The sequence below is a fragment of the Panicum virgatum genome, chromosome 5N (genome assembly GCF_016808335.1).
Source record: "Panicum virgatum strain AP13 chromosome 5N, P.virgatum_v5, whole genome shotgun sequence".
NCBI classification, from domain to species: Eukaryota; Viridiplantae; Streptophyta; class Magnoliopsida; order Poales; family Poaceae; genus Panicum; species Panicum virgatum.
Genome location: NC_053149.1, coordinates 63,124,058 through 63,193,132, shown reverse-complemented (window position 1 = coordinate 63,193,132; position 69,075 = coordinate 63,124,058). Strand labels below are relative to the sequence as shown.

The 69,075-nt window shown below is 49.5% G+C and overlaps 5 protein-coding genes, 2 long non-coding RNA genes and 3 pseudogenes across 10 annotated transcripts in view; 4 read left to right on the top strand and 6 right to left on the bottom strand.

Moving 5' to 3' along the window:
- LOC120672406 overlaps positions 1 to 482 on the bottom strand; it is a 1,986-nt gene extending 1,504 nt beyond the window's left edge. The window contains exon 1 of the long non-coding RNA XR_005674124.1: positions 1 to 482. This exon is cut by the window's left edge and continues 1,226 nt beyond it. This is a non-coding gene — a long non-coding RNA (uncharacterized LOC120672406).
- A 10,185-nt stretch (positions 483 to 10,667) lies between these two features.
- On the top strand, positions 10,668 to 11,303 carry LOC120674162 (annotated as a pseudogene).
- Positions 11,304 to 11,373: 70 nt separating this feature from the next.
- LOC120674160 (pentatricopeptide repeat-containing protein At5g42450, mitochondrial-like) lies at positions 11,374 to 13,702 on the bottom strand. Of its 4 annotated transcripts, none has more exons than XR_005674999.1 (2): positions 12,031 to 13,702; positions 11,374 to 11,961 (listed from the first exon to the last, which is right to left on the bottom strand). XR_005674999.1 is itself a non-coding variant. In XM_039955293.1 (2 exons), the coding sequence occupies exon 1, from the start codon at positions 13,453 to 13,455 to the stop codon at positions 12,085 to 12,087; it is 1,371 nt and encodes a 456-aa protein (XP_039811227.1). In that variant the 5' UTR covers positions 13,456 to 13,702; the 3' UTR covers positions 11,374 to 11,961; positions 12,037 to 12,084. The 4 variants fall into 4 exon arrangements, 2 of the variants coding, with proteins under 2 accessions (XP_039811227.1, XP_039811228.1); XR_005675000.1 differs by having other exon boundaries at positions 11,374 to 11,953; XM_039955293.1 differs by having other exon boundaries at positions 12,037 to 13,702.
- Positions 13,703 to 13,819: 117 nt separating this feature from the next.
- LOC120674161 (50S ribosomal protein L17-like) lies at positions 13,820 to 16,560 on the bottom strand. The gene is made up of 6 exons (XM_039955296.1): positions 16,369 to 16,560; positions 16,231 to 16,285; positions 16,073 to 16,123; positions 15,291 to 15,382; positions 14,956 to 15,033; positions 13,820 to 14,166 (listed from the first exon to the last, which is right to left on the bottom strand). Exons 1-6 carry the CDS (start codon positions 16,422 to 16,424, stop codon positions 14,013 to 14,015), a joined length of 486 nt encoding a protein of 161 aa, XP_039811230.1. The 5' UTR covers positions 16,425 to 16,560; the 3' UTR covers positions 13,820 to 14,012.
- Positions 16,561 to 32,127: 15,567 nt separating this feature from the next.
- On the top strand, positions 32,128 to 34,853 carry LOC120671923 (protein SOSEKI 2-like). The gene is made up of 4 exons (XM_039952187.1): positions 32,128 to 32,640; positions 32,752 to 32,821; positions 32,901 to 33,701; positions 34,390 to 34,853. The coding sequence occupies exons 1-4, from the start codon at positions 32,403 to 32,405 to the stop codon at positions 34,517 to 34,519; spliced, it is 1,239 nt and encodes a 412-aa protein (XP_039808121.1). The 5' UTR covers positions 32,128 to 32,402; the 3' UTR covers positions 34,520 to 34,853.
- Positions 34,854 to 37,009: 2,156 nt separating this feature from the next.
- Positions 37,010 to 40,657, bottom strand: LOC120675703 (oxygen-evolving enhancer protein 1, chloroplastic). The gene is made up of 2 exons (XM_039956908.1): positions 40,279 to 40,657; positions 37,010 to 38,055 (listed from the first exon to the last, which is right to left on the bottom strand). The coding sequence occupies exons 1-2, from the start codon at positions 40,516 to 40,518 to the stop codon at positions 37,297 to 37,299; spliced, it is 999 nt and encodes a 332-aa protein (XP_039812842.1). The 5' UTR covers positions 40,519 to 40,657; the 3' UTR covers positions 37,010 to 37,296.
- An 8-nt stretch (positions 40,658 to 40,665) lies between these two features.
- Positions 40,666 to 41,123, top strand: LOC120675704. The gene is made up of 2 exons (XR_005675454.1): positions 40,666 to 40,806; positions 40,906 to 41,123. It is a non-coding gene; the product is annotated as an uncharacterized LOC120675704 (long non-coding RNA).
- Positions 41,124 to 44,063: 2,940 nt separating this feature from the next.
- LOC120676203 lies at positions 44,064 to 44,937 on the bottom strand (annotated as a pseudogene).
- Positions 44,938 to 54,136: 9,199 nt separating this feature from the next.
- Positions 54,137 to 57,848, bottom strand: LOC120672852. The gene is made up of 4 exons (XM_039953459.1): positions 57,632 to 57,848; positions 55,850 to 56,001; positions 55,436 to 55,762; positions 54,137 to 55,055 (listed from the first exon to the last, which is right to left on the bottom strand). The coding sequence occupies exons 2-4, from the start codon at positions 55,991 to 55,993 to the stop codon at positions 54,414 to 54,416; spliced, it is 1,113 nt and encodes a 370-aa protein (XP_039809393.1). The 5' UTR covers positions 55,994 to 56,001; positions 57,632 to 57,848; the 3' UTR covers positions 54,137 to 54,413.
- A 1,458-nt stretch (positions 57,849 to 59,306) lies between these two features.
- LOC120676214 lies at positions 59,307 to 62,863 on the top strand (annotated as a pseudogene).
- The last annotated feature ends 6,212 nt before the right edge of the window (positions 62,864 to 69,075 follow it).

The following is a 69,075-nucleotide window of genomic DNA, read 5'->3' as shown; positions in this document are numbered from 1 at the left end:
CTGCATCCGGGTCAGATCTGCGGAAGGGGATCCCGTGATAGATCGAACGGTTTAACAAAAGCGAGAAGATCATTGCATAGGGAGATCCGTCGTTGAGCGCCGGCGTGAGTGCAGACCGGAGGGCAGATGGACGAGGTGAAGAGAGGTAGATGCGAAGTTCGAGAGGATCTCACCTGTGAGAACGGATGGAGAAGAACGGCTAGGCAGGCTGCTGGTGGGCGCCGGCGACTTGGGTTCCATTCCATCCGCCGGGTGAGTGCCGGTACAATCTATCAGACCCCGGACGCCTATCGCTGTTTGGGGTGCCCGAACCACCATCCGTGCGGCGGGCCGGCGGTGCTGGGGAGCGAGGCTGCCGAGGCCAGCGGAGAGGCTGGGCCGCCGTGGGTTCTTCAGCGCGCCACCGACCCTAGCCACCGTCGGGGACTTTTAGCTGTGCACGGCGTCTGGTTTGACTCGGTGCTCGCTTGCAAAAGGGAAATTTCTTGAGGTGAAACACACACACACACACACCAAGTATAACGGTTTCCTCCATGATCCATATGTTTGTTACAAAATACTAAAATATGTATGTAAATTACCAATTTAAAAAGTTTCAAACTCCATACTCCCTTCTAAGAAACTTATCGAGGCCTTGTTTAGATCCCAAAACGCAAAATGTAAATCGCTTGCATATTGTATTAAATGTAGTCAAAAAATAAATTGCATTACACAAATAGACTGTAAATCGCGAGACGAATCTAATGAGCCTAATTATGACGTGATTAGACACTAAATTACTACATTAATGCTACAGTGACATGCTCTAATAATGAATTGATTAGGCTCATTAAATTCGTCTCGTAGTTTACAGATGAGATCTGTAATTAGTTTTGTGATTAATCTACATTTAATACTTCAAATATTGAAAATTCCTTTTCAAAAACACAAAAATACAAAATGCAAAATGATCTAAACACACCCTGAATTTATTGTAAGAGATTAGTACTCTCTCCCGCGCAATCCTAAATGACGAATAGAAATGGAAATTTGTCTGCTTTTTAATACCATCAAGCACAGTTAAAACTAGTCGGAATTGAATATATTACATGAAAAATATAAGTTACACTAAATATATCATATTTTACTACAATATACAGAAATCATAATGTTCACTAGAAAATGTTAGAAATTTAATGTATCAATCGGAAAAATATACGTTGTTGATTTCTATGAAGAACTTAAAGTATGAATTAATCCAAATAGTCTATGTTGCATAGTGCGTGCCGCCTGTGAACCGAGAAGTCACAGGTTCAAGTGGTGGCCTCTACATATTGTACGGTGTGTAGGAAAGACCTCCCGCTAATAATCTCCCCTAGACCCCGCACAGTGCGGGAGCCTACGACACTGGGTACGTCCTTTTTTTAGTCTATGTTGCATAGACTTGACAAACAACTAAATTTAGAATTGGAATAGGAAAAAAAATAAAATCTATATTATTTAATGAATCATATCCTTTGTTGAAGTCATGCAAATTCAAATATAATAGGTTAACCTTCTTGAAAAATCCTTTTCCCATGCACAATAAGTTTCTATAGACCAAACTCCGTTCCGTTGAAAATAATAACCATTTTCCTAGCTCTTCTTTTACTAGGTTATGGCTGTGATAGACCCGCCGAGTTAAAGCGCTTAATTAAGTGTAACCGTCATCATTTGAACACATCAGGCGCATTAGTTTAATTAAGTGTAACTCGACAGGCTGTTTCCAACCCACAGGCCGATCGAAACACACCAGAAGTCTCACACGAAGGCGAGCGCAGAAGGTACCAACATGAAATATTCTTACAAAAATAGTAATAAATTTTAAATTGCTTACAAAACAACTTTTAATTTAGAATTAACATGAGAAATGATAGCACCGGAAGAGAGAGTCTAACCTGTGGAAAATTTTCAATGGAAAATCAAATGAAATCAAGTAAAGAAAAACTACGACGGCACGAGGACGGCACATCGAGCCCACCGATGAAAATCCTGGTTAGCTTCTACATCTGAAAACAATTTAACAACAAACCCTGAGTATACTAATACTCAGCAAGGCTTACCCGACCAGTGGGCATAACTTAGCCCACATAACAAGACATGCAAGGCTTTTGGCTGGTGGTTATTTTGCAGAAGAAGCACTAGAAGTGAGTCCTTATTTTCCCAGTTTTAGCTTCCAATTATATCAATAAATTTACTAACCATCTAGGATTTGCAAAGCTACAACAAGCAAGGTGAGCAAATCATTAATTAAATAATATCAATCCTCATTGCATCTCATCTCATTCTTATTCCATTTCCTTTCTACGATGTGACCAAGAGATCAAGGCTATCATGACCGCGAGACACGGCGAATCGATTCGATTTAACCTTGCAAGGTGGACCTAACCAACACGGCACACAAAAGCCCCGTCGGACCCCACGCACCAACCTTTCCCCTCCCCGCCTCGAACTACAGGAACCAGCCCAACGACATATGGTCATCCGAGCTCAACGTGAGACCACCAAAAGTAAACATATGCATCCCAATTCTCCGCGACTACTCGACTCGCCCCAAGAGTTGGGTGCGAGTTCCTGTACTTTCGAAGCAAAGCAGTACTCGGCTTACCGGTTTCGACTACCTCCTACTCCCGGCATGCGGCTAGTACAATTCAATCACCGATTAGCACAGCCGACAACGGAACGGTCCTTAATCGACACAGATGGGGCTACACCTTCTCCCATCCGGTCTCCCATCCCATACCTTCCATCTTGAATATAATAATTCATATACTGAAATATAAAAACACCCTATATCTCGCGAGTGACAGAATTATCACTCGACTTCTATCGAGCCCTATTAAGCATAGCAGTGCTAACGACTTATTCATACTAGTATAAGGCCTAGGAAAACCTAGGGATCATGCAGCTAAAGTTTCAAACAATTCCTAAACCTAATGCACAATTATAGAGACATATATAGGTGACATAATTTAAAATAGTAGGATGTACACCGGGGCTTGCCTGAGGGTAACACTAAGTCAGTGCTAATATTATTTCCGGCCTTGGGCCCTTCCGACCATTGGACCGGGTCTTCGGTTGCTTCAGCAGTCCTTCCATCTTCTGGAGATATCCGCCAAACACCATCTTATGGATCAACTCCACACCGCATGCTTCCCGTCCACACGTGTGCCCCTAGCGTACCTAAATGAGGTGCAACGATGCATATGCATAAATGCATGAATAATACAGTAAAAAGTAAAGCAATACAAGCACAAGGTCGATATTGCCTAACTATAAACACTACATCGACGGAGGTTAATTAAACCTTACATGAGTCTACACAAAGTTAACCCAACTGATTTTATATTTTTAGCATTCTCCTAACTCCAACTATGCATTATAAACTACAAAAATCACTTTATCTAGCACAACTAAAAGTACATAGTAAACACTTAGCATGGAGAAATAAAGCTAATAAACCTAATTTTACATTTACCACCGCTCAGACTTGAGACTAAAGATCCGGGGTATCCGGACATATACCCGGAGTATCTGGACCTACTAACCCCGGAGTATCCGGAAAAAGTCCCGGAGTATCCGGACAAATGGCCGGACTGTCCGAACCCCGACCGGTCAGACCGGTATCTACGACCGGTCAGACCGGTCCTACCTGTCCTGGCCACACTACCGGTCAGACCGGTCCATTCGACCGGTCCTACCGGTCCTACCGAACTAAACCCCAGTTAAGTTACGAAACACTGGTACAACTTCCTAATTTAATTTAACATGATTTTTCTTGATCATAAACTACTCCTTAACTTCTAAATATACTAACACCTGAAGAACTCACTAACACCTCCAACTATGTTTTCTAGGCCACAAACTTTTATAGTGGGCTACCCATACCTAAACTAACCCACTGCCTCGGTTTCAAAAATTTTGGACTACTAGATTTGCCGAAACTAGTTAAACGAATCTAAACACCACTTAAGCTCTAATATGGGTAAAAAGGACATTTTGCAAGAACAACATTTTTCCCATGTAGATACAGACGTAAACAATCGAATAAAACTAGTTTTGCATTTTTAGGATTTTTCCTTGAATTGTTATGCGATCTGCAAGTTTTCGTCAAATGAATTAAAGTGCTCCACCGGTCAGACCGGTTATTATAACCGGTCAGACCGGTCCTAGTCGAGCCATGGCGCAGAGCCATGGCCGGCGGTGTCCCGGGCGGCTCGGCGCCGGAATCCACGAAGGAAGGGGTCGGGGAGGATGAGGAGCTCACCACGAACCCATTTTAGGGACTTGTTTGGGCGGAGGACGACCGGAGAGGCGGATCGACGGTGAGGGGCGGAGCTACTGTCCATGGAGGCTTGGAGCATCGATTCTCGCCGATTCGGCCGAGGAGAGGCTAGGCTGGAGGTTGGGGGAGGTGGAGGAGGTGGTGGGGAACTTCTATGCGCAAGGGATCGAAGCAAGGCGACCGGAGGGAGGAGATCGAAGGGAGGGGCGGCGGCGGCCTGCTCTGCTGGAGCTCTGGCTCAACGGGGAAGAAGAGAGTTGAGTGGGAATAAAATAAATATCAGGGTAAGATAAGGACGAGTTGGAATACGCCCAACCGGTCTGACCGGTTGCTCAGACCGGTCGGACCGGTCCGTCCCGAGCCAACCAACATTTGACAGAAAAATTTGCCTCTAGTGATTTAATCATGAATATTTAAAGCTAATGGCTGGAGTTAGTCTTAATTATGGGTGATTAACACCTGGGTGTTACAATGGCTACATTGGAAGGTAATAGCGGGTAGAAAAGACGACAAGATTCTATCTGATTGGATGCATGCGAGGGAACAATTCTACAATGACTGGTACCAAATGAATGATTTTTTAAAAGTTTATACGGTTTTGAATGCGAGGAACCAAACACGCTTCCGTTGCACACTGGAGATTATCTAGTCCACTCAATCTACACAAGCACTCCTTCTAGTGCCCCAAATGGGATTAGAGTTGGTGATGGATTATGGACGTTACACTCTCTTCATAATCCAATTCAGCCCTTAATCATTCTTAGTTTAAAACACATATACAACATGAGTACAACCTTTTTAAACCCTATCCTTATTAGATGGGATGTACATGTGCTTAAGCTTCTACTCCATCCTTCCTCGTTTATAAGGCACACACGCATATCAAGATTCAAACATTTATATCTTTGACCAATAATTTAACTATTAATTTTTAATTTTTATAATGTAAATTTTATATGATTGGATTCGTGATCAAATATAGTTTACAATGATTATAAATTTATAATCATAAGTGATATAATATATAACAAATAATTGGTCAAAGTATCGTTTGGAAGACCGTGCCATGTTCCACCGTGACTTATAAACGAGGAAGGAGGGAGTAGTATGAAAAATGATGACGCTGTAGTAACCAACTTAATAACTTATGCATGTTAATTAACTTTGCCTGTAGATTTCTTTCATTTTTAGGTGCCAATGAGGTCACTTAACTTCAAATAGCCCTAAAAAAATAAATCACAGGCTTCATATTTTATTTTTATTCAAGTATATCTACATCATACTGTCAAATTTATGCGTGTTAATCGACTTGAATATTAACACTTGGATATCTAAGCTCTCACAAGAAATCAACAGGCAAAGACTTGAGAGACACATCATGGACCATGCAAATGGGGATTTTTTTTTGCAAAACCTAAGGTTGCTTCAATTTTTTTCAAAGATCTAGAAACATTCAAAGGGGTTTGGAAATATAATTCACGTGCATCTTTCACCTGTGATTGCTAATCCTACAGGAATAGCATATTTACCCATTCTGTAGGTGACTTCCCAAATCTCTTACGAATCATCTATGAAGGATATAAGATTTCACGTTGTCGGTACCCCAGGACTGGGGTACCCCCTCTTACTGTGTCTAGGCAAGGGCCTTGAAGTTACCCTTGACCACATCCAAACAGCCGGACCCCTGTGGTCCGGAGTCCTGATCTCTCGGCAACGGTTCCGGACCTGCCTCACGATTGGGAAAGATCCGGGAACGACGCGTGTCCCGGAAGAGGCGGGTAGCCCGAACAGCCGGGGGGTCCGGACCTCTCGAGGGATCCGGACCCCCTGTATGGTAACCGGACCCCTCGCTAAGAGAAGAAGTCGACGCCCTGCCTCGGGGTGGTCCGGAGCCGACACGTGTCTACAAGCACGGACACGTGTACAAGGCCGCTTGGTCTCCATACTAAGCCTCACCCACCACTGCATTCATTATGGTAGGTGGACGCCCGCATTGATGCAGTAGAAGCCGAGGCGATTCTTTGACTAGGGGGCACTATTGATCGCGTATTACCAAGGTGCATAGTGGAACCGCTGGCGCTGCCCACGCCGCGCCTGTTAGTCTGCCATAACAGATGGATACGACGGCTCGGCTCCACCCATTATGACGCCTACATAATAGCCTCAGCAGGTCACGCCGCAAGCTACGTTCCCCCAACGGTCACCTTGCTGACGGGACAAGAGAAGACCTCCTTTCGTCAAAGAGCCAGGAGGGCATGGAAGCATATCGGAGGAAAGATTCGTAACCACTGTAGTCATTTGAGTACTCTGCGCAGTATGCTGCACAGCACGTTGGGCCCACTTGTCGGGGCCCAACGTCCAATGTATCCGCACCCCCTTGGTCTATAAAAGGGGAGGGCGCCGCTAGAAGAAGACCTCAAGCGGGGTGAAAGCTAAGACCCGGCAGAGGATAGGTTCATTCACAACCAAGAACAATACTTCTCTCAGTGGATGTAGGGTATTACGCTCCGGCGGCCCGAACCACTCTAGATCGTGTGTCCTTGCGTGCCTGCTTTAGTGTTAGATTAGCCTAACTGCCTAGTACTTCCCGAGTTCTCCCTCACAGGGAATAGGCGGGTGCGTTCCACCACCCGGCTATGGGTACCCTAGAAATCCCACGATATTTGGTGCCGTCCGTGGGGAGTCAGGCGCAGGCTGGATCTGCGGGCTTCAGGGGCTGTGATTCATCCTCTGCAACGGCGAACGAGAAGATGGAGGAAGGCAGGGCGTCACCCACGCACATGCCGTGGTGCTAGGGCACCAACGCCCACGGTGCGGCGGCGCACGGCAGCGGCGTCTGTTGTGCGTCGCCACTGCGACACCTCGGAGCCGGCGCAGCAACGCACAGCGGAGGCGCCGCTGGGCGCTGCTACCCCTACGTCGACTCAAGGTTTTCTCTCAAGCAACGGCCATGATTCCCCTGCGGTGGTATGGCATCGGCTCAAGGCTTTCTCTCAACATGGAGCCTAGAGCCGATGGCCATCCCGGAGAAAGTTGACCGTGTCGTCGTGCCGTCTCCGGCACCACCCGAGGTGCTTGGTGATGCTGCAGACAGGACCCCGCCAGGCGCGGGGGCCCCTGGCGCGAGCACCAAGGACAAGCCGGCGAACGACCGCCCTTCTCCACACTCCGTGCTCGTCCATACGGCGGCGGAGGGCGTTCCGGCTGGCTCCCGGTGGCGGACGGCGGCGGCAGGGGGCCTCTTCCATTCAAAGCCAAAGAATTTGTCTCATGCTACCTAAGCATATGACAGCTCTTAGGCAAGGAGTGGCTCCCTGAGCTCCCGAGGTGATGCTAGATGATGCAGTTCAGGCACATCTAGGGCGCCTTCGCCTCCGACGACTATGAAGAATTCGGGAGTGGCCGTACCACTTCCAGCCAAAGAAGAACACGTTGTATAGCATGCAGCCGTAGGTTACTCCTAAGAAAAGATTAAGAGAGTTCCTCCTTTGTAAAAAACGTGGCGCCTACGTGTGTGTCCAGAGCGGTCAAAGTCTGACCTTGTAAACCCGACCTCTGGCTCTATCATGCAAACAGGCAAAAAGCGGTCCGGAGTGGTGGAGGTCCGACCTCGTAATCCCGACCTCTGATGTATACCGTGATAACCACAATAAAAAAGGAGGTTTATCTTCTTAGTCATATCTCGACTCCACCCTGATTACATTCATTCGTTCTGGTTGGCTATTTCTTGGTTAACCGTCTCTTCTTCCCAAAACAGAGTCTTTTGTTTTGCTGTTAGCAGTTCAAGTTAAGTTGCCGGCTTGAACTCAGGTGAGGACGCCCCTTCTAGCTGGAAGGCAATCCGGACCCCTAAGGACCTGCTCTGGAGAAGTGGTACTCGTATCCTGAGGTAGAGGAGCTCCGCGTAGCTTAGCCTGGTAATGTACCCTAAGTTCACGTACTTCACTACCTTGTTACAAGTACTCTAGTATCCGAGACTGCTGTCTTCAGAGGTCCCGGGCTCTCTTCTAGTATAAGGCTTGGTTTCTTGCACCTTGCTGTGAGGTCCGGTGACATATTCCTTTGGTTCGTCAGCAGTAACTCAAGTCCACTCCGGTGGCCTGGTCCGGCGGAGACCGCTCGCCACGGTCGACTCAAGTCCACTCCGGTGGCCCGCTCCGGCGGAGACCGCTCGCCACGGTCGACTCAAGTCCACTCCGGTGGCCCGCTCCGGCGGAGACCGCTCGCCACGGTCGACAAGAGCCAGGACCGGGAAGTAGTGCTTGCTCCTTGAGCGATCCGAAGTCTGTGTAGCCGCTTAGCTTGGTTCCATACCCTAAGCCTACACCTTCACCGCCCAGTGGAGAGCACTCTAGTACCTGAACCTGGCAACAGGTGTACCGGCCTCAGGGGTCCGGGACGCCCGCTCTTTCTATGAGCACACCAACGTAATCAAGTTGCGTAGAAACACATCACGGTAGTGGCCCCACCCGCGGGTTCGTACCTCTCCCGAGGTGGGCCCGGGGGCCACTGTCGGTACCCCAGGACTGGGGTACCCCCTCTTACTGTGTCTAGGCAAGTGCCTTGAAGTTACCCTTGACCACATCCAAACAGCCGGACCCCTGTGGTCCGGAGTCCTGATCTCTCGGCAACGGTTCCGGACCTGCCTCACGATTGGGAAAGATCCGGGAACGACGCGTGTCCCGGAAGAGGCGGGCAGGCCGAACAGCCGGGGGTCCGGACCTCTCGAGGGATCCGGACCCCCGCGGAAGTCCCGGACCCCTCATGGGATCCCGGACCCCCTGTATGGTAACCGGACCCCTCACTAAGAGAAGAAGTCGACGCCCTGCCTCGGGGTGGTCCGGAGCCGACACGTGTCTACAAGCACGGACACGTGTACAAGGCCGCTTGGTCTCCATACTAAGCCTCACCCACCACTGCATTCATTATGGTAGGTGGACGCCCGCATTGATGCAGTAGAAGCCGAGGCGATTCTTTGACCAGGGGTCACTATTGATCGCGTATTACCAAGGTGCATAGTGGAACCGCTGGCGCCGCCCACGCCGCGCCTGTCAGTCTGCCATAACAGATGGATACGACGGCTCGGCTCCACCCATTATGACGCCTACATAATAGCCTCAGCAGGTCACGCCGCAAGCTACGTTCCCCCAACGGTCACCTTGCTGACGGGACAAGAGAAGACCTCCTTTCGTCAAAGAGCCAGGAGGGCATGGAAGCATATTGGAGGAAAGATTCGTAACCACTGTAGTCATTTGAGTACTCTGCGCAGTATGCTGCACAGCACGTTGGGCCCACTTGTCGGGGCCCAACGTCCAATGTATCCGCACCCCCTTGGTCTATAAAAGGGGAGGGCGCCGCTAGAAGAAGACCTCAAGCGGGGTGAAAGCTAAGACCCGGCAGAGGATAGGTTCATTCACAACCAAGAACAATACTTCTCTCAGTGGATGTAGGGTATTACGCTCCGGCGGCCCGAACCACTCTAGATCGTGTGTCCTTGCGTGCCTGCTTCAGTGTTAGATTAGCCTAACTGCCTAGTACTTCCCGAGTTCTCCCTCACAGGGAATAGGCTGGTGCGTTCTGCCACCCGGCTGTGGGTACTCTAGAAATCCCATGATACACGTGGAAACTAACAAAATAAGACTGCCTTTTTTTATTTCTCCAATGAATTTGACAATATTCCACCTACCAAACTAAGACCAATCCCACTACACCAAAACACAATTAGCACATCAGCCAAAACCATAACACTAATCAACATGACTATTAGAGTTTTTGCACTTTTCTATAAATTGAGTCAGTTAATTTTTTTACTATCATCCTACATTTTGAAACAAATAGTGTGCTTCTTTAAAAAGTATCATTCGTTTGTCAAGATTGCCGCCCTCGCACTTCCTCAATGAAATGTATTGCAACATGTAGTTTTTTCTTTCCATTTTTTGTGCGACATGTAGCTACGAGTACAATTGACCTCTAGATTCTTCTTCTTTTTTCAATCATTTGAATTTATTTTAGAGTAACAGGAAGCGAGCCCCAGCCTTATGCAAAAAGGCAATCAAAACGTATTACAACGCAGAATGGTGGGTTCACACCAATTTAAAAGTCAGCCAGCCTGCCAAATCCAAGACATAGCAAAGCACAAAACTCGGTTCGAAGTAAGTAAACCCCCCCCCACCTCAAATTCAAACCGGCCGGTAAACCGGTCAAACCAGCCGGTATACCGGTACGAACCGGTTGAACTGAGTTTTTTGAATTCAAATTTGAATTTGACCGGTTTCTACTGGTAACCGGTCAAACCGGTCCGGTAAACCGGAACCGGTGGCCGGCGGTTTGGGGTGTCCGGTCGGTAAAAAGAACCCTGCCCCCACCTCCAAATTATTCCCAATCCGCCGTTTCCCAAGCTCTGCCGCCTACTCCATCCGCCCGTTCCCGTGATGGCGCCCAAAGCCGAGAAGAAGCCCGCCGAGAGGAAGCCGGCAGAGGAGAAGGCCGAGAAGAAGCCGAAGGCTGAGAAGCGCATGCCGGGCTCCGGCAAGGAGGGCGGCGAGAAGAAGGCCAAGAAGAGCGTCGAGACCTACAAGATCTATATCTTCAAGGTCCTCAAGTAGGTGCACCCGGACATTGGTATCTCCTCCAAGGCCATGTCCATCATGAACTCGTTCATCAACGACATCTTCGAGAAGCTCGCGCAGGAGGCCGCCCACCTAGCGCGCTACAACAAGAAGCCCACCATCACCTCCCGGGAGATCCAGACCTCGGTGCGCCTCGTCCTCCCCGGCGAGCTCGCCAAGCACGCCGTCTCTGAGGGCACCAAGGCCGTCACCAAGTTCACCTCCTCTTAGATTGCCGCACGGTGTTGCGGTCCTGTTTCTTTTCCTCATGTTTAGCCCAGTGTTAGGTTGCCTGTGGAACAATGTAGAATTGTTTACGTTTGCTGAATGATGAATCAATGGACATTGTGCAAGTTCAGAATACAATGCAATTATCTAGTTTGCGGTTTGAATTTGTGGCGCCGATTTTTCACATTTGTTCGCGCAGAGTTTCCCAGGCCACTTTCGCTTGTATAATGTTTGTTGCGATGGTCAAGGTAAATAACATTTAGGCGAATTATGCTGTTGTCAATCAAAATACAATTCGTAAATGGACTCATTTAATCTATTACCACTGCAAATTTTAATCTACAAACATTGCAAATCGCCAAGTCTCAAGGTTCATCAACATTCATCGAAGAATATAAGAATTCTTTGCTGATTTGTGGCTCCATCCTCTGACCTGAGCATGATCCAGCTGATCATCTTCTGACTTCCGTCCAAGAACTTCACAATATTCCTTTGCTAGTGCGATAGTAGGGACGTTTCTTGCTACCAGCAAGGCACAGCTCGCTCTTCAGGGTGCATCACTGCAGTCTCCTGTGGTCCTCAAAAGGATAGAAGCGGAAGACAAGCAAACATCTTTTTGAGACATGGGCTTTGTCTAGGGTCTCAATCCAAGTATCCAACTTCAGCCGGTAATCCTCTTCACCCCTTCTTGATCTCCACGCTGATCATGGACAAACTTGCCAGTTTTCCTTTCCTACTGGCATTATGAGGGAGGGATCACAGCTTTCCTGAAGAGCATTTCTTGCTGCTACTGCAACACATGTTCATCTGATACCTGAAAGCCTGAAACAAATGTTCTGCTGTCACCCTGAAGGAACAACATATAAGCATAGAAGACTGACAAGCAAGCACCTTTACCAACACTGCTTTGATTCTTTTTTGGATGATTTGTCATGACCACACAGTTTATTGTTCATGTTGATCATCTTCCCTGGTGTACAGGCATGCTTCAAGCATAGCGTAAATTTCTTCACCCTGAGGATGTCTACAGTCTCCATTGAAGAAGACATGGACCTTGTCCTGGACTTCAATCCAACTGCAGCCGGTAATCCTCTTCAGCCCCTTCTCCTTGATCTCTCTCCTGATCATAGAAACACTTTGCCAGCTTCCTGCTGCAGAATAAACATTTGACAGAAGAATGTAGGAAGATGTGTCCTTTGGATCCAATTCATGAATGCGCCTTGCAACGCTCTCAGCTAGCTCCTTGTTCCAGTGAATCTGACAACCCCCTATCAGTGCCTTCCAGAACCCGATGCCCGGCTGAAAGGGAAGATCCTCAAGAAACCTCTTGGCATCGTCGAACCGCTTTGCCCGAGATAGAAGATCAACCACACAAGCATAATGCTCAGGCTTCAGTATGCCGGGTTGTTCCCTCTCAGCAGCCTTGAACAGCGCATACCCCTCGTCAACCAGACCGGCATGGTTGCATCCAAACAGCAAGCCGAGAAGAGTGACATTATTCGGCTTCAGGCCTGTTGCTCTCATCGCCTTGTAAGTATTTAAGGCCTCCTCTCCCCTTCCATTCTGTGCATACCCGCAGATCAGTGCATTCCATGAGACCACGTTCTTTTGCTTCATCCTTTTGAACGCCAGGACACTGTCCTCCAAGCTACCGCACCTTGCATAGAAGCTCACAAGAGAATTCCCCACATAGACGTCAAGGTTGCCCAAGAACTTGATGGCCGATGCGTGGACACTTCTACCAACGCCTAGTGCCCCTGCATTGGCAACAGAAGTGAGCACGCAGGGGAAGGTGCTTTCGTTCGGCGTCACACCTGCTCGACACATTTCCAGGAACAGATTAACAGCTTCCTCGCTGAGCCCGGCTTGGCTACACCCACCGATCATCGCGTTCCAAGAGATCAGGTTCCTCTCTCGCATGCGCCGGAACAATTGGTCTGCTTCATTGAACATTCCGTTCTTCAGCAAGCCGGCAATGAGGGCGGTGTAGGAGACCACGTTCGGCTCACGGGTATCCTCCAGCGCGCCCTGGGCCTCCCTCATGGCGCCCATCTTGGCGTAGTGGTCCAGGAGGGCGCTGCCGACGAAGACGTTGGAGCAGAGGCCGAGCTTGGTGGCGCAGGCGTGTAGCTGCGCGCCGACGCGCGGGGCGCGCAGCGCGGTGGCCGAGCGGAGGACAGTGCCGAAGGTGAACTCGTTGGGCGCGATGCCGTCGGCGAGCACCCGGGAGAACATGGCGAGGGCGTCGCGGTGCCGGCCGCGGCGGGTGAGGGCGCCGATGGCGGCAGTGGCCGAGACGACGTCCCGGTGCGGCATTCCGTCGAGCACGTTGCGCACGTCAACTAGTGCGCCGCGGGTAGCGCCTACCGTTGAGTTCGGCTTCGGGATTCTGACCTTTTTGAGCCCTCCGTGCCGACGCGAACAGATGGTGTTTGGGTTTTAGGCGGGGCCAGCTGAGGATTTTGGCAAGTTAAGGTGCTTAACTTGGGACAAACCAAATACCATATGTAAATGATAACAGAGGGAGTATGAAATTATGCATCCAATCTGGAATCCATTAAGTTAGCTTTATGATATGTGAAAAACATTGCATCTACTTGCGTGCCCACAGCAAAAACACAGGACACACATGAAGATGAAGCCTGAGTTTGTCAAGGCAAAGGGAAAAAAAAACACCTGCTGGGTCAAAATCTTGCATGGACAGCCTTGCAATTTTCTGTTAATGATTCAGAGCATTCATCTCATGAGTATACAGTATAACAATACACGCTCGAATTATTCTATTGCAAGTTATCTCTAGAGAAAAATTCCATACGCATATCAAGCAAATAAATGAAGCCTTTTTCAAAACATGGATACACTTGCTAATGTTCTCATAGGCCATCTGATGCAGAGTTCTTGGTGAGCTTAGGTCCTGCCCACTGTTGGCTAGCCCGAGACTTGGCCCATGGATCAAGAGGAGCTCGTTGGGGCGGCTGTGGGGTTGCAGGTTTGGCCTCTCGAAGCTCGTTCTCCCTGTCCACGAACCTGCATATGTAACTGATAAATACCACATCTCTACAATGCTTTAAAAAACTAGTATATGACAAGCTGCAAGTAAATTCAAATCAAACTATTCATCACGGTATAGCTTTGCTTATAACAAATTTGTTGTCAGACAATGTTACTATATCGAAGAGCGGGCCTGGTGCAGCGGTAGAGCCTACCGTCTGTAACCGGAAGGTCCCGGGTTCGAGCCCCAGCCTCTGCATATTTGTGTGGGTAAGGCTTGGGGCTTAAAAACAACCCTTCCCCAGACCCCGCACAGTGCGGGAAGCCTACGGCACTGGGTACGCCCTTTTTTTTTACAATGTTACTATATCGCACTCTACGCTGCAGGAGCAAAGAAAATTTTAACAGTGCCCTACAGAAAAAGCAAGAAATAAACGACAACATTGCCCACTTGGTCTTTGATGTACAATGTCAAGAAAAGCCACATAATTAGATCGGAACATATTCGTTTCTAAAAGTAATTTGAGGATTCAATAACTTCTGTGTGATGTTAAACGTGGCCAGATTTCTAAAACATGTTAATGAATTTAGACAGTAATAAAGCTGTACAACCTAATTGGTTAACCAACTAGCAGCAATGATCAGTAAAGCAAGTCAAAAAAAATTAACATTTCACTTTCAATAAGCAGGAGCAGCACCATGTGGAAACGCTATTATAGAAACTATTTTTCTCATATAAATATCAACAACAAAACATTTTAGTACCAAGCAAGTTTGGGCAGGCCAAATCATTTTTCTGGCAGAAATATAGAGAAAGTATATTACTCGATGTATGCCATTTCTGCAGCATCACCAACACGTATCTTGGTGCGTAAGAGTCTTGTGTATCCGCCAGCTCGATCTCTGAAGATAAAATGGAAATATAATTAGTTCCAATCCACTCAGCTTACTGCTGTGATACATTCTATTTTATGCCTTGTTGCATACTTTACGCAACAACACAAGACCTATTTTGGAACACAGGACCTATTTTATGCCTTGTTGCATACTTTACGCAACAACACAAGACCTATTTTGGAACACAGGAAGTAACAAATCAAGTGTAGAAATGCCAGATCACACTAAATTGAGCAGATCTATGGGTAGGAAAGATGGATTACCTGTAGCGGTAGGCCAGCTCTGTGAATATCTTATGAACAACATCATCACCTCGAACAAAGGCAGCAGCACGTCTTGCCGCATCCAAAGTGCCCTACATGTTTGTGCCAATATATGTCATGAGTTTCTGTATTGTTAACTTCAAAACAGATTTAACAAAATAAACGCGAAACCCAGGTCAGATAAAGAGGGTTGCAGATAAGCCTCAAGATGAAGGCAAAGCAAAATTTCTGTTTTATGAAATAACAGCATATTAGGAAAAAGGTAAGGTACGACTGAATGGTAGGGTTCTTGGATCCCATAATAAAATAGCAATCAGCCATTCACAAACAAAAGATACTGGAGTAACTTCTATGCCTGCAATCAAACAAATTGGTCTGATAACATAACTGTCATCTATCAGTTCTATGACAAATACTGCATCTGGCTGAAATAGTGAAATTTGATAAAAGCATAATGTGAGACAGGTAATACTATTTCTAAAGTGCTAATCGGCAGCTAATGCTGCCCACCTCCAATTTTGGCTACAATGCATACCTATCTGTCCCAAGAAGACATCTCTGAATATGAATTCTACTTCTACACAGATAAATGGTTAAGTTCAGAAATAGCGACACTAGGTGATTCCATGCTTACAATCATTGCCAACCAACGTCCACACCATCGAAATGATTGTTAGGTTGTTTTACACGCACTCCTTCGCATACATTCTTCGATACCACGAAATGGCACGATATTTCAGGATAGGATTCAATAAGCACCAGAGGAATAGTGTATCGTTTACCTCCTTCCCGAGCTGCACCATCTGATCCGCCTTCCGCCGCACCTCCTTCGCCTGAAACCAACCACGGCGAAGGAAGGGAATTCAATTCAACAATCACACATCTCCCGGAACACAAATCCCGCCCGCTCAAAGGAACGCCAAGGTGAGGAATTAAGTACCTTGGCGACGGTGGTCTCGATGCGCTCGTGCTTCACCAGCTGCGACACCATCGTCCTGCCGACGAGACGCATCCAGAGGTCAGCGGCAAGGCGGCGCGGAGCCATAGATAAGGGCGTCGAGGTGGGAGAAAGGGAGACCTGAGCATGGAGACGCGGTGGGCGGCGGGGCGGTTGAGCTTGCGGAAGTTACCCATGGCGACGGCGGGGCGGAGCGGCCGGCGGCGGCGAGGGTTGTGAGGGGTTTGCGAGCGGGCTCAGGGCGGACCTGTGAGCCCCCCTTCCTCTCTCTAGCTAGGTTTCTGGGCTGTGGGCTCGCCTAGTTCGACTCGTGGAGTGAGTGGAATGGGCGGTTTTTTCTTTTTTATATTTAAAAAAAATAAAATTTCAAAAATATATGTTTTTTTTGGAAAATTTCAAAAATATACCCCGGTCGCTCTATGGGGGCGACAGGGCTCAAATGTAATTTTTTTCTTCTTCACATTTGCAACAAAGTTCCTCGAGAAAAAAAAGGGCATGTCGCCCCCCAACGGGCGACAGGAGCCTTCCCCTCTATTTAAGCCCTTGCCGCCATTCGCCGCCATTCCCTTTGTCATTTGAGCCTAAAAATTCAGAACAAAAGAGAGGGGTGAGGAGAAGAAAAGCGGCGAAGCTCTGCCGAATTGCGTACTCCTGATCTACAGGTAACTTCCGTATGAATCCATTGATATTATATAACAATTTAATTTAATTAGTGGATTAGCTGAATTAGATTTGGTGCTTTAGAACACTGGTTTAGTATTACAATTTGAGTACTATTACAAACTTTTTCAACTAAAATAATTATACATTAGAATAGAATTATGACAGTACCTTATTGATATTGCAGCATAAGGCAATGGCTGCCTCAAATTGTGGAGGATTTTCATGGACCGAAGAAAAATTTAGTATAATACTTGATATCATGACCCATCTTGTTATCAGTAAGAAGTTGGATCTATTAGCGGATGGTACGATAGAGATGGTGTTGTCCAAAGTAGTAGAGTTTAAAGATTTCACATTATTTCGAGGTATTACGACGCAAGATGTAAAGGGACACCTGCTAGAACGTCGGAAGATATACATGAGAGTATGTGAACTAGCAAATCATCATAATATCATTGGATTCTTACAAAGTTCTTGTAAGATATGGATGCGGCCAGAGGTGTATGAGATGCACATTAAGGTAACTCTCATTCAGTTCTAATCACGTCCGTCATTTCGAATCCATATTTATGAAACAGTAACATTGTTTTTTAATTATATGCTAGGATTACCCCGAGGACACGGAGTTGATTAACAAAATGATACCAAATTTCTGTAAATTGGTATGTATCTTCGGTGGATTTATGCCGCAAACTAGACGAAGGAGGCGGATAAGATCTTCGGGTGATAGTACTTGGCCTGCGCAAGAACAGATGCCCGGAGGTTCGTCGAGTCATGCTTCAGCACCTCAACCACCAACTTGTGTTAACTGGGATGACGACATGGATGACTTCATGCCCCCCAAACCATGGCCTCCAACACATGATGTTCCTCCCCCTGTACATGAACCTAGAATCAGAAAGGAGACAAAGGGAAAGGCAAGAGATTCGTCAAAACATGTTGCACCACCTGCAGCACAAACTTGTGTTAACTGGAATGATGACATGGATGACTTCATGCCCCCCAAACCATGGCCTCCAACACATGATGTTCCTCCCCCTGTACATGAACCTAGAATCAGAAAGAAGACAAAGGGAAAGGCAAGAGGTTCGTTAAGTCATGTTGCACCACCTGCAGCACAAACTTGTGTTAACTGGGATGACGACATGGATGACTTCATGCCCCCAAACCATGGCCTCCAACACATGATGTTCCTCCCCCTGTACATGAACGTAGATCCAGAAAAGAGAGAAAGGGAAAGCCAAAAGGTTCGTCGAGCCATACTACACCACCTGCAGCACCACCATCTGTCAACTGGGATGACGACCTAAATGATTTCATGCCATGATCTATAACATATGATGTTTATCGGTTTAAGATGTATTCGCATTTAGTATTGTTAATGTTGTATTATGCTTGTATGTATGTCTCGTACCTAAATTGCATTCACTGGACATGTACATAATGTCGAGTTTGAATCGTACTTAGTCGTAATGGAGCATCGAAGTATAAACATACCATCTATTGTATGTATTGGAAAATACGAGAGTGATCAGTGACGAACGTTGAAGTGTATAAATAAGCGGTCCACAACTATCTCATTACAAATAAATATCAGAGATACAAACATCAGATATATCTAACCACCCCTATGGCGTCGGAGCTTTTCATATCACTAGAATACTAAAAAGCAGACATGTAATAAATATAACGATAAGAAATAAGAACTAAGAAATGCATTACGTAATGTGAACCACCAAATTTTATATCATAATACAACGATAATGAAAAACGCATCACACATGCAGTGGCATGTCAGAACCCGTTACAAACTACGGTAAACAGATTCCGGACTAACCTAACATGCCTTAGGTAATTTAAAAAAAACAGAACAAACACAACGATGCAGCATGTCACTAGCACTAGGGTAGTCCTAGTAGCCATACCCCCACGTAGCAAACTGCGTTGAGCCTTCTCCGCAGTATCCACCCATTGCAGGTGGTGCAGGTGGTGGTGCCGGAGGCGCATGGCCCTTCTTCTTGTGACAAGGGCAGTTGCAGTAAGGAATAGTGTATGGTTTATCATGTGAACCGGATGCATTGCTGGTATCATCAACTTCGTCGTCTTTGTTACCCTCGCTCACTTCCTCATAATGGTTCACCTTGCATTCCAGATCAAAGATCTTTATCTGGAGGTACTCGATGAACTCCTGAACAGAATCAATTGGTGCAGGATCTACCCACCTAGTAAAACCACAGTTTTCTGGAGCATCGGAAGACTGCAAAACAAATTTCATGTAACGTGTCTCATTGAAGATAAAAAAATTAAACAACCGAGTATTACCCATGCGTGTGGACATTTAAAGAAACGCCGACCGCCATCCATCCCGTCGGTGCACATCTGCACTAAGCAGTCTGCACCATGTCTGCATTTTGGCCACGGTTCTCTACGGTTATCGTATTGTCGAAGAGGAGTTTCATTGGTAAATTCACTCTTGTGCTGTGGCGGAAACTCAAACACTGGTTCCGGAAAGGAATCAGGTCCAAGAGGCACCTCCCATATTATGGGGTCTCCCTTTCTTCCCCCTTTTCCTTTCCCAAAACCATAGTAATTCTTCCCGCTAGACCCACCTCCAGATATTGGGTATACAATGAGGTTTGGTGTTTGAGTTGTGCTGGGAGTTCACAAACTTGTGAGTATTTATAGGCGCACAAAGGTCTGATACCCGGAGTGTGGAGTGTAAATGCATCTAGAAAACCTACATGACAACACAGTGAAGAGGCTAGCTGACCTAACACTGAAAAGGCTAGATTCGATGCTCGAAATGACTACTCGATGCATCTCTGTGCATGCAGACTCACAGCACTGCATTGCTGCCGCTCGGTCGATCGCGTCTAGATGCCGCCTTCCCCACTACACGCCACAGACCTTCGCTGTAGAATGACAGGTCCGTCGTCCTCGCCAGAGAGACTGCCGTCTTGTCACATCTATTTGAAATGGTGGAAGAGCACTGCTATTGGGTTGTCGTCTTTTGTCACATATGTCTGGGCAAAAAATGCGACATTTGGGAAACCCGTGATCGCCGTGCTGAGCAGTGGCAACCTGTGATCTCGTAATCGCAGCTAGATATACTATGATTCCTATTTTGAGCTATTCGAGCGTGTAGTCATCATCATCGTCGGCGGGTGAGGTCTCCGGATGCTTTTTAGTATTCTAGTGACATGAAAATGTGTGCTTTTTAGCAGCAGACCCCGATGTATTTCTTAGTTCTTAATTTTTATCGTTATACAACTGCAAATATTAAGGACAAGTTCAAAGATTTCATAGACTCCCGGCTACAACTGCAAATTAATGGTAAAGGCTACAACACACAGAGTTAAGCTCTCAACTTAAAACATAAACAATTAATTGCAGTGGCATGTGCACGCGACAAGATAATTTCTTGTTGCATCTAAACCTACCATGCCTTATGGATTGTAAAATGCCGGGATTACATGGTACTACTCTACTGAGTGCACCTAGGATATTTGCCCTTCCTAATTGTTTCGGCCCCGGCTTTCTTCGCACGGCGTGCCCTCTCTCGCTTTCTCTCCCTGTCAGCTTCACGTTTGGCCGCGGCCTTACAATCCACCTCCTCCATCCTCTTGCGAATCTCTTCTTTCTCTTTCTTGCGCTTCTCCTCTTGCTGTTCCTCGTGCTTCATTCGGCGCCAACGTTCTGCAGCCCACCTTGCTTTTTGTTCCACAATGTCCTTTGCCTGCTGCGACTGCACGGTGTCGAACCACTGCATAAAATCACAAAGAGGCGGAGGAGACTTTGTCCAACACAAGTTAGAATCATAACTCAATGTTAGGTCACAGAGAAAAATAGCGTATGTTCTCCTGCTACCTTGGCCCGGTCTTTGTTGTATCGCTTAGGTAGATCATATTCGTAGTTCTCACACATAAAGAACCTCATGCCGTAGTCATCTCCTAAAACCTCAGATTGCATGAACTTGCATAACGAACCGCAGAAGCACATTGGCACATCAATTCCTTCGGGTACGGTGGCTTTACACTTGCTCCACGAAATGTAGGTTGATCCTGACGAAGACATTGGCGCTATAGTGTGGTGCGCCAAATAACAAACAATGATTTAAGCAATGCACATATCGTATACCAAATCGATGCTTGAAAATATAGGTACTGTCATAATTCTATTATCTTATACTGCAATATCAATAAGGTACTGTCATAATTCTATTCTAATGTGTAATTATTTTATTTGAAAAAATCTGTAATAGTACTCAAATTGTAATACTAAACCAGTGTTCTAAAGCACCAAATCTAATTCAACTAATCTCCTAATTAAATTAAATTGTTATTCAATATCAACAAATTTATACGGAAGTTACCGGTAGATCACAAGTACGGAATTCGGCAGAGCTTCGCCGCTTCCCTTCTCCTCACCCCTCTCTTTTTTCTGGATTTTTTAGGTCAAATGAGGAGGGAATGAGGGGGGAGGCCTTATATAGGGAGGGCTGACCCGATCGCCCGCGGGGGGGGGGGGGGGGGCGACAGCCCCCCCTGTCGCCCTCGGGAGGGGCGACCAGCCCCCCTGGCGCCTGTAGGCTGGGGCCGCTGGTCGGTCGCCCCTGGGGGGGCGACAGACCTCCTTTTTTTTCTCGAGGGATTTTGCTGCAAATGTGAAGAAGAAAAAAATTACATTTGAGCCCTGTCGCCCCCCCATAGGGCGACCGGGGTATATTTTTGAAATTTTCCAAAACGGACATATATTTTTGAAATTTTAATTTTTTTAAATATAAAAAAGAAAAAACCACGTGGAATGGAATGGAATAGGCCTGACGACCGGTTTACGGGCCTTCATGAGCCTGCATGCTACTTTCTTCACCCAGTTTTAGTGCATTTCGGCCTTTGGGCTATTATGTTCTCTGAAACTTGCGCACCAATAGCCATATCCCCCTTCATTCACGGCGTGCGCTGGACCAACGCGGTACGTGAAAAAGGTGTATCGTGCATTACATCTATCGTGACAGTGGCAGGAGCTCCGTGATTCCGGCGAAACGTCGAGCTACATCACGGCGCACGGCTACACTGCCTCGCCGGTCTCTGCACTCTTAAATCCCCACAGGACCTGCATCTCGATTAGTTTCTTCAACGCGTGCATGCACACCAGCTCCGCGAGACCGCGACACCGGCACCCAGAAGCTGTTCGGCTGGTTAGGACCGGCGGCTGGTGCACATCTATTGTGAGAAACGAGTACTGCTGGCTGATAATTGATGCTAATTTAGTTTGGTGTAAAAAATAAGTATTGTTGACTGGTTGGCTAACAAGCCAGTCAAACAGTAAAAGAAGTAGATATTGATGGATTGCCGATTGCATAGGAATTGATGGGTGAGGCCAGCAGTTTACGTCCCTCGTGCTCCAATTTTTCTTACACATTGATCTAGTAAATTGCAAATGATATGGTATGCATGCAGATTTGGCCGGCGTATGCGTATACCAATACAGTAGCTGTGTACACTACTACAAATGCCTTTATTTGTCCCGGTTGCCAACCCCCTTTTGTCCCGGACAAAAGAGTTAAGAGTTCCGGTCACACGAAATTTTTTTGTGCCAAGTGGGAGTTGAACCCAAGACCTCTTGTCTTACACACAAATTTCTTACCATCTCAACTATGCAACACATGTGACTCTATATGAGATGACTTCTTTTTTACTAACCTGTAGAGAACTCTTTGGTCCGGGGTGGTACCACCAACCGGAAACAAAGGGTTCTTTTAAGAGTTGGACCTTTTGTCCGAGTTGGAGCCTTTTATCCCGGTTGGTGGCTCCAACCGGGACAAAAGGCCCCTGCACTCCCCACCTGTCTGGCTAGCCGTTGGACCCGGGACAAAAGCCTCCATTTGTCCCGGGTCCAACGACAGCCGGGACCAATGGAGGGATCAAAGGCCTGTTCTGTAGTAGTGGTACCGGCACATCGGTGATTCCTTTTGGTTTTTGAACTATAGGTTTTTCCTTTTATCTTTTCCAACTGAATCATTCAGTTACAAGTACATGCAGCTTCATTCAAACATCAAAGACCACACCCTGCCTTTATTGCGCACAAAGATAGCATTCTTGGGAGAGTAAAGTCCACCACGGGTCCCTAAACTTGTGTCGATGTGTCATCCCGGTCCCTAAACTCACAAATCGATCGTTCAGGTCCTCAAACTTGTCCATCTGTGTCATATCGGTTCATAAACTTATTCCACTATGTCATCCCGGTCTCTAAACTAGAAAATCAAATGTTTATGTCCACAAATTTGTTCAATCATGTCATTCTGGTCCCTAAATTTGATTTTGAGTCTCATATAGGTCAAACAAGACGATCTAAAATCTATATATCAAAAAGTAATTCATAACCTTTTCATATGAACTTGAATGAAGATAAACTTTATATCGAAATGGTAGCCCTCGGCGTAATTTATAATTTTGTAGTTGAAATATTTTTGAATTAAAACTGTGTAGGGTCTCAAAATATTGTTATAAGTTTATAGATTTTGAAATTTAAAAGTTAAAATTAAATTTCAGGACTCTAAACAATTTTAATTCAAAATATTTTCAACTGCAAAGGTGTAGATCGCGTCGAGAGATACAATTTTGATATAAAGTTTGTCTTCATTCGAGTTCAAATGAAAAATTTATAAAATATTTTTTGATATAGAGGTTTTAGATCGTCCGGTTTGGACTTAGATGATACTCAAAACCAAATTTAGGGACTGGGATGACACGGCTGGACAAATTTGAGAATCTAAACAGATGGTTTACGAGTTTAGGGACCGGAATGACACAGTCGAACAAGTTTAGAGACCGATAACGCACTTTCCTCTTCTTGGAATGTCAGGCACTGCCACGACGTTTCAGAACAAAATTAGATAAATTTGGTAGTTGAAAGATTGCTTTTGCTTTGATTTTGTCAAAAAAAAACTCAAGCAACTTGACACGACAAACACCATGCAATCATCACTATTAACTTCGCCCATACCAAACTCAGGAAGCAACAAAAACACACATGTGAATCTGCAACATTTCACTACAATGTGTATGTGAGTAATGCTCACCAAATCTATCTACTGTGGCCATTTCACACAAAGTAATGTAATATCAGACAAACTGACAACATAAACAGCATCAAAATTCAACAGTTTAGCGACAGCAAGCTTCATGCCAACATTGGTGAGTAGGCAATTAAGAGCGTGTTCGGCTGGCTGGCTCCAGCCAGCGCTGGCTGCAGCTTGAGCGGCTAGCCGGTGGGACTTGGGGAGGTCCGCCAGCTGCGCCAGCAACTAGCCCGGCCTCCAGACCAGGCGAAACAGCGCATCCGAACAGCTCGCAAGCCTCTGGTTGCTAGAGCTGCTGCTGCCCAGGATCCAGGAGTTGCTGCTACGACTACTTGGCTATTGTGCTTCTTCTGGGAGTTGCTGTTGCGGCTGCCGAAGCTGCTCTTCTGTGCTTTTTCCGGTTGGTCTAGCATAAACTTGAGGAAGGGTCGAATAGCTGCATTCATGAAACATTGTCCTTCCTGGAGCTTTATGGCAAAAAAAATTTACATTGGAATGCTATAGATCCACCCGGATCTGTGCAGCTTCGTTGTTCATGAAAATATGCCCATTTGCGTACCCAGCCGACATTGCAGGGCTAATAAAACTGTATTAGTTGGTAGCTACCCTATTCCTCAGGTTTCATGTCATGCTTCCAAATGCGGGCCAGAAAATGTGATCTTCTACAAATCTTTGTAGTGAAATGTTTGTAAAATTCACCCAACCATCTTCTTGGCGCTCATAGAGATACCCCAAGGGAGCTATTATAGCGGCACATTGTATTATTATGTGTTGGGAACCGAGGTGACCCTAATACCCACTATGGTGAGAATCTACACGGTCTAATACCCACTGTACTGAGGATCAACTCACTCTAAAGTCGGTTAGATTTTTCAATTTCTAGCTACTTAGTGCATAAGGTATTTTCGACGGCCGAGCTATTTTCTTGCTTTTGGGTGGTAGAGTTGGCTTCCGGTAGGTAGAGCCTTTCTACGATGAATCCCAGACCATTTGTGATCCCGAGTAGTAGAAACAGTATACGATAGATCACAACTTATACACTAAGTACTTAGAAACTTGGAGATTAACACGTACAAAATACTTTTTATTACAACACAATAGTATTAGAAACTGGGAGACTAACACTTACAAAATATTTTTTATTACGACACAATAGTATTACACAAGAGCACACAACACATCCTATTTTTGTGACTATCCTAGAACTCACCCTTATCATCTACCATATTCTTGGATATATGACATGCCAAGGAGGAGGTCCTCTGTTTATAGGCCAAGGCGGATTATAGGGTGGTGACATGTGTCCCCCCTTCTAGAATTTTCTGAATATTATAAGATTTTAGAGTACTCCATAAAAATATCTTCTTATTACTTTGTATAGAATACTCAGGTTGTCTTGAATTCTTCCAACACTATATGTTGCATTTGTCTGGAGCTCCATTGTCACTGTAGGTTAGGATGAGTCGTGAGCTGATGCGGAAGTACACACAACCACCTACAGTGACCACATATGTTGGCTTAAACTCCCACGGGACAATGGGCACGATGCCTTGTACTCCAAACCTGTTCTTCTGATCTCCAAACTGAGAGACTCACATCTGTACCCCGAAAATCGCGGCGCATATACTCAAACGCAAGAGGAGGGGTTCTGAAGGGAACTACAACACTAAATCTAGGGCAAACTTCAGCACCTGGGACCACATCAACATGCAATCCTGCATGATCAAGAGTTGCTATAAAAAGCTCACTTTTTTTTAGGGTTATAAAAAGCTCACTTGGTATAAAAAGTCATGATGGACAGGGATGTCGATCCGCTGATCTAAACTCTAGAGGATCAGGGAATCAGGCCTTCTTGATTCTGGGCGGACCTGTGACTTGTGAGCCCCCCTTTCTCTCTCTAGCTAGGTTTCTGGGCTGTGGGCTCGCCAAGTTCGACTCATGGAGTGGGTGGAATAGGCCTGACGACCGGTATATGGGCCTTCATGGGCCTGCATTCTACTTTCTTCACCCAGTTTAAGTGCATTTCGGCCTTTGGGCTCTAATGTTCTCAGCAACTTGTTTGTGTACCGGATCGCGTCGAAGAAAACCGATCCGGGCCCGCCCTCCCTCCTCTCACGGCGTAACGCATTACAGCTAACGTGACGTGGTAGGAGCTCCGTGATTCCGTCCGGCGAAAGGTCGAGCTCCATCACGGCGCAAGGCCGCTGCCCTCCTTACCTCAGGCCTCGCCGATCTCTGCACTCTTAAGGCCGTGTTTAGTTTTTTAAAGTAAAAATTTTAAGTTGAAATCTTGCTAATTTGAAGTACTAAATGAAGTCTATTTATAAAACTTTTTGCATAGATGGGTTGTAAATCGCGAGACGAATCTAATGTTGCTAATTAATCTATGATTAATCCATAATTAGCGGATGGTTACTGTAGCATCACTGTTGCAAATGATAGATTAAGTAGGCTCATTAGATTCGTCTCGCGATTTACAGCCCATCCATACAAAAAAATTTGTAAATAGACTTCATTTAGTACTCCATGCATATATCCCAATATCTGCACCGTGTGATCTAGCCTGGAGATCTGTGCATATGTCAGTGCCATGCAGAGGAGTGGGAGACACACATGCAAATACGTAGAGCATACGATCGGACCTGAACCAATCGGAAGGGAGGGTTCTGTACTCGGACTCTGTTCTCTCCGTCCACGCACGGTTATATGGATGGGGCGTCGCGCTCTGAGATTTCAAAATCATTTGAATCCAGTTCGACCTCATCGCCTCGTTCGTGACCATCGCAAGCTCCGCCGCCGCAGGCCACATGCCACGGGCCGACCCTCCGCGCGGCCGCTCCACTGGTGCCCGCGCGGCGCGCCACTGCTCACGCCCCTCGCCGCCGCGCTCGGCGCGCTGCAGACGCATCGAGGCCCGAGGCTCGTCCAACTCCATACCACGCTGCTCTCGTCCTCCGCCGCCTCGCTATCACAGCTCGCCGCCGACGCGCGCCTCCTCGCCACGTCGGCTCCAGCAGGCGCCTGGGCTCCACGCAGTGGAGCTGGAGGAGCTGGCGGGCACTGCGGCGACGCTCTCGGTGGCCGCACCAGCGTGGCCGAGATCCAGGGCCGACGAGGCCGGATCTGGCGGCGGCGGGCCGAGATCCGGCGTTTGCTGTGGCGGATCCGGCGCCGGAGAGGCTGGATTCGGTGGCGGCGGGACTGGATCCGGTGGTTGCCGTGGCCGGCGGAGCAGGGGCGGGGCGAGATCCGCACTCAAGCTGTGGCGGCGCGGGTGGCCCGGCTCCCTGGCGCGGCGGTCGGCGTGCGGCGCGGGTGCCCCGGCATCACGGAGAGCTGTGCCCTCCTCCCATCCTCCCACGATGCCTGTCGCGGTGCCCGGACCCGGCTTGCCCGACGGCCGTCGTCCAGGACCTCGTCGACGCGGCGGCCGACGGCGCGGACAAGGACCGGTACTCTCCGGTTCGCGCGCGGGACGAGGAAGCAGAGGTCGGCGCCTCGGCGATCCAGCGCGACGAGAAGAGGTACGTCGTTCTCATCGAGGACGATGTCCACGACCGGTAGGGCGAGGACACGCGCGGAGGTCGCCGAGGTGCTGTCCGTCCCGCCGGGCTTCACCGCCGCCCTGCTGCGGCACTTCAGGTGGGGGGAAGACGCGGCTCAAAGGAGGTCCCGCGGACCCGGCGCCGCCTTTGAGGTCCTGCGGCGGCTGCGACGCGTGCGTGCTGCTGCTCCGTGCCGGCACCTGTGCTTGTGCTGCGCGTGCGCGCCCTGTACATGTTGCCTATGCTGCCTGTGCTGTTCTCTGGTGAAGAACAGAGATCCACAGAAGGGGCATACTCTGTAGGTACCATCCCCTGTGCTTCTCTATTTCCATGTTGATGCAGATCGATCATGTATTTTGGTGTATCATGCATGGACTATAATTTTTCTGTGCTAAATTAGGTACATGTTGTCGAAATATATGTACCAGTACATTGTTGGATATAAATCAAAATGTTTAGGCTTGGGTACTGGGTAAATTGATTAAGTGTAGCATCTCCATCATGATATGCTCAATGGATAGTAAATTTATTAATATATATATATATACATATATACACACATGACAGTTACAAAATAAGTACTTATGGTACCAGCATCTCCATCATGATATGCTCAATGATTAAGTGTACCAGCATATACATGAATTCAGAAAAAATAGTGTAACTATGACACTACAATTAATCATTTATGGTAGGGTACCAGCATATTGATATCGGTACATGCTTATCCCACTGCCAACAAATATGTTATCACTGACGGCACCGTGTTATCGCTAGCCGGAGCTGCAGTTAAAAAGAAATAATAATAAAACAATATGTTACATAAATAGCCTGGTCACATGGTACAGAGGGATAAGTTATCGTTTTTATTTGCTCTCTACCAGATGATACATACCAGGTAAATTGATTAATGTGTAGCATATACATTGCACATAAATAGACTATGCATGCTCTAGGGGACGCGCTCGACAGATAGTAAATTTATTAAATTTATTGATACTAGTACGTGTACAAAATGAGCACTTGTACAAGTGGTATTATTGTATTTGATACCAGCACACACATGAAGTCAGAAAAATGATGCAAATAGGACACGAAAAAATAGTGTAAATATATAACACTACAGTGAGTTTTTATAGGCTTGTAATCAAGTTTTTATAGTCAAGGTAACTGCATGTGCAACTACAGTAAAGATAATAAGATAGGAGCGGATAGGTAAGCCACTTTCTTACTGCCACCTGTCTTAATACGGATAGATGAGCCCACCCACTGGCTAGTAAAAATAGCCAAACGCTCCATGCATTCAAATTTCAAAGTTGCTTTCTCTCTCTTCTCTTCTCTCTCTTAGGCCGTGTTTGGTTACGGTACAAAATTTTTCGGCACGTTTTTCAAGAAGAGAATCTCATATGCATGGAGTACTAAATGAAGTCTATTTGCAAAACCTTTTCAGGGATGGGTGTAACTTTTCGAGACAAATCTAATGACGGTAATTAATTGATGATTTGTTATAGTGATGCTACAGTAACCATCCTCTAATCGCGCGGTCAAAGGCCTCATTAGATTCGTCTCGCGATTTACACGAGGGGTTGTGGAGGTGGTTTTGTAATTAGACTTCGTTTGCTACTCTAAAATTTTGGTCAAAGATGCTACAGTAAAAACATGCATTTTAACCAAACACGGCCTTAGGTGCAATGAGTACTCTGCAGCAGCGGCAAAAAAATTGAAGATTAAAATTTCCACTCACTTTCCAAGGTCCATCACCTTCACTTCTCCCCCCCCCCCGCGTCGCTCTCTGTGGCGACTCGGGGGGCACCCCACGCCGCCACCCGCCGGTCCGTCCCGGCCGCCTCCGGCGGCCGCCGCTGCCGCCGGCAGCTGTCCGGGCGGCAGCGGCGGCCCGTGGCCGAGCCAAAGTTGACTCCGCCCGCGTCGCCCCCACCTCTTCTCCTCTCTTCCCCGCCTCCTTCCTCCTCCCGCACTTCAACCTCGCCGTTCCTCGCCGTCGCCGGTCACCGGGGCCGGATCCGGCCTCCTCCTCGCCGGATCCGGGTCCCCCATGGCCGGATCCGGGCGTGCCTCCTTCGCCGGCTTGGGGGAGGGGGGCCGCCGCCGCCGCCGGCTTGGGTGGGCGCCGCCGCCACCGCTGGGGCCGGATCCGGCCCCTTCCTCGCCGGATCCGGGCCTCCCTTGGCCGGTCCCGGGCGCTCCGCCGCCGCCGGCTCGGGGGCCGCCGTCGATTCCGGTGGACTCGCTGCGCGCCGCCGCCTTTGGGGTCTTGGCCGCGCCGCCGCCTCCTCGGGTGGCCGGGGACCCTTGGCCTCGTCGTCGCCGCCGCCTTGGGAGGCTGGGGGCTCCCTAGCCGGGCCGCCTCGCTGCTGCCTCGGGTGGTCGGGGGCCCCTGGCCATGCCGCTGCCGGTGGGTGCTCCTGGCCGTGCCCCTGGCTGCGCCACTCCCCTGGCTGCGCCATTGTTCGCCCTGTGCGGGTGCTCTCGTCAGGGCTAGTGGCCGGCCGGTGGCCGACGGCCGGGGGCGGTGGTCTCTTGCTGCCATCGACTTTAGGTTGGGTTTGGGGTGAAGGCGAAAGCCTTGGTCCGCTTGCGGGCTAGTGACGGCGACGTCCGAGGGCGTCACTTACCTTGTTGAAGGCGTCACTCTTTAACCCTATACTCTCCTCTTCAGCGAGCTTTCCAGGTGAAAACCGAGACCATGGTGGTCGGACGACGGCGGCGCTTTTCTGCGTCGCTCCCTCCCTGGAGGCGTTGTCTTGGAAGCTCTTGTCGATGGTGGTCGCCTGCGCTTTTCGAAGAGGATCCATGTCTGCACCTGCCTTCGCTTAGTTTCCTCTACATCGCCAAGTTTGTGCTGGTCGTCGGTTGGCGGATGCTTTGCCGCCGCTCTCCGTAAGCGGATACTTTGCCGCTGTGCTGCTCTGGCGGATGCTTTGCCGCCGTCGTCGTTGGTTGAATTTCTTTTCTGGCGGATGCTTTGCCGCCGTTGTCGGTTAGTCAGGTGGATGCTTTGCCACCTTGTTTGCGTCGTCGACCTTCACATCTTGGGTGGTGTAGTTTCCTTTAGCAGGTTCAGTTATGTGGTTTTGGCTAGGTGTCTAGAGTTCGGGTCTGTCTCCTCCTCTGTTGTTCTTGCTTGGTCGTCCGCCACTTTCTTAGTGGTACTTTGTGTCCGCCTTAATAGCCTCTGTCTATTAAGGTTTGTAATGGTCGTATTGCTTCCTTCTTAATGAAATACGTGCTCAGGCACGTTCGCGAAAAAAAGGTCCATCACCTTCCAACTTTCTGTCAAATCATAGCAGTCAGACTGCAACAAGTGCAGAAATACGGTAGCAACAAAAAATGAAATACATAGCAATACATTCATATGAGACAAGATAGCACGGATCTCGATACATGATTCATGGCCACGATAACGACTACCGCGAGTGCCGGGTTCGAAATAGACTTTTCGTCCTCCCTTCCCCTCCCCCGGTGTCGCCGCCCGCCCGTCGTGCGCTCTCGCTTTCCGCACCCGCCATCGCCGTGCCCGCCTCACCCCGTAGCCGGTGCCCGGTGGAGCCTCCCGCTTGTCCTCACCGGGGCTCTCCCCCCTGCACTGCACCCCTCGCCTGCCCTCGAACCGGTAAATAATACTCGCCGGCTCCCGCCTGGCGGTTAATTCCTGGCGCGATCACAGGCGCCTGCCCCGGGAGCCACTGACCAGCGGGTCCACGGCGCACTGGGTGGGGCCCAACCCCTAGATGGATTTGATTATCCGGTCGTCTTAGCGTGGTCCCTGTCACGTGGCTCGGATTAGCATACTTGTCCCGTCTGCCCCCATACACGTACGCAGCGCAGGGCTCGCTCGCAGCGGGTTGGAAGTTGAACACGGAGGCGGCCCGGCCCAAGTGGGCGGGGACAGGGATTGCAGCCTTCCCCTGCACGCAAATGCTCCCAAATGTTTACCAACACCGGCGCGGCATACCCGTGCTCGAACGGCTCACAGGATGCACAGCACAGTTTTTTTTTTGTAATGGCGCAGGCACGCGCACGCCACGCGGCACCACACAGACATGAAGAAACCTTAGAGCCATTGGAAACTTGGAAGGAAGGAGTCGTGTGTCTCGGCTCTTGAGGATGTAGTACTAGCCTATTTTTCAGTGTGGTGGAGTCGTGGAGACTGGACACCGCCACACCGGAGAGGCCTTGGACTTGGACCAGGACAGTGGTGGCATTTCGTCTGGTCAGCGTCGATTCGCCAGGCCCCAGGCGTGTGTTTGGCTTGAGCCTCGTGAGTCAAAGGGGGTGAGCATAAAACAACTGCTTCGGCAGCGCCAAACCAGCTGCCGTTTTCACCGTCCTCTAGACGACTGGAGTCTCGCGAGCCGGCAGTCCTCATTAGCCAGTCAACACAACACCGACAGCAATTAAGCTCCTGCTAACTAGTAGTACTCCTAGAAGCTTAATATACTTAACCAGTAGGACAGTCCACTCCTGCCATACAAAAACGCAGCGTTCCGGCGTCCAGTTGACCTCATCAATAACCAAACAGAGAGAGGAACCAAGGAGAAAGCAACAAAGAGTTCTTTCCTACCAATCTTTCCCAGCTCCTTTTCCCTTCACAGGCTCCACAATTTCACTGCGCGGCTATTGGTGTGCACCAAGCCACGCAGAAGCGCCGCTGGTCCTCGCACGATTTGAATGCCTGCAGCGCAGTAGCGAGTGTGTGCGCTGCGCGTCTGAGCCCTTTTCTCTTGCACCACCTCCCCGCGTGTCGCACTCGCGCCATTTAAGCGCTACGTGCTCAGCTCGGTAGCGAGGGGAGACGCCAGCTGCCGCGCACCGGTTTGTCCGGCGGCGGGTCGGCGCGGAGCATGGCGGTGGTGTTAGCGGGCGGCGGCGGCAGCAGCAGCAGCAGGGCGAGAGCGGCGGAGCAGGCGAGGCTGCCGTGGCGGGAGCAGGAGCCGAGGAGCCCCGACATGGCCGCGCCGCCGCGCCGGCAGAGGCCGGCGAGGGCAGCGGTCGTGTACTACCTCTCGAGGAACGGGCACCTCGAGCACCCGCACTTCATGGAGGTCGCGCTCTCCTGCCCCGACGGCCTCTACCTCCGAGGTACTACCGATCCTTTGCTTGCACATGCTTCGTTCTCGTGGCGTTTTGCCTTCCGTTTCCATGGCGCTGAGCGCGTTCAATGCTGTGTTGCCGTTGCTGCTGTGCTCGCAGACGTGATCGTCCGGCTCGACGCGCTGAGGGGCAAGGGCATGGCGCGCATGTACTCGTGGGCGTCCAAGAGGTAGGGGTTTTGCTTGCGCTGCGAGTTTGGTGCACCGCGCCGTGGCATTGGCATGTGTTCATTGCTGCCGGCAATGCAGGAGCTACCGGAACGGGTTCGTGTGGCACGACCTGGCAGACGACGACTACATCCACCCGGTGATCGGCCGGGAGTACGTGCTCAAGGGCACCGAGCGCCTGCACCCGGCGGCGCCGCCGCCCCCGCTGCTCGACGCGGCCGCCGCGTCCTCGTCCTCGTCGGGCTCGCAGGAGACGCCCACCTCGACGTCCTCCGCCAGGTGGGAGGCGCGCGGCGGGCCGGCGCACCGGAAGAAGAGCGCCAGCTCGTGCGGAGCGGCCGATGAGCTCGGCGAGTACGTGGTGTACAAGGGCGAGGAGCGCGCCGCGGACGCCGCGACGCAGACCGAGGACGACGTCGGGCGCGGCCGCGGCCACCCGAGGCGCGCCAAGGCTCCCGCCGCGCAGGACGAGCTGAGCCGGGCGGATACGTCGTCGCCGCCGACGGCGTCGACGAGCCCCGAGACGCTGGAGGCGCTGATCAAGGCGGACGGGCGCGTCCTGGCGGCCGTCAGCGGCAGCGGCCGGGCCCGGGCGCCGTCCGTGCTCATGCAGCTCATCTCGTGCGGGTCCGTGTCCGTGCAGGAAGCGCACGCCTCCCCGGTGATGCCGCGCGCTCACCGCCACCACCACCGCCGCGCCCGCCCGCCCCGCCCGCCGGCGTCCGCGGCCGCGGCGGCGGTCCCGTCCTACCGCGCGAAGATCGTGGAGGACAAGGAGTACTTCAGCGGCAGCATCATCGAGACCGCGAAGCGCTCGCCGGACGACGGCGCGTCCCAGGACATGGCCGTCCTCCGTCGCTCGTCGTCGTACAACGCGGACAGGTAATTCCAGAAGAAGAAGAAGAAAAAATCCCCCATCCCGCTCGCAATCATTGACGCCAGGACGCAAGCCGCCGCAAGCGCCCGGATCACCGATCCGTCGCTTACGCGAGACGCCTCTCATGGCATCCAGTAGTCAGTAGTAGTTAGGGTGAGCTGCCACTGTTGCATTGAACCACCCCGTCGTAATCGGCAGTAATGGCTCGCTCGTCGCCGCAGCGCAGCTGAACCCGCCGCGCCATTGCCGCACGCGCACGACGCGCTCCACCAGCGTCCACCTCCATAAATAGAAGTAGGTCTCGCGAAGCTGTCGCGCACCAGGCGTCACGGAGCTGATCGCGGGGACGGGAGGGGGTGGAGAATTTCGTCAGGACGGCGAACGGGGGACCTGCCCTGCTCCGTGCGAGCCGGGCAGGGTCGGTCGATGGCTCAGGCTCAATGCTCTTATGCTCGGGAGCACTGAATCCTCGAGCTGCTTTTTGGCGCGCGTACGCTCCAAGTTTCAGAAGGATTGCTCTGAAGCTAGTCGCAGACCTGTGGTACTGCGCAGTTCTTGAAAGAGGAACATAGAGTATAGGAGTACTACTCTACAGCCATGTGAGTGACGCGTACGAGAATAGTGATGATGAGAAGATGGTGATACGGTGATGAATATGACCGGGGCCGTGCTGATTGTGCTACCGTATGGCAGGGCGATAAAGCTGGAGCTGGCCAAGGAGGCCGGGGACCTGCATGACCGCTGCATCCCGCGGAAGCCCAAGGCCAAGAAGGAAGGGTACCTGGTCATCTCCTGCACCGCGCAGGGGAATAACAAGGGATGATGACGAGGGCGGCGTCGTCGGCATGTGGCCGTCATCCGGCGAGCTGGCTACCGGCGCCTGTGTGGTGTGGCTTCTTGCGTAGGGAACAGTAGATGGCTGCCCGGTGGTCCAGCTCAATTTGATGCCTTCTGCTTGCTAGATACTGCCTGTGATTCTCCGAGTTGAAGTGAGCTCTGTGCCTCTGTTGATATGTGTGCTGCCTCGTTCGTCTGAACTTCGTGCTGCTCTGTAATGGGTTCTCAGTGTTAGCGTACCTATATGTGCCCTAGAAAATGAAAAATGTTAACGTACTACTGGTATGTGCTTGATGAATGGGATCCGTCCTACGGCGTGATCGGTGGTGCATGGTAGCACGTACGGTGCCAATGCATTATGCTACAATCATTCACTCTGTTCGCTGGGCTGGAGCTGGAGCTGGTGGCTGGAGCGGTGTGAGAAAAAAATATTGTTGGCTGGCTGATGGCTGAAAACTGATGCTGGAGCGGTGTGAGAGAAAAACACTGTTGGGCTGGAGGCTGCCGGAGATGCCGAACATAGTGATTGCTTCTCGTCCTCTCTGATTCCTCCAAATCGTGAGATGTGTAGAATCTCGGCATAGCAGTACTCAGGGTTAACCATTTCGTTTTCCGATGAAATCCCGGTGTTTAGCGGAAACGAAATTTCGTTCTGAAATTTCGGTGGATTTTGGACGAAATTTGTTGAATTTTGAAACGAAATATATCGAAAAATACCGAAATTTCGGATCCCGGTAACTAGCGGAAACGAAAAAACCGAAATTTCGACGAAATTCCACCGAAAAGTTAAACCCTGACAGTACTCGACTGTACTGTGTTCCTTTTTCCTCCATCAGTTTATCTTGCGATTACCCCAGCTGTGAGATGGCTCCTCCTGGAAGAGGCACTGTAGACCTGTCGTGGTCCTTCGTGGAGCTGTAATGATTAGACGATTTTGCCCCTACTCGTACTTCATCTTACCATCTGTCTGCCTACACATCAGCATCGGTCCCCATGGTCAGCTCTCTCGTCTATGCCCTCCATCCTCTTCGTCGCACAACAGTCTCTTTCCTGACTACGAGATTGGGGTGGTACTAGTGCGCCCAGCGTGAGTAGCTTGCAACAGTGGCAAGCTTGGGGAAGCTATGGAGCATTGAGCGACAAGTGTCACCAGTGCTCGATGGACGGGCGATGAGGTTATTAGGGGTGGTAAAGAGTGTTAAAATCTAATCTAGATAATTTAGGTGCCCGGTTCTAAAAGAATCAGACTTTAATTTTATATAATTTTAAGTTAAAAATATGTAAAAGCCAAACTAGAGGTGCTGTGGTCTCTTCCAGAACCGGTGAGTTTTTTTTTTTGTGTGTGTCCAGAACCGGTGAGTTAAGAGGTTTCTGACGAGTTCCCGACAAGTGGGCCGGAACGGACTCTCTGAAAGTCCCAAAAAGAACGTGGACGGCCCAACTTTTAATTGAAATAAGAAGGCTATTAAGTGGGCCTCATGAGGATCCATCTTCTCTCTCGCTCGCTCTTTCCCCTTTCCACAGTTCTCACAGGCGACCGGCGGGCGATCTCTCAATCCCGGCCCGATCCCGTCGATTCCTCCCCTCCGGTGCCCTCGTCGGCGTCGGAGGGAGTGGAATCGGCGCGGATTCGGGTCTGGTTGTACATACCTACTATCTATAGGCGTAGTTCGTAGGCTAGTAGGTTAGGGTTTCCCTAGGCGGCGGATGGGGCGGCGGCTAGGTTTCTACTCCCTCCGAGGTGCGGTGGTGGGTGACGACGGCGGCAGCAGCGTTGGAGGCGTCGGCTCCTGCGGTTGCACTTCTTGGAGGTTAGCTATCCTTCTTCTCTTTTGCGGAAGGGAGGAAGTCTTTTGTTTCCCCATGGGATTTCTGTCATGGGCCATGGTCATGGCGACGGTTTGGATCGGTTGGTGGGAGAAGAGTTCAGAGGAAGACTGTTTGGATGCTCTTTCTCCCCTGTCGGTTGCTTTGTCGTCCGGTGATTTTGAGCTGCTGGCGGTGCTTGTGGCGTCAAGTCCCAAGTTCCTCGGCGTTGAGATGGCCGGCTGTCATCAGTTCCTGCTTGTGCGTTCAGTGGATCTACGGCATGTCGATGATTTTGGCGTGCTACTCGGTGAGGCAGTCAAAAACTTTGTTTCTTCGTCGAGTTGGGCTTTGGCTTCAAGCTGCAGCTTTGACGGCTTCATCTTCCAACCTCTGGGGTGGCGGTGGATCGTCGCGGGGCGGCTCCTTGCGCCGGTGACGAAGACAACCGGGAGGCCCTTGGGTGGACCAAAATGTATTTCTTTCTTTTTCCAAGGGTGTGTTTGTAAGAGTTGCAATGTAAACCTTCATATGTGAAATGAAATCCCGGTTTTCTCAAAAAAAAAAAAAGTGGGCCTCATGAGAGTATGACAAAACAAACATTCTTCCCATGCACTAGTGTTTCTGCCCCTCAAAAAAAAATGTTAGTGTTCTTCCTCCTCCCGAAGAATGCAGCCCCTTTTTGTCTCTTAATTATTGCTGTAAGATGTAAAGAGACACTGTCGGGCTGCAAATTAGGCACATATACACACATACTAGGCAGCCGTCCTCTCTCTCCTCTTGTCCAAATGCAAAGCAAGCATTACATGGGAGTTCATGTGAACACAAGAAAGAAGAAACGCATGCTAAAAATAAAAATCGACAGCCAATATTTGCATTAGTAGGTACACAATGCCGCCTCCTTTGCTCTCAAAAGTTCCCCATCGTACACTTGCCCATGGATCACGGTCGCGTCGTCTAAGATTCGAGCTGCGCGTACCAGATCCCCTGGATCTTCACATCCTTGGGCGCCTTGGCCCCGAGGTCGGTGTCCGACGGCTGCACGCTCTCGAAGACGCCGATGACCTCGCCGGTCTCCGGATTGCTCTTGGTCACGCTCAATGTGATGTTGCCCGTCGACGATGCGGCGTTCTTGATGTTCTCCTTCACGAGCTCCTCCTCGTCTCCTCTGCCTCCGGCGGGGAGCGCCACGGCGTTGTCGTACCCGGTGGAGCCACCACGGCCCTTGGGGTCGAGGAAGGAAGAGCCACGGTAGCTCGGCACGAGGAAGGGCCCGCCGAAGCTCTCGGGCTTGCCGGTGGCGACGAGCTGCTTGACGGTGAAGAGGAAGGGCACGCGCTCGCCTCCCGGGAGCTGCACGGTGACGGCGGCGTAGTCGATGCCGTCCTTCTCCTCGAACTTGAGGGCGCCGTCGGAGCCGACCTCGAGCGGGCCCTCGATCTCGTCGAGCGTGTAGGTGAGGCGGGTCATGAGCTTGGTCTTCTGGAACTCGGGCGGCGCGTTCTTGGCGATGCCCTCGGCCTTGACGGTGAAGGACGTCGGCTCCAGGCAGAACTTCTTCATCTGGTACTTGCCGGGCTTGAACGGGAAGGACTCGACACCGCCGTCGATGGTCGGGCACTGGTTCGCCGTGCCGGTCCCCTTCACCTCCATGTACGTCTTGCTCTGGATCTCGTCGTAGGTCAGCCTCCTGGGCGTGCCCTCCGCGCTCGCGCCCTGCAACCACGCACGCACACGTCAGCAATCATTCATCGCTCGACCTTGAGCGGCCAGCGGCAGCTCGAGGGTTTCTTGTATCGGCCGAAAATTCCGATATCTACATTTTATCGCTAGGGTTCAATGTTTTAAATCGCAGGCTATAGCAGTTAGCGGAAACTCTGACAAAACGCTAAGAGTCGCTATAGCGCACTTTAGCGGTCGCTAATCCAATTAGCGGATTAATTAAGAAAAGAAATAATGTTAATAAATGGGAGAAATAGGAAGGCCCTGATGAGAAAAAGATAGCCCAAAACTCTCCCCTACCGGCTCAGTACAGGCCCACGTGAACTTCCCATCCGCATCCCCACCCTACCAGCTAGCCTTATTCTACAGGCGAGAGCGGCGACAGCAGAGGCGATTTCATCTCCTCCGCCGATTCGGCCGGTTCTACGCCTCCGGCGCCGCTGCTGGTGTCAGAGAGCGTGAGGACGGGTCGGTCGGCGGCGGATTAGTCTATACTTACTTGGTATTGTATTTTTCTTCGCTTTACCCCTACTTTGTAGATTACAGTTAGGGTTGGAGTTGGCTCCGATGGGTACTTCGTCGGAGATCTTTTGTATCCTCCAAAGCTCTGTTGGTGTCTTTTGTGTTGATTTGGTGGGAGCCTGGTGGTGTTTGATGGGTGTGTGGAGTATGATGCCGGTGTTGTATGCGGGGGATTCGAAATCGACGATGTTCTTCTTCTTTGCTTTTTTATGCGCCGGTTCTCGATTCCCCTGGGGTTTCCGTTTCGCCGGATGTATCCATGACACCAGCTTCATCATCGGTCTTCCAATTATCGACACGGCTGCCGGAGATTGGAGGGTTGTTTCGTCCCTCCAAGGTGTTTCCGGTTATGGTCACCTTGTGAGGTTACCTCTCCACCAGCTTGCCTGTTTGGGTTGGTGTTCTTTGACCCCGTGCGGGTTTGCTGCTTGTTGACTGGAGTTCGCTGGCGAGGCCATTGGCGTCTGACTCCGGTGAAATTGGGGACTGCCCGGGGCGTTCAACGAAAAAACAGTATGTTCCATGCGTGCTACTGATGGGCTTCAAACTTGAAGACTTTTTGTCGACTCGGAGTTCGGCCGTGAGCTTCATCCTGGGTTACCTTCTTCATTGCGGGAGGTGGAGGAGGACCAGGCTGCGGCAACGACGGTTGACGGCGGCGACGAGCACTGGTTGCTCCTGTAGAGGACTTTTATGTAATTTCTTGTTTGTTCAGGGGTGGCCAGTTAGGGGCTGGTTGTAAGACTGTTGTATTAATAAAATCCAACCCTTTCTAAAAAAAATATTCTCATGATGTAAAAAAAAAACTAGCCTTATCCTCATCCCTGCCACTGCTCCTTCCTCCTAGAGCTTTCTAGCTGGCACTTCTTCCCCAATCCCCACCTCGTACTCCCCTGCTGCTGGCCTGCTGCTCTCTCCCCACCTCCAGCGTTGGCTTCGTGCTTGATGGCAGAAGCACTTCCTCGTCCTGCTCGAGTGCCATGCTGCTTCGCAGACCTGCTGGAGGGTTGGCTTCCTCCTCTCGCCAGAGCAGCCACGCCTCGCACCGCTTCCTCGCCCTGCTGGTGCACCATGTCCAGTGCCCCCTTCCTCGTCCTGATGGAGCGTCGCGCCGCACTGCTTCCTCAGCTCTGAGGAGATAAGGCGGCTCTTGATTCCACCAACCACCATCAACACGACGTCTGATTCTTCCTCTCTCCCTCTCCAGCAGCATGGATTAGAGATAGCGGCGCTAAAAGTGAGTCGCCGCTATGGGATTTAGCGGAGAAAAGCGGCGTAAAAGCGGGTGTAGCTGAGATAGCGGAAGAAAGGGGCATATCGTAGCGTGGAATCTCTTCGGCCGCTATTGCGGCGCTAAAGCGTTCGATAAAATTTGATATCTCATATTTATTTTTCTATTTATTCTACTTCTACACAAACAACTCAAGTCCACCGTGCGATGATCCTATACTCATAGTATTCTATTTTTATTTTATCTGTGAACAAGTGATGTTTAATAACTTAGAAATAATTTCAAATCAAATTATATAATTTTTTCAAAATAATTTGAATTTTTTTGAATTTAATTTGATATTTCCAATATATCTTGTTTATCCTATTTCTCAATGATCTCTGATAAATTTTAAATTTCAATAACGAAAACCCTCCTGCTAGCACATGACAAATCGGAATCAGGCACGCTGGCAGCTTGCTTACGGAGACGAGGAGCGCCGAGGTGGCGAGCGCGAAGCCGGCGAGCTTGGCGGCGTCGACGCACTTGCTCGCGACCTCCCTGATGTCGGACTGCAGGGAGCACGTGATCCTGGCCGCGCCGGTGTCGACGCCGAACGCCCTGGCGACGTGGGACGGCTGACGGGACGGCAGCGAGGCGGAGGCGCGGCCGCCGATCTTGGCCGGCTGCATCAGGGTGGCCGCGGCTTGGAGTGACGCTGCCATTGCCGTCGCTGCGCCTGCGCTCTCCTCGATCGGACCTTCGCCTCTGGTGCGTGTGTCGTGAAGTCCGTCGTGAAGGGCGGGTGAGCGTTATCTACGCGCAGCTAAGAGGAGCGGATAAGGCGTGGCCTCCGATTGGTGCCTTGGGGCTGTGGCGATGCCGCGACGTGGACGCGGAGCGATAAGGTGTGGCCTCCCATTGGTGGCTTCGGGCTATGGTGATGCTGACGTGGACGCACACGTGGCATGTTTTGCGGCGGGGACTGGCAGAGCAAGGATCTGTTTCTATAGGTCTTTCTCAGCCAACTCCTCCTCTTTCTCGGATCATTTCTGTATATGGAATATTCATATCACATGAACCTGAATTTCTGAATTTTCAACACATTTCAGGTAACAAATCCATCACATTCAGATGAAGAAGTGATTGCAGACCTCTTGCACATATGGACCGAAGACTCCAAATTTCCAATCAACATCTTCTAACTTAATTCGGGATTTCTAATCAGCAGCCAATTTTATGCTCTGAACTGTGCAGAGTTTCAGTTCTGTTTGAAGGAGATGCTTATCTTTAATTTTAGCATGTGAAATCAATGCTTACGTTCTGTATCCTCTTTATGTGCCTTGCAGCTTGATCCATTTGCATATGCACACATGCATCAACATGCACCGTGATGCTAGCACGAGTGTGCAGGTTCAAAGAGGCACTGTATTTTGCAACTCTTTCAGTATTAAAAAACTCGGCTGGGTGGGGTGTGACGGCCCCATCCGTTTTCATTAAGAGGAAGCGACAACGGCTTACTCCCCAGCCGAGAAACCTCTCGAATCCTGGCCCATGCCCACAGGACCCAAGCCCCTGCTCATGCCCAGCGAGTATGGCTGGGCGTTCAGGTTACCCGAAAATTTCGGGTCGGGTAGTTCGGGTTTCCAAAAATGCTACCCGAAATTAGCTTGAAAAAAGAAGAACCCGAAAATTCGGGTTCGGGTTTACCCGGATTACCTGAATTTCTCACACTTCACATATCAAATCAAATCAGATCCCGTCGCCGGTCTGAGCCTCCGAGGCACTGGCGGACGGCGGTGGGGGTCGCTGGCGCCTTGCTGGCTGGCCTGCAGTCGAGGTCCGATGCCGGTGGCGGCAGGCGGTGGCGCGGTGGGAGCTGCTGGTGACGGCGGGCGGTGGCGTGATGGCTGGTGGGCGGCGACGGCTGGGCGCTGCGCTATGGCGTGGGGGCGGCGGGCCCGGTGGCCGATGGGAGGTGGCGTGGCGCGTGGGGGTGCGGCTGGGCGCGGTGGGCGGTGGCCGGCGGGCGGTGGCGGCTTGGCGCAGTGGCGTGGGGGGGGGGGCTGGCCGCTGGGTCTGGGGGAGTGGGGGCCTGGGGGGTGTTGTGCCGTGCCCGTGCGGGGGTTGGGGGGGCCTGGGGTGCTAGGGTTAGGGAGGATGGTGGGCTGGTGGGCTGGGCTGCAACAATGAACAAGCATACATGGCTATGTTGTATTTCGGATAGTTCGGGTATTTCGGGTACCGTGGCCCAATACTCGAATTACCCGTATTAATTTCGGGTACCGTGGGCTAGAACCCGGATTAGGATTCGGGTTTTTCGGGTTCGGGCTCGGGTTTTTCGGGTTCGGATTTCGGGTATCGGGTTTTCTGCCCAGCCATACCAGCGATGGGGTTTTTTAGCTCATGGCCTCGGAAATTTGTCCCCGTGGGGAATCGAACTCCGCCCGTGGGGGTGCCGCCGGTTCGCCTTGACCACTTGGTCTAAGGGCCTTTGGCGCAACTCCTTCAGTATTGCAGTGAGAACTGAGAACTCACCTGAAACAGAGGCTGCCGAGGCCTTAAAGTTTAGGCCTGGATGCTGTAATTGTGTTAACTGTCAGTGGCCTTTTTCAAGCCCAGTTTATCTTTTGAGACCCTATACTACTCATTAGCCCGTCGCCGTGAAGGAGTACTGGATGGAGGATGCCATTAGTCCTCACTCGCGCCCTCCGCTTCCTACAACCCAAGGAGACTGCGGCAGCGGCGCCGATGGGGACGGCCGTGGTGCCTGTGCCGCGGGGCAGGAGTAGTGGAAGGTTCTCGACGCCGACGGCGTGCGACTCGTCGGCTGGGCCTACCAGTTCCCCGTTGACCACGGGTGATCGCCTGCGTCGCCAAATGTGAAAACTTCTGCCCAAAAATTTTTAGTTACCAAAAATTTTCACCCAAAATTTTTTGCCCAGGCATGTCTAGGAGTCTAGGTCATGCTCATGCACATTCCTAGGTATTGCTCCCTTGCAGGCAAAGCACTGGAGAAGACAGAGCTACTGGGCACTGGCTGCACTGTGCGAAGCAAGGGGAAGCTATAGGAGGGGAGAATTGCGCAAGCTTCAGAGCTGAGAGCTGTCAAGAAAGAATTCAAGCCAAAGACAATGCTGTTGCTGTTCTTTAGTGAAAGGGTCATAGCTCTCTGTAATGTAATGTAATGTAATGTAATGTTCACTGACAATGAAATGGATGTCTTTGTCATAGCTCTCTGTAAACTCTGTAACTGCTTGTTCGTGCAAAGCAATAAAGTTGAGGCAGCCTAAGGGCTGTGGGCTGCCGTAGTTTTATTCAATAAGAAATGGATGTCTTTCGTGCAGACAACCTGATGAAGTTTCACATATCTTGTTCATTCAGAGATGCATGACAAGAGCACAGTACATTGAAGTTAAGCACATTTAAGTGGATGAATCAGGTTCACATTAGACATCTCTCGTGGTCACGTAAGTTGCATTGAAGTTGAGCACACAAGTGTATACGACAAGTGCCCAAGAAGCCCAGTATCTCTCATCACACAAGTGTTTCCGACAAGTGCCCAAGAAGCCCAGTATCTCTCATGCAGTTCCTATCAACAGTGGGCCGGGCCGGAACAGATTGGACTTTACAGAACGTGAGGGGCCCAATTTTTTTTGCAGGTGATTAGACGACAGACTTTTCGGCTTAGCTAGGAGATCTTAATAAGCAGCTGTTAACACCCAGTAGCCCAATCATAAATTCAACAAAGAGCATCAGGTCTTGCATGCCGTGTGCTAGTTTCCCCCGGAATGTTTTGGTTTTCCGTGAGGAAATTTTCATCATTTTCTAGGAACTGCATGAGACTATGAGAGATACTAATCGGAACAACAATTTCTATTGAACCACTAATTTACACAACAAGCTGTCAGATAATAAATATATTGATAATGTTATTTACAACAAATGAATTACAATTGGAAAATAGCTTTATACAAAAGAAAAAACTAACTAATGAAACAGAACCTAATTAAGAAACGAAGCTACAGTTAATGGAAAAAAAAACTTGACCTGCGGGGGGTAAGACTGCACCACGGCATTGTTTGAGAGGTAGAATGACCTTCTCATAGCAGGCCAAGAAAACCCCCAAACCCCTGCCCCACCCGTACACGGGGGCCCGTCGCCTTGTGAGTTAGGTCGGGCTCCACAGTGCTTTGGACATGAGGCAGGCGAGGGGGTTTTTTTAACCGGAGGCAGAAATTCGCCCCTTCCGGAGATTGAACTCACGACCTCCGGAGTGCCGCCGGACTGCCAGAACCAATTGGCCCGACATCCTTTGGCAAGCTACATTTAATGGAGAATTCCATGTCATGTTCAGGCTCCGAAAATTTAGTCACCACTCTTGTACACCATAGAATCACCATGCACATATACGCTGTGCACGCCAGGCTATACAAGCAGGTTGAGCAGGTGAGGCTCCGAGCTGTGATCGGCGGATCGTTGTTGATCCTGGCCACCGTCGCCGCCACCGCCGGTGCCGTCCTCCAGCGGCGGGAAGTTGAGGTCCGGCATGGCCTGGTCCGGCTGCGCGGCGCCGTTGTCGTGCGTGGCCTGCGGCGCCTCGCCCCTGTGGCGGCGCATGTGCCCGCCGAGCGCCTGGCCCATGGAGAACTCGAGCCCGCAGACGGCGCACTAGTGCACCCGCGCCCGGTCCCTCTCGGCGGCCGCCGCGCCGCCTCCCGCGCCCGCCGCCGCGTCGCTGAGCATCCGCGCCTGCAGCCGCGTGTGGCTGGTGCGGTGCCCGCCGAGCGCCTGGAACGACGGGAAGCGCTTGCTGCACGTCTTGCACTCGAACACACCCTCCGCCGCCATGGCCCTCCTGCTCGCGGCCGACGCCGGCGGCGGCGGCCTGCTGCCGCCGCCGCACGCCGCCGCAGCCGCAGCCGACTCCGGCGACGACGAGAGCGAGAGCAGCGCCACGGCGTGCGCCCGGAGGCCCTCCATCTCCTTGCTCTCTTCCGCTTCGTGCCTCGTGAGCGTCATGGCGATCGTCCCAATCCGATCGACAGACCAAACCGACCTTTCCCACAAGCTAGCTTTTCGTTCTTCTCCTTATCAACGAGCTAAAAAAATTCCACCCTCACGCGCACGTACGTGTTGATTGCTATATAAACCGAGGCGGCGCCGTGCGTGCGCGCTGACGAGAGGGTGGGAGCTTGTGTGTGTGACTGGACACGGGCATGTGTGTGATGGAAGAGGCGTTCACGTCAGGGCTTTGGTGGTGGAGGTGCGCGTGCGAACTGGCCGCCCCGAGCCAGCCAGCCACCACCTCGACGCGACGATGGGATCGGAGCTTGGACACGAAGGAACGTGACGCGGTCGCACTCGTGCGTCTCACACTTGGTCACCCCCGTGGCGCCTCGGATGAGAACGCGCGGTTAGGTTGGGCACGTAGCGAGAGGTTGCGTGCTCCCTTCGCCGCGCGTCCAGAAGCTAAGCTTTTCAGGGCACGGGTCATCGATCCTGGCCATGGCGGCCGGCGTCGCAGGAACCTCGAGTCCTCGATCGGCTGCCGTCTGGACCCACCGGTTCTTTTGTGCACTTTCCAATGGCCGCTTCCGGCGAAATGCAGCATGAAACTGCAGCGTTTCTTTGCCCACGCAAAGGAAAAGGTTGTAACATCCCAAGTTTTGAAAAAATTGAAATTTCGGAAGCTCCGGATTCAAAAACCGGAACCTCCGGTTTTACTCTGCTCCGGTGGGCAGAGCACGAATCGCGGCGCGCCGCACGTCGCCACCACCGCCGGCCATCCTCGTTCCACGTGCCGGCCATCCTCACTCCGCGGACGTCCTTATCCGCTATCCCACCGCCGGCCTTATTCCCCGTGGAGTGACGTGTTCCTCTTCGCCTTTTCTTCTTCCTCGAGCTCGAGCCGAGCAGAGCCGTGCCGCCGCCGCCCCGTCCGTCCCCGGCCGTGCCTCTCTCCGATTCCTCGTGCCCAAGCCTTCCTTTACTCTTCCTCCACCTCTGCCGCGCCTCCCTGCCCCGGCCGGAATCCATCTCGCAGCGGCCGGCCGCCATTGGAAGCCGCCGCGAGGAGCTCCGCTGCCGGCCTCGATTCGTCGTCTCCGGTGAGTCGTAGCTCGATTCCTCGCAAGGGAAGCATCTCCTTGTCGTCCTCGACCCGTTCCCCTCCTTACCCGGCCTCTTCCATCGCCGCGCAGAGCCCCCGGCGAGCTCCTCCGCCCGCCGCCGCTCCTCTCCGTCGTGCCGCCGCCTCGTCGCCGTTCCTCGCCGTCTGCCGCCGGGGTGAGCTTCGCCTTGCCGTGGAACACCCCGTGCGCGCCTCCTTCGGCCCGCTCCGGCCCTGCTCTGCTGCCGGAACACGGCCGTGCCGCCGTTGCGCCATGGTCGCCGCGTCGAAGTTGAGTCGCGGACGGTCCGGCTCTTTGGAGCGGACAGTCCGCCAGTGACCGGCTGAAACCGAAACCGCCGGTTTTAGAAACCAGAACTTCCGGTTTTGGCCTGACAAGTGCCTAAAACCGGAACCTCCGGTTTGAAATTCCGGAACCTCCGATTTTGTCAGGGTTGCATATCCAAAATATTATTTCATGTATATCTTTTTGCGCATATCATTTCATGCATTTTATTTTATGCATAAGCATAGCATCGCACTAATGCATGCATCTCATTCATGCTTTATAGTGACCGAACCGTCGGAGGTCGAACCCGTGGAGCCCGTCGAGTGCGTTGAGCTCGAACACGGAGTCCGGTTCGCGGTCGAGCCCGAAATTAACCAAGACAAGCAGCTAAGCAAGATTCCTTACTCCTATTTAACCTGAGTTAGTTAGTTATCTCATCGGGTAATGTTTTGTTATATAGTATATATGTATTGCATTCTTGTATCTATCTGCGTGCATTATCCTTCCTTGATTTGTTTATCAATGTCCTTGTCATATGTTAATCAGTTAATTACTTAACTTGACTAGATGTTTAGCTTTGCTTAGAATACTCATCTGGCCTACTAGAAAGAACAGCTGGAGTATCACATTTACCGGTTACCCTTGATCGCACTGGTCTGGTTTGGTGGTTAGTGAAGTGGTAGTACCGAGATTCGAGCGGAATGGTAGGGCCTAGAGAATGAAGTCACATGGGTATAGTCCGCTTGGATCGATTAAGGACCGAGTTGATGCCATCGGCCTTGAGCACCTTTTCGTGCTATCACATATTTAATATAATGGTACGGATGAGGCAATTACCTTATTTAACTTGATCATTGATGTGCAGTCCTAAATACGTGGCTACGGACTATGCAGAGAGGCTTAGTGTGTCCCCAGGTGGACCTATGTGTAGGAAAGTTTAGAGATGTCTCTGGTGGAACTAAGTCTCTACTCGTAAGCTAGGTGTGAGGTTCAATGATCGAGTCATGTTGGGAACGGTTGATGCGAGTACCCCTTTATCCAACTTTGGCCGGTTGGGTGAATCGCATGGTCCTTGCGTCGTGTGGTTAAAGTAGTACACCCTTGCAAGGTTATAATAAATTCGAATTGCCGCGCTCTCGGAGATGAGCAAGCTCTTGGTTCGTCGAATTCTTCATAGAGAGTTTCGGTGTTGTTGGCTTTGTATTCATGTGATAGTGATGACCTTATGTTTATTAGGTTACTCTCTTAATCAACTAAAAGTGTTTGGGGGTTGGGCAAGATTAATTAAGTTTGCTAGGTGATGGTCTAGACAGCTCATGCCTATGCAATAATTACTTAACCCTAAAGTCTTTACTTGAGCCTTTGCATGATCCTTATTTATTTAATCGCGTAAGTCTTGCGAGTACCTTTGTACTCAGGGTGCTTCTAACCATAGTTGCAGGTGAACCGGAAGTGGTGTTCGATCACTTCTACCCCGCCGATCCAAGCGCGGGGGAGGAGTAGGTCCTTGAGGCTGGGATGGTGTCCTTGAGCAAGACATCATCATCGTAGTATGTTTTTATCGCAATCGAACTCCGTGAGAGCATGTAAATATAATAATCTTTAGCTTGTAATGTAAGTTAGTTGAACCCTCCTATATTGAACTTGTAATTTTTAAGTGTGTAAAGTTGCTCTTTGTGGATCATCGGCAATGTACGTGCTTGTGTAACGGTATATGTGCTTAATCCTGGGCATGTGGCAAACACGTACCGGGACTACCGGGTTTGCTCTCGTTCTAGGTGAATTGTGTTGATTAAGTGTCTCTAAGGTGTGGATTATCATGTGGCGTGTCAAGAGACGGACACGTACTAAACCTCATCTTACAGAATTAATCAATAATTTCACCTAAATCGAATGCAAATTGGACGGTTCTCACAAAGTTCACCTTGGCGATCCCGTTCAGAGCACACACACATCACTCTTCGTTCGCGTATGGGTGATCGGTTAGTTAGAGTACTTGTTCATCGTCGACAAACTTGCTTGTGTCATTGTGTCTACGCAGTACTTGGCTTGCTTGTTATTTGTTTCTTTTTTTTAAAAAAAAAGTTGTCCTTGGGTTGTACATGTACATGTCTTGACTATTTATCCCGTGACTGTACGTGCATATCTTGACGAATCGAAAGTGCGGTGAGCCGGTGACCATTTCTTCACGGCAGAAGACGGTGCTGTGCGCGGCCAGCTTGGACGGCGCCCGAACCGCCGGCGTTTACCAGAACACACTCCATAGTTTAGCGCGCGGCGGGCGAGCGGACCACGTCGGCCGCCGTGGGCCGCGGCCGGACGCGAGTCCACACGGCGGCGGTGGACGTAAGGTGTGATGCACGGCTGCGCGAAGCATGCGAGGCGAGGCCAAGCAACGGCGGCCGACGAGCCGTCACTTCGCCTGCGCGGCACGGCCGACAGATTTTGTTTTATTTTAAAAAAGAACCCGAGGCGGAATTATTCCTCTCGGTTTCGTGACGTTTCGCTGGGTCACCGTGCCCGTGCGCTTTTCTTGGGCCGGAAGCGGAGTGCGAACGTGCGATCGAGTCCCCGGCCGGAAGCGATATCTTGGAGTGTTCTCTCGCTCGCTCGCTTGTCCACGAGGTTGGTCATGGTCAGGATAATGTTCAGAAAAGCAGGCACCCGATCTGGAAGAGAGCTACTCCTCCGTTTCAAATTATAAGTCATTCTAAAAATTTTAAAAAGTCAAATTATTTCAAAGTTTGATCAAAATTATAGAGAAAAACACAAATATTTATAATATCAAATAAGTATATGTGAAAACATAGCTAACAATAAAAACATAGCTAATAAAGAATCTAATGATACTTAATTGATATCATAAATATTATTATCTTATTATATAAATTTGGTTAAATTTGAAAAATTTTGACTCTCCAAAATTATTAGAATAATTTATAATTCGGAACGGATGGAGTAGTAGGTAGGCAGGTAGCTAACCACCGGTACAAGTCAGCTCGATCGGGCATCCATCCATCCATCCAGTAGCTTTGATGTGGATGCCCACGTCGCCGCGCTGAGGCGAAGGCTACCTACATCCAGACGCGCCTGACGCAGATGATCGGCCGGCCTGGCGGTACTGGTAGCGACTAGTGAGTAGTGACGTGGTACACGCTTGGCAAGTGTAGCCGATGGAGTAGTTGGCTTTCCCTCTCTGCACCGCTGCCGTGGCGACAGGAGAGGGCGCGATTGCTAGCTAGATCAAGCATACCGTCACATCGAGAAGCAGCAGGTCGCAGAAGGGGGGAATAATTCAGAACGAAAGCAAAAGCCTAACACTTTGACATGCGAGCAGATTTGACCTGCAACATTTTCAAGGATTCTTTTTACATCTGTTTATTATTACGTGTTCCAAAAGTCACAGTGTCACAGAAGGTTACTCCATGATGGCGCAGTGGAAACAAAGGCTGTGTTTAGTTACTCCTACTCCTCCAAATTTTTCAAACTTTCCATCACATCGAAATCACATCGAAACATTAAATATAGCAAATGACACATGCATGGAGTACTAAATGTAGGTAAATAAAAAAACTAATTGCATAGTTTTGATGTGCGTTGCGAGACGAATCTTTTGAGCCTAGTTAGTCTATGGTAGGACAATATTTACCACGTATAAATGAAAAGTGTTACCATGCTTTTTGTAAATATTTTTCGCATAAACACAGCCAAAGCCCATAGAGTAGAAATTTCGCCGGGTTTCTGCACATGCGGGCCACGGGTTTAACGGTTCTCGGGTCATGCATGTGCTGATTTTGACAGCGCCCAGCAGCCCAACGTGTGATCGCCGATGGTTTGGTTCAACGTTCTGCACTGGAGAAATGGAAAACCGGTTAGGGATTCAAAAGCACTGCTGGCAGCAGCAGGAAGAAACGTGGATGTGGATCTCTCGTCATCATTTTCTATTGGGCATGGTTTCATGTTTTCTTTGGAGATGGTAGTCTTAGAATTATTTGCGAGTCATGGATGGAAGCATAAGGCCAGTCTCAATGAGAGTATTATCGACACAGTTACCAAGACTGGAAATTTGAGAACTGTGCCAGTGGAGTGTCATGGTGATGACACTCCTCTCACATTTCATGACACCCATCTCTCATCTCTCCTCATACTATTGGTACATGTTAGCAAATTTAATGTCCATGACACTCCTATAACACTCCCACTGAGATTGGCCTAATAATAATAGATTTTGTCATATTTAATTTTGTTTTTTTACTCTCCTGCTAATCCAGCTATTGAAGTTGAAAAATGTAATAATTGAAGGCTGTATACAATAAATTTTAGAGGTCGGAAAATTTCATTATCTAAAAAAATGGTTTTATGCTTTCTTGAACAACGCCGCCCTTTCTTGAGAGGGAGGGTTACACTTGTTGACCATCTAGTTTCAGATCATTCAGAATCTTTCTGAGCGAGGAATCAACGGACTAGTAGGCTGTAGGCCTCACGAAGACGCGTTACCGGCGGGGGCCGTCTATCTGGAGGCCCACAAGCCAGTTCGCGTGCCGGGCCCCTTTGGGACGGACATGTACCTGGTGCTGGTGGTAGCCGAATGTGCTTTTGGCGACGTCGCCAGCATCGCATCATCCAATCCAAGCCTCCTGGAGAACAAATGACTGAAAGTCTGAAACCGAAAGGTAACCATGTTGCCAGCTGCCAATTGCCATCTGGTGGAGGGAGCAGCCGAGTCCATTCGGGTTTGGATGGATGGACGAGTCCATCCGGGTTGGGTCGAACCCCTTTTTGCATTGCTTGGATGGAGGGTGGGAGGGTTGGAGTGGTCCCGTGAGTGGAATATTCCACGTAGATGCGGGTTCACCGCGTCCCTCCAAAACTGGCGGACGGAGCGAACCCAGTATTCTCCGTCGGGAGCGCCGTGTCCTCCGTCTTCTCCATGCGGGCGGAGGAGGGCGCAGAGGGCCGACGACTTCGAGGCCGCGTTCCGGGAGTTCGACGGGGACTCTGACGAGGTGCAGAGCAAGCTGCTCGGGTTCAACGCTTCCTCCGCCGGCGCCGAGCAGGGCCTCCGCCGAGGCGCCCACAGCCGTCGCGCGCGACATCCGCGGGCCCAAGGCCAAGCTCAACTTCCCCTCGCCCGCCGACGCCGCTCCTGCCGCCGGGCGCAAGCGCAAGTGGCGGCGGCGGCGCGGGCGCCCGCGTCGGGGGCGGCGGGGGCGGGGCGGGGAGGTCCGGCGGCGGCGCGCGGGCCCGCGTCGGGGGCGGCGACGCGCGGGCCCGCGTCGGGGCGGCGAGATTCGGCGCTTCGGGGGCGGCGGGGGCGAGGAGGTCGGGCAGCCGGGGCGCGGGGCGCGTCGGGAGAAGAAGAAAGGAGATGGAGAGAGAGGAGACCGACATGTGGGGCCCACTAACGGCCCACTAACGGAGTGAGTGTTGCCATCCAACTCGTACTCCCAATTCCTTCAACTAAACATGTGATGGGTTCACTCCGTCCCCAAAATTTGAGCTGCAACCAAACAATAAGATGGGTTGGCTCTGTCCCCCCAAAATGAAAGTTGGATCCAACCCAACCCACTCATTCCGCAACCAAACACACGGTTACAGTCAAACCGGTGCACGGGAAGAGGAACAAAAACTGCTGGAAAAATTCATTGATTTTGACCGGAAAAACGTGAGCCTTCCACGCCGGCACAGGCTCTACCCCGACCCGTCCGGTCAGTTCCACAGGTGGGTGGATTGGATGATCCTGGCCGCACTCCGGCACCACGTTTCTGCGGCCAGATTTCTGCTCGCTGTTACAGTGATATGGCGTTGAACCTTTTTTTTTTCGCGAACGTGCCTGAGCACGTATTTCATTAAGAGGAGGATTTTTTTTTTCGCGAACGTGCCTGAGCACGTATTTCATTAAGAGGAGGAGAATTACAGCGACGCTGCTACAAGAGAACCCTCGTAGCGCAGAAATACAAAACCACCAAGCAAGTGGCAACGACCGAAAGAGAGCTAAAGCAAAAAGAAAAAAAGAAAAGGAAGAGAAGCCACCCAACCTAACAAACCTAGAAACGACCAACATCCATCCCTGCAGAAAAAATACATCGTGACCATGAATGTCTACGGCGAAAAACTAAACGACCAAACTACAGCTAAGATGGCAAAGCAACCACCTAGACGGCGAAGCATCCGTCTAAGACCTAAAAGCGTGGAAAACGGCGGCTAAGCATCCGCCCGAGAAGCGACGACAGCGGCAAAGGTCCACCAAGATGATCATCCGTCTAAAACCGAACAGCACAGCAATTGGCGGCCAAGCATCCGCCCAAGAAGCGACGACGGCGGCCAAGCTTCCGCCGAGACGACGATAGCGGCAAAGCATCTGCTTAATCCGACCACAAGCGTAGACATAGCACGGCGGAGATGCAACAAAAGAGCATTGGCACGGGTGGATGACGACCTCGGAGCCACCACCAACCACGGCGACCACCCAACACCGGATGCGAAGGCGCGGCAACGGCCACCAGAGCCGCCACAAACGCGGCAAACCACAGCCCCGGCCAGGGCGAGCGACGGCGACAAGTAATCCCCGCCCCGGACCGAGCAGCGGCGGGCCACAGGTCGCCCAGATCAGGGCCGAGCCCCGGCACCGGCGGGCGGCGGCGGCGGCGGGGCCCCGCGCCCCACAGGAGCCGAGACCCCAACGGCGAAGGCGGCCCGGCGGGCCAGGCAGGCGCGAGCGGCGGCGCCCCAAACCAGGGCCGAGCCCCGAGGCGGGCGGCGGCGGCGGCACCCCCACCCCACGAGCGCGCCCCACCGGAGCAGAGGCCCTAGCGGCGAGGACGGCGCGCCTGCAGGACAGGCACGACGGCGGCGGCACAGGGGCAGGCCCGGCGGCGTCGAGCCAAGCGGAGAGCAGATCCACCCAGGGGCCGGCCAGATCCGGTGACCCCATCGCCGGATCTGGTCCAGTGGAGGCTCAGCTCGGATTACTGGGCGTAGCCCCGTCCTCTTCTGCTCTTGAGCATTTTTTTAATCTCTATACGTGTACAGTACTACAGTGTCTGATTTTGGATTGCGTTTACCGTGGTTAAGGTTGGCAGAAAGCAAAGGGTGAACGAACGTGTGAACTGTCATTGCCCATTAGCCACCTATCGCTAGCTCACAATAATGCAGTTCGAGGAAACATTCAGAGCAGACCAAACAGACTGAGCGTGAGCAAGCTTCCGAAGCAAAACGAAAACCTGCAGAAGAAAAAGGAGCGGCCACTATATTTGTCTCCAACACCAACACGGCAGCACTTCACAAAGCCGTTACCCCGTCTTACCCGTTCCTCTGTACTAATAGCAATAGACTTGATCACTTGACGAAGTCCCAGATTACAGACAGCAAATTCAGAAGGTCGGCAGAATTACAGTGTTGGACTGTGAATTTAGGCCCTGTTTGGTTGTGAGTAGCACAAAAATTTTGACCAATAATTAGGAGTATTAAATTAAGGCAATTTGTAAAATTAACTCCACAGCCCTGCGCTATTTCGCGAGACGAACCTAATAAGCCATTTGACCGCACGATTAGAAGTTGGTACTGTAGCATTACTGTAGCCAATCATCAATTAATTACCGTTATTAGATTTGTCTCGAAAAGTTACACACATCCGTGAAAAGATTTTGCAAATAAACTTCGTTTAGTACTCCATGCATTTAAGATTTTTTTCTCGGAAATCGTGTGTCGTAGTTGTGATACGAAACCAAACAGGGCCTTACCATTCTTTTCATGTTGCTAATGGTATCTCAAGTCTGACATAAACCAGTGCCGGCAGGTCAGGGATTACATTTACTTCCCACACATGTTGAAGGTTATCAATTCAGGGCTAATTCAGCAGCCGAAACACCACATTTCAGAATTCCAACATTTCAACTAATCAAATGACAGCTGATGACTTGAACGGCAGACAGCAGACATGCAAGACAACACAAAGCTCCGAGAACAACTCCCAGAACTTTTCTTTAATCATACACTATAATTTTTAAATAGAAATATAGCAGCATCAAATTACAGATGCGTGCATGAGCCCAGACCATAACAACACAGCAAACTGTGGTACCATTTATTCCACTTGTCTTGCCCAATGGACAGCTCAGTTTTCCGGGGACAAACAAGGCAATTACATGACACTATAAGATAAAGTAGTCCAGGCAAAATCTCTGCAGGGATTTGCGTGAACTACATGTGCAAAACAATCAGAAGCACATGCTAGGGGTTGGCGCAGTTGCACCCCTAGCAGCTGGGCCTGCCATCTTTGTCGCAAGGGGATCCCATGCCTTGCCCTCAGTGTCGCTGCAATTCCCATTCTTGTTTGGATACATGGCAGCAGATGTTGTAGAATCAACAGCACCCTTTGCAGCCAGATTCCTCAGACGGATGCGCTCGGCCCTTGACCCGATAGTCTGGCCAATGATGGAGGCTGCTATGGTGAATGCCATTGCAGTCCTGGGCATCACAACAGACTTCCTCAGCATTGCAATGAATGGAACAGCGGCATGGACAGCTGCAAACCACTGAGGAGAGAACTTCTTGGTGTGCTCCCGCCACACCCCAAGAGGGATGTTTGCCGCCATTCCCAGAAGTGCAATGGCTACCATCTTCGAAGGCAGGGGCTGCGGTCGCAGGGATTTCACAAGTGCAGTTCGTGCAAGGGCGGCTCGGACAGCAACCACAGCAGGTGGACACTTTAGCTTCATACCAGCTGGTGGCTGTAAAGCCTTGGCAACAAGGGGCAAAACACCACTCATTGCCCGGTAAGACCGCGCAAGTGGGCACTGGCCATTTTCCAACCATTCATCACTGAATGCCTCGTGCGATGGTGGGTTGACTCCCTTTTGCTGGAAAGAACAAATGAAAGAGAATGTTAACACTGGTTAGATATATTAAAACAAGCAGAATGAGACAGCTCTGGTTTCTGATCGACAACACTAGCCCTTCGAAGAAAGCCATGTAATGAATAGCTAGGACATATACTAACTTTGGATGAAATGTAGAGCAAGTGAAATACATATTTAAGCCTTGGGTTGATTAGGATATAGCCATGTAATGAATGGTCAGGAAATGTTCTGACTTTGGATGAAATCTAGAATAAGTGATATTACTTACATATTGTGCCTCAGGTTGATATTAGGATGGAAAGAATAAAAAAAAGTGTAACATATCATCTGATGCAAATGAAATGAGACGCATAATGTAAGAAAGAATAGTCAGAACAAACTTTCATGGAAGACTGATCTGGGGTCTTGGGCTTCTTGTGGGACTGATCTAGATTGTTGGGTTTCTTGTTCTGCTTTTTGCCCTTGCCGTTGAAAAAGCCAAAGCCAAATGGTCCAAACGCTGATAAACTTATTGTGGCCGCTCTAGCAGCCAATGGATTAAATGGCAGAGCAGGTTCAGTCTTCACATTAATGCTCTCATTGTGGTTTTCATCAGGTACATATGATCTTTCTGAAAGGGGAACTATTCCATCTCGGCCATGGAAAAGCTTGAATGCTGACTCAAAGCCAGGTCCATCCTCAAAAATTGGACCCTTGCCTCCTCGGACCTGCACAGTACCGTATATTGTCAAGGAACTGACAAACCCATAACATTAATCACTACTAGTACAAAAGGTCATAGAAACAGATCTTACAGCTACTGGCAAAGCAGAAGTAAATGAAAAGGTTGTAGCCCCGTTGATGTTCCTAAGGAATGGGCATCTCTCAACATCTGGGTGGCCAAAAAGGTTCTGTGATGATGCTGATTCACCGAGAAAGCTGCCGAAAAACATTTCCATCCTGGCAACTGCAAAATCAGATGAGCATTAGCGACACTAGTATGTCGAACATCAAAACTAATATACACATCATTGATACTAAGAGTATTTGAATCATCAACAGAATCATAATTGAGAGGTGAGCGCCGGGGAAATAACATGCATGATTAAACAAACATTTTGCCACCTGATAATTGAAAGAACTTAGACAACTTCCTGATACACATACAAATGAAACATGTAGGCATGTTACATGCAAGAAGTGCACAGTAGTTTTACTCAATAGACATCAGAAAAGGAAATGCAGAGGCCCTTGTTTTATTATTAAGTGTGATTCTGTAGTCTCTTATAGGAATTATTATAATTTTTTCTATAACACGAGACATATCAAATATAACCACATGTGTGGTACTGGCCATATACAGCGAGCAATGCCCTAGGAACACTTGTTCAGATGTGTGCTACATGAATGCTAGTCATGCTTAGGTGTACCAAATACGCCATTAGTAACTTCGCACTCCTTATATAACTGGATTTAAACGTTACTAGCTAGAGATGGACAGACTGCACATATGCTTTTTTATGCATATAAAACAAACTGTTAAGACAGATAGATATCATATTTAAGCATTGCAATGCGCCAATGCTATTCTGTAGACATGTTATTGTGGTATGACTTGAACGTAGCAATACAATTCCGTGTAAGCTACTATTATCTGCTGACAAATGCAGCAGCAACATCAAGAGCCCTAGAGTTGTTTATTACTGTGAAGTGAATACAGGCTGCCATTAACAGAACTAATAAGACTATGGTCCTGGAGTAACAGTTTGTGATGGCCCTAGAGTTACCATATAATATGAGATTTGATGTACACTCTAGGCATGATCAGCGCCAAACAGTAACCATAGCTTGATTAGCTATTTTAGTTTCATATGTAAGATGGTAGCTCCTACGACATCAATATTAGTTTCTTCGAGTCCACGCAAAATACATGCTCTCCTGCAAAGGAGAGCAATACAGATTTTGCACTGATATATTTGCTGTGTCGTTGTGATGCTTCTACCTGGGTAATGCACTCTTCACCTATCCCATCTAGTTTACCTCCAATCTGTTGACCCTCATCAATTTTGCAGCAAGAGAAGTCTTTTATGACCACTTTCCCCACGGTCAGCACGGTTGTCCTGACAAATCAGGAGCTCGAAGCCTAGAATCTCCAGGCTGAATATGACAAGCTTTAGCGTCATGCGAGGGCAACTAAGCAATCGATAGCAATCGCATATTCGCATAGCTAACATCATCCCACATGCTCCCAAGTCCCAACCCGGAGGGAACCAGATCCCTGAGTTGCCTAACATCTCGCGAACCAGCAATTCCCCCAACGAATTGGCACGAACAAGCAACCAGATCTGCCCGTGCGAAACCGAGACAATCGCACCCCGCTCAACACAATTACGACAGTCGCTCCGACCCAATTGCCCCCAGATCATATCAACTCGAGCCTATTGTGTCCCCACGGATCCATCAATCAAGGAAACCACCCGCCACGAAGACCTCCTTCCTGGTAGAGAATCGCTAGGGAAGAGGTCGAATTCACAGCGACGAGAGGAGCTAGGAGGCGCGGGGAGATCGAGGAAGGGGGGCGTGTGGAGAGCAGATACCTCGCCGAGTTCTTGGAGAGCCAGAAGTCCGACCTGCTGAGGGAGACGAATGCGGACCGGGATCACGGGAGGAAAGAGGGGAACGAACGGAGTGCTGTCGTGTGGTCAGCACGGCACGAACGGTGCGGGCGTCGCGCGGCCGGCACACCCACTCCGCAGTCGCACCACGCGCGACGTGACGGCGACGCGACCACGCCGCCGCCCCACCAACCGTGAGAGCGTTGCGGTGCCGGGCTGGGCTGGGCTTATCAGCGTCTGTAAAACGGGCCACATGGGCCTGGCCTTCCCAATACCGACGCGGATCTGGGCTTTCTTGTTTGCGCGCGGCGCGGAGGAGCCCGACACACGCACGGGGAATGATGAGGAACGCGGAACGCCGATGGCGTGGGTGGGGTCATGGTTTCCTTGCGGCGGCCGTGCAGCACGAATGGGACGGAGATTCTACTTCTACTTTAGTCCAGTAGTCCCAGGCCACTATAGACAACAACACTGAACGGGTAAATCAGAGAGGTTCCGTTTCAGGTGACGGAGGGAGGGAGGCTTAGACTAACCAATCAGATGGCATATATAATGTAGACCAGTGAAATAGTGAATCAATATCGTGTAGTACAATGTATAGTAGTTGTTACTAGTTGTTTGCGTACACCAATCCATTATAGGATCTGTACACGAATGTATATCAACAGGCAACATCGTCCTCTGTTATAGATAGGTGAGGTAAAGGGTCTTAATTTTTTATCTAGATAATGTAAGAGTCGGGCTGTAAAAGGTCCGGGCTTTAATTTTATACAATTTTAAGCTAAAAAAATTAAGAACTAAGTAGAATTGTAAAGAGAGCATTAGGGTCATGGCCCATTACCATCCCTAGTTATAGACGGAATCATGGTCCGACTTCACGTCAAACCACTTGCTCGGCATCAACATGCTATCTATCTATATCATGCGCCATGGACAAATTGTGAAATTTTCTTTTCAATGGGTTATGTGCATCTTATCGTACTATTACTAATTGGAGACTCTTTTTGAACCTTTACGTAAAACCATCTAGGATCCTAAGTGGACATTCTAAAAAATAAAAAAATTCTAAAAATTCTCACAAAAACAGAAAAATTCGGCCATCAATCTAACAAGCTCGGTTGGTCAGCCTGCGTGGTTTCCAATCACACCTTGCCTCTGCAATATCCTCGCATCCCCCCTCCCCGCGCACGCGCGCACACACACAAAACACACAGCAAAAGAAGGCAGACAGAAGGAAACACGAGATTTTTTTTGAACGAACGGCACGAGAGAGTGACTATTTCATTGATATAGAGGAAGAAAGTACAAAAGCAAAGTTACAATTGGTTTAATCCCACTTTTATGATGGTCGTGAGGGGTTTTGCTCATGCCGCTATCCAAGCAAAAACCTCCTCTTTAATCTTGCCTAAGGCTTGCATTGCGCTCATTTCATTTCAGATGATCCACATGATAAGTAGCGCAAGACTACGGATTGTTTTTTTTTTTTTGAGAAACATGAGACATGGGCTGTTGACATGTCACATGAGAATGGCCTTCCTGCATGCCAGTATGCCACTGGGCAATATAGGAGTAGCCAGTGGGAGCACTGCATTTACAACAGGCAACGGCGGATCTACTTGTGCCGCAACTCTGTTAGAGGCAGACAGGCAGTAAACACCAGGGTCTTTTCAAGGCCCAGTCATTTGGGGGTTGCAGGCTGCTGCTCAGTGGGAGCCTGCCTCCTCTGTTGATCCCTCCGGCGTCGCGCTCGTCATGGAACCGCTGAGGGGGGCGAACCGGAGGAAGCGCAAGCCCGAGCGGGCCTTGCCGGCGCAGCCGCCGCCGGTGCCGCAGCCCCTCGCTGGCGACTGGTGGGACGCCTTCTCCCGCAGGCTTGCAGCAGGTACGCATACATACACCCATGTGCCACCGTGTGCTCTCTGTCCCTAACCATGCGACCCCGCGCCTCGTTTCCTGGGACGCTGCGACCTCGCAGCCGCGGCCCCAGGAAATGCGTGCTAACCTCTCGCGTTCAGGATTGTTCGTGGACCGGTTCCGCAGTGCTAGATCAGGGGAGCCGTCGCTGAATTCGCAGTGCTCGTATGGCGTGCGCGTCCGGCGCGCTGCTTAATCCGCTCTCGCCGTGCTCCGATCCTTATTCTGGGCGGTTGGTTAGCGTAATGAATCTGCTGTTCCCTCGCGGTTATTGGAGCTTGTGGGCATCAGGCTTGCGCGGTGTGCAGAGGCAAGCAACCACCGGGATGGGTGTTCCAGGCTGAGGCATACGGGTATGTGCGATGAGTGTTGCTTTGAGGGCCTGGACACCAACAGCCTGTGAATGCAACAGTTCTGATGGCATCGATGGAGCAGCGTGTGTTTGAGAGCACAATGGATTTTGCCATGTGAGGATTTGTTGCCTCGTCATGCCCATTCCAGATCTGCAAAAAATGAGTGCAGTGGTGTTTAGGCGTTTTGGGTTTGACTGATGGCACTGTTCTGCCCATTGTGACTACACAATCCAAAATCTTTTGCTTGGCTGTTAATGTCAACATGTCTGGAGGACCAAGGTTTCTTTATTTTTATTTTTATTTTGTCTTGATGAACCGAGTACTTTCGAACAAGGGAGTAAGTGGAACCTGAATAAACACTAGCTAGCTCTTCTTCAGCCCGGCAAAGAATGACGAAACTTGATTAGTGAAAAATAGCTAGCTATTAATCGGTTGCTGGTGAACACTCATCTATGTGCACAGATAATCCCCCCCAATCCTACAGTCGATTTTTATTTGGGTGTCGTGTATTCAAGCTTATCTGGTTATATGATTAATTATTTCCTGCAATTTGGGTTGCTGCTATATTTTAACTAACTAATCTGAAGATGATTCCAGTGGCAGTGTTACCTCTCAAATCTTTATTACACGAGTTGAGTGATGCAGTGATAGCTCAATGAGCTTACAGAACATACTTGATGAACTTACATTGTCTTTACTCTCATTTATATTTGTACAGTTGACCTTAAATTTGATGGATCAACCTATCAGTATTTAGATTTATCAAACAATCTCCAGATGATGTGTATGTCAGATGTCAGTGTCTGCTGGTTGTAGCTTCCCAAAAGATGTTTCGCCTAAACGCATACTGTAGATTTAGAGTTTTAGCGCATACGGTAGATGCCTGCAGTAATTCAGCAAGCTATTAATTTGATCATGTAAGAGCTAGGAACAGATGATCTTGGTTGGTCTAGCTTTGATATGAAGGATCGTCCATTTTGATTTCATCTGACAATCTCTCCATATAGAGTATAAATTGCAGATGTCTATGGGTTGGGCCTCCCAAGAGAGAAACAATACTGTAGGTGGCCACAGTAATTTAGCTAGCTGTATTTTGGTCAGACCTATTGCAGAATATGGATCAGCTTCTATCATTATAATTTAGTTGAATTACCAGGAAATTTGTGCTGACAGTAAGCTGAATGGTGATATCAGTCTCAAGTCACTGGGAGATACAGTTGAGTAACCTGTTCAAACTCTGATGCAGACCCAGGGTTAAAGCTACTTAACTATGTATTTATAACTGCACAGTGTGTTTTGACCGACAAAATTTCTATGTATTTATAACTGCACAGTGTGTTTTGAACCTGACAATTTCTACAGAACCGGGAGTTCAAGTATCTTGTGCAATCATATGTACAACTTGTTTCTGTTATCCTGAAAAAACATCTTAAACTCTTCTGCTAATGGTGGAAAATCTTCTTTCGACTTGTCTATTTTTTTTTTCTCGAATACGCAGGAGAGCTGCGAGCTGGGCACTATTGCCAATGTACTGCTTTATCTTGATTTCCTACCATCTTCCAAAACATTAATATTTTAGATTAGCTTTAATCCTTCAGATTTTAACCTTTCATGTCTTTCGCATGTTGTCTTGTACAATAACTTTCCATTGTGATTAAGATAACGGTATCTCTACTTATGATTCAATCTGATGCCTTTGCAGGACAACCTTCCAAAGAATGCCAAAACTTCGAGGCTGCCTTTAAGATGTCGAGGAAGACCTTCGACTACCTTTGCTCTCTGATTAAAGGGGATTTCACGAGAAAGACACAAAGTTTCAGAAATTTCAGATTTGGGGACAAGGTGATTCTAGGTGTGGAGGATCAAGTCGCTGTTGCTCTACTAAGATTGACCACTGGTGAATCACTTCTGAGCATAGGAACACGCTTTGGGATGAACCACTCAGCCATCTCCAACGTCACTTGGAAGTTCATTGAGTGCTTGGAGGAGCGCGCCACTTGTCATCTGAAGTGGCCTGATCCTGAGGAGATGGCGACCATTAAAGCAAAGTTTGAAAAAAACCAGGGTCTCCCCAACTGCTGTGGCGCTATAGACACAACACACATCCTCATGTGCTCTTCAGCTCAGCCTAACAGCAACGTCTGGCTGGACGGCGAGAACAAGAACAGCATGGTCCTGCAGACTGTTGTCGACCCTGACATGCGATTCAGAGACGTCGTCAGTGGCTGGCCTGGGAGCTTGGACGACTCGTGCATCCTGCGCACCTCAGGCTTCTACAGACTGCCAGAAAGGCTCAAGGCTGACCGGGCAAATGGAGCTTCCTGGAGAATCGGCAGGATCAATGGTCAGAGAATACATTGTTGGTGATCCCAGCTATCCTCTCCTTCCATGGCTGATGACTCCATACCAAGAGCATTGCCTATCTTCAGAGAAAGTGGAATTCAACAAGCGTAACGCCGCGACGAGAATGGTGGTGCAAGGTGCCCTGGCCAATCTGAAGGAACGGTGGCAGGTCCTCAAGGGAGAGCTGTGGAGGCCGGACAAGCACCGGCTGCCAAGGGTTATCTACGCTTGCTGCTTGCTAACTAACATCATGATCGACCTTGAAGATGCCGTGAGAGATGGGATGCCGGCATCGCACAACCACGACGACGGCTACAGGCAGCAGATCAGCAGTGTGATGGACGACGACGCGGTCATGCAGAGAGACCTGCTGAGCCTGTACATGAGCAGACTCGGCAGCAGATGCCGAAGTGATTCCGTCCCTTCAGTTCCTTGCTAATACGAAACGAAGTATACCATCAGGATTACAGTAGTAGTGCATATTTTCTTAATTTTTGGGCATGATTGATTTTGGGCATTGAAATTGGTGTAGACTGGAATAGTGAAATTAGTGAAACGAGAAACGTCTTTAAGCTCGTGAATCCTGCTATAATATTTTTTTCTACATGTCTGAGCAGAGACATGTCTACCGGGCAGAATTTGCAGCTTCTGGATTGTGCGCTACGCCACGAGAGTACGAGACGACCTCGCTTCTCCGCCTCACCCTCCTATCAAGATCTCACCGTGGCGGGTCTCGTCACCATGAGCCACTTCCAGCTCTCGCCGGTAACAACCTGCCGCGGCGCGCGGCGCGCTCGAAACGATGAAACGCCTCCGGTCGCGTCATTCCGATCGCCATTGAGAGCAATGTGTTTGTTGCGAAAAAAATAAAAATATTGTGGGCTTTTCACCGAAACCTACTTCGTCGTCAGTCGTCACTCTCCATTGGCCATCGTCCACAATCTTCGGTGTGACAAGATGACAACTAGCTTAAGTTCAGAAAATTCAGCAGCTGTGCAAGGGCTAGCTGCTATAGCATTCATATCCTTGCCTGAACTCAGCTCAGACACCATAAACTGCAAGAGCAGATTGTAACCCTATATCTAGGGAGATACCCCTCATGTTTCCTAAACACACACACACACACACACACACACACACACACACACACACACACACACACACACACACACACACACACACACACACACACACACACACACACACACACACACACACAGAGGAGCTTCCAAGATGGCTAGGTCTGTTCTAGCCTTAGAAGCACGGCGTGCCCCCAATATGTTAGCGTGAGCTTGGCTATGCTGTTGTACTAAAACAATTCTATTTCCCTTCTTAATACAAAGATACGCAACTCTTCTGAGTATTCGAGAAAAAAAATTGCTCACTGAACCAAAGAAGAACAAGCTGCGAAAAACTGTTGCACTGTCAGAGTTCAGATTGCGGGCCTCAAACCCGAAGGTACTCATTCAAAAGTACACTATTGAAACTTCAGTGAGAAGAAAAAATGCGATCAAAAACAGGATCTTATTTGCATAAGATTCCGGCGGCCGGCGTTCCGGCCATGGACGTCCTCTGCTTCGGCCACGTTGCGGCGCCACGCCCCCGGAGACCTTCGCGCTTCTCCGTCTCCCTTCCCTGGCTCCCTCTGCGCCCACGACCTCACCGTGGCGGGTCTCGTCACCCCCAAGCCCGCTCGTGTGCCCCGACTCCTCGCCGGTCACCACCCGCCGCGGCACGAGCCTCGAACCGCCTCCGCGCGCCCCGCCGAACGCGACGTTTCTCCGTCAAAAATCTACCGCACCCAACCAAGAAAGCACGGCACAAGAAAAAAGATAGAGGTGGCGGCACGGCGGTGGTCCTGGAGTCCCTTGCTCTCTTGGCTCCGTCTCCGGCCGCGTCCACGACATGCTAGCATAAGGAGCGTCGTCGCAATGCAGATACCTCCCTCCGTTCGGCAAAGGGATCGACGAGGGCTGCCAGCGTACGACCGCCCGCATCGCGGCGCGTCAGAGTTCTCGGTCTCCACCGGGCGCCGGCCATCGTCCGATCGTCCACAATCTGCGGCGTGACAAGCTGACATCGGCCTTTGTCGACAATTAGCCTGCGGCGTGACAAGCTGACAACTAGCTCAGGTTCAGAAAATTCAGATGTTGTGCAACGGGGCAGCCGCTGGCCTCCTCAGCTGTTGATGATGAGCAGGGAATTCGTCGTTGTAGCTATTGTGGTGTTTGATTTTGTGTTGATGTACCTCATGTGGAATGTAGATGCAATTTTGTTTCTGAATTCTTGTGTCAAACAATTTAGCCTCTGAACTGCTTGTATATGCCATGTTAAGAAACACTTCAATTTTCCTCGACACAATGGTTTTATTTACAATTTCAGTTATCAAATTTCGATGTTTTAGTGTACGTATCTGATAAAAGTTCTTGTCTTCAATTGTGTACGATGTTGCGGAATTGAAAAAAATATCTCAAAAGTTGAAGCGTCCAGCAACATGTTGACAACGACGGCAAAGCTAAATATTCAACAGCTCAAGAAAGTAAGCCCCACGAACTCAGAAATACTGAGTGCAGTGCAGCACCAGCAGGGGCTTCTCGCGTGTTTGACTTGCTTTTCATTGCTGGTATTAATCCCCTCAAAGGCAGCACATGGCATTGCGATTTAGATGTCTTGATGAGGAGTTCTTCTTTTAATCGTACTACTATAAAAAAGACACTGCTTCCGAGCAGGTTCCCTCTATTCTTGCACGCACCATAATCTGAAACGTGCTAGGGTCTGATTTGATTTCTTGTGTACAATTAAGTTGAAAACACGTGCGTAGAGTACTAGTATACCAGAATTTGTATGCCCGACAATGTCTGTTTGTTTGGTGAAATTACTGGAAAGTTGCCATCAGATGGGAAAACATGTCCTGACATTCTGCTTATTTGACTCCGCGCGTACTAGCAAAGGAAAGTAAAGCAGAATGATTTTGCAAATCTTCTTTCTGCATTGCCGCGGCTACATGCTTTAACTGTCTAGTCGTTTACTTTAGAAGAAAAAAAAGTTCAATTTACTCTCTTTAAGTATAGCCAAAGTCTGAATAACTTCTAAACTATAATTTGGTTTAATTTACCCCCTCAACTATGTCATTTAGTTCATTCTACTCCCATAATACAATTTGTTTTTTTCTTGTTTCTCCATACATATGGTTTGATAAAGCCAATTTTTCGGCGAATCAAATTTTTTTGAGAGCACTAAGTTGAATTTTAATTTCAAATATTGCAAGACAGTAGTGTACATTGTACAATGCATATTTAAAAAATTGGTATAATATTTCATATAATTTTGAACTCCAATGATTATTGTATTACTAAATATCCTAACCTATCAAATATTTTTCATATAATTTTGAACTCCAGTGATTATTGTATTATTAAATATCCTAACCTATCAAAATAGTGATGGAAAATTTTGATGTGTTTTTTTAACATGTGTTATGATGTGTACTATCAATATCATCTTGTAAAATTTCAACTTAAAACTCCACCTATGCATAGAGAAATGAAAAGATAAATTATATTAGGGGGTAATTTGAACTAAAGTTATAGTTGGGGGGGGATGTTTAGAGGGTTATCCGGACTTTGGCTATAATTGAAAGGGGTAATTAGATATTTTTCTTTAATACCACTTAGTAGATGACAACTAGTATAAAAGGCAAGAAAACTGAAAAACGCTTCTCTGATCCAAGTTGGTCGAAGTCATTTCCCATATCGATTGCGAAAGGGCCTCTAGCCGACTTGGTTAGATGGCTCCGGTAGCCGTGCTTATGTCCTGAGTTTGACTTCCTGTGGGAGCGAATTTCAGGCTAAGGCTAAAAAAAATCCCCCTTGGTGGCCAAAGAAGCCAGAGTTTGGAGGTTTTCTTGACCGAGAAGCTGAAGTCGCTTCCTCTTAATGAAAAACGGCGGGGCCGTCATACCCCCGGTTGAGTTTTTCATATCGATTGGAAAGTCTACGTCTTCGTGTGAGTTGGCGTGCTTGATTTTTAATTGCATTTTTGACTTCCATCCACTGAGCTGATCGAGCTCTAGATAGTGTTGTACGGGATCACGCCATCTGCAAAAGGTGCACATCTGAACTAGTACTAGCTAGCACTCTTGTTGGACTCGGCTGTTCAAGGTGTAAAACGTCTGCAATTTTCAACCATTACTAGAAGTAAACCATGCTGATCATAAATTATATATCACGAAGTCGTATCTTTCTAGAGGACATGCTACGTTCTCTTGGACGAGAATCGAGATAGTTTTCTTGGGAAAATTGTACAAGCGATGCGATCAAGTTTGACACCTGATGGGTGATGATTCCAGAAGTACTCTGATAGTCTGAAACAATGATGCCAAACAATAATATGTGATTGGTCGATGAAGCCAAATTTTCAAATAGAAGTAACTGTTTTGAGATAACAATACTGAATTCAAGATGGAGACTCTTTTGGCTAGATCTCGTTTCTTTCCTCACTAGGTTTGCAGTTACAACAACAAGCAGATGGGAAAGTAAACTTTGTTACTGAAAGAAGCATCTTCTGCCGGTCATTCCCGCGCATTGACTCCTTCCCCGTGGATCGGCCGATTAGTGCTGGTAATTAACTCAACTCCTCACGAGCAGCACAAGATCTTTGTGATTTTGATGGCCTTGATGGGTTGCTTACCAGACACCGAAATTGTGTCAGGTTTTCCCTTGGCTTGCAGTACACATCCTAATCTGAAATAGGATGACTTATATTTTTTCAACTGAATAGTGCAGCCGTCGAACTAGATTTGAAAGATATATACTCCTAGCCGTGAACATTTATACAGCGAATAGTAAACATGAATTGTATTCGTATCTCGCCTCGGATTGCCTGCTGACTGTGTAATTTTATTCCTATGTCGTATATTTATCGTGTGCAATTACTGGAAAAGTTGGTTAGCTGACTCAGGGACGGATGAAATGTAGGTCAGAAATGAACGATGATCTTTCATCCCTAGAAAATATGTTCTCTGAAGTATCTGAGAAGGTTCGCCTGTCACCTGTAAACTGAATATGTCAATGAAATACTCAGCTCATATGACCAGAAAAAAAAACACAAAACGCTGCTTCTGCAATGGTTATGCCATACGCCATATACGTACAGACATCTGATGAGATCAAAGGGTAGTTTTGCACCGTTGGTTAAATATGGCTTTCATTCAGAGATCAGAGGGAACAGAATACACATACTGTCACTAGATATCACCGTATGCCTCTTCTTATCCATTAACTTAGCACGACGTAACGTGAAGGGAAGGGCAATACATGAGGCCGGGGGAAGCAACATGCTCATCCGAACGACCTGAGTATGAAAAGGAGCGATTCTAAACTCTGACGAGACCTGGGCATTGCTATGTCATCTCTGACGCCATCTCCACGCAGATGATAATTCCTCTTCCGATGAGTGCTAGCGCGGCAGGCCAGGTTGATTTTGACAGGCGCATTCCTTGGTTTGATATGACTCAGCGAGTGCTCGCAGAGTCGCAGGTCTTCTCGATCTCCAACTTTCCGCATGCAAGTCATCGACTCATCATCTACGGTACGGTGCCCACATGCTGTTGACTGTCTAGTAACTCGCTGTCACTACAGAAACAGCTAGTGTAAAAGGCAACTAACAAGCTAGAGAACTGAATATTCTCGTAGTGAGCGGAACGATCGAGGCGAGCCACCGATCGATTGACCCGTGTGAAACCGTTTCTGTGAACCCAATTTGCACGGGTTCCACATCGCTTCTACCCCAAGTCCATGTGATCGATGTGCTTTCCAACTGCGCCCTTGACTTCCATGCATGCCCTAAGAAGCTCCTGTGTCCAACTGAACAACTTTCCAGGAACAGGTCGCCACCTGCAACATGTGTACGTGCTTATTCTTCTCTTAACTAGCACTGGTACTGCTCCGATCGTCTATCTAGAATTGAAATGTGGCAGTTTAATAATAAAACGGGTGGGAAGAAGAAATAAAATATACGAATTTCAACGATCACTCGGGTACATCGTGCATCATGATGATTGTGAATTAGCGAGAGGAAAAATGTTATCGCCGCTAGCCCGCTACTCCTAGCAAGACAAGTGATCCGATGAATGGGCCGCGGAGGACGTCTCGGCCCAAGAAGACAAATACAAGTACTCCTAGCAAAATAGTTGATGCGTTGATGGTTACGTATAGGCCGAATTCATGTCCCACGTCGGGCTTCCTCTCTCCAGGATACGAATGGGCTGATTGTTGCGTATGGGCCGAATCCATGCCCCGCGTCGGACTTCCTCTCTCCAGGACACGTGTCGCGGCCACAACGTCCAGGCGCTCTCATCCCTCCTTTTCCATGGCGTATAAGAGTAAGAGTACGTGAGAGGGTGAGAGCAGAGGGTATGAACAATCTGTAACAAACTCTGAACTCCAAAGCAGTCCTCTGTTCTTCCCCGATTCCCCAATTCTTCTAGCCTTTTCCCCGATCTAGCTCTTACCTATCGCGTTGCTAACAAAAAAAGTCGTATTTTTCTAGAGAAAATACGTGGTGTACTCCACTCGGACGACCTGATTTTCCTTGAAAATCTTGTGGCGCTTCATCATTCCATCATCAGCTGGCAGTACAAGTGTACAAGCAATGCAAGCAACCGGCCGGCCTGACATCTGTACCACTAACAGTTCCACAAGTACTCCGAGTGCACAAGTCGCAAGATTAAATAGACGGAGCTGACTTTCTGCAGCTATCACCGATCGTGTTTACAGCAATGTATATATATGTATATATCTTTTAACAGAGTGATGC

Excerpts from the sequence above, each read along its gene's own strand:
- LOC120674161 (XM_039955296.1), bottom strand. The coding sequence starts at position 16,424 with ATGGGTAACTTCCGCAAGCTCAACCGCCCCGCCGCCCACCGCGTCTCC. Across the intron at positions 16,286-16,368 it reads CACCGCGTCTCCATGCTCAG|GACGATGGTGTCGCAGCTGG; the intron begins GTCTCCCTTTCT and ends TCTCGTCGGCAG. Across the intron at positions 15,034-15,290 it reads GAGCTGGCCTACCGCTACAG|AGATCGAGCTGGCGGATACA; the intron begins GTAATCCATCTT and ends TTTTATCTTCAG.
- LOC120674160 (XM_039955293.1), bottom strand. The coding sequence starts at position 13,455 with ATGCCGCACCGGGACGTCGTCTCGGCCACTGCCGCCATCGGCGCCCTC.
- LOC120672852 (XM_039953459.1), bottom strand. The coding sequence starts at position 55,993 with ATGGAAATGTTTTTCGGCAGCTTTCTCGGTGAATCAGCATCATCACAG. Across the intron at positions 55,763-55,849 it reads CTTCTGCTTTGCCAGTAGCT|GTCCGAGGAGGCAAGGGTCC; the intron begins GTAAGATCTGTT and ends GGTACTGTGCAG. Across the intron at positions 55,056-55,435 it reads CAGATCAGTCTTCCATGAAA|CAAAAGGGAGTCAACCCACC; the intron begins GTTTGTTCTGAC and ends TGTTCTTTCCAG.
- LOC120671923 (XM_039952187.1), top strand. The coding sequence starts at position 32,403 with ATGGCGGTGGTGTTAGCGGGCGGCGGCGGCAGCAGCAGCAGCAGGGCG. Across the intron at positions 32,641-32,751 it reads CGACGGCCTCTACCTCCGAG|ACGTGATCGTCCGGCTCGAC; the intron begins GTACTACCGATC and ends CTGTGCTCGCAG. Across the intron at positions 33,702-34,389 it reads TCGTCGTACAACGCGGACAG|GGCGATAAAGCTGGAGCTGG; the intron begins GTAATTCCAGAA and ends ACCGTATGGCAG.
- LOC120675703 (XM_039956908.1), bottom strand. The coding sequence starts at position 40,518 with ATGGCAGCGTCACTCCAAGCCGCGGCCACCCTGATGCAGCCGGCCAAG. Across the intron at positions 38,056-40,278 it reads CCTCGGCGCTCCTCGTCTCC|GGCGCGAGCGCGGAGGGCAC; the intron begins GTAAGCAAGCTG and ends GCGTGGTTGCAG.